Raw genomic sequence first — 71,873 nt, 5'->3', positions numbered from 1 at the left:
CCCCCCGTCACCCTCCCCCCTTCCTCCACCCCCCCTCAACGATCGCGAGACTCCCCCTCCCCACCCAGAGCCCGGGCCGGCCCCGCACGACCAACTGTTGCCTGAGTGTGGGGCGCGGACTGGGGTAGAGGCGGGAACCCACAAGCCCGCGGCTCCCTAAAAATCTCCTTTCCCACACGCCCCCAACAGTCAGCCTGAGCTCCCCTCGCAGATGTGTGCAGAAGGAATCCTCTTTCCCTTAAATCTGCTCTTTGTACCTCAGGGCGCTCTCCCCTTCTTGCACAAAGAACTTTTCCTCTGCTTGTAACTGCACTGCAAAAGGTCTTTCTCACCATTTGCAAAGCCCAGAACCCATCTGGGGACTGCCCTTTCCCAGATCTCGAAAGGGGGATTGCTGGTGCTATTCCCACCTTTGTAAATTCTGCAGAAGGAGAAGCACTCCTTGAATCTCCCGATTGCAGCTGCAAACATTCTCTTACAAGGCAAAGCATGACTCTAGGGTTTTATGTATATTGCTCTATTTGCAACTCTGATACTTCTCAGATGGCCAATGTGCAGGGGCCCTTCTTTTGCCTTTTGCCTTCACCACTGAATTTTAAAACTCCTGCAGGGAGACAAGGTCAAGGGACTCACAGAACCTGGGGCAAATCATGGTAGGTACCCAATATTTGTAATTGGATTGAATTACTGTGAGTTTTTTGGTGCGTGTTCCTTTTGTACCCCTGTTATTAAGTAGTAATTAAATACCAATAATATGCATGATCATGGATATAAAAGCATTTTGTAAAGGGTGGGACAGTATGCAATGTCAATTATTAAATATTATTGTTTTTATTTTCACTATTTATTTTGATTAATTACGGGAAGATTTACATCTTAGTTTTTAAATTCAGTCATTAGGGAGGAAAGACAGCAAAACATGCCAAAAAAGGTAGACCAAACAACAATCACAAAATCTGCAATTTCCAAAGTGAAGCAAATGCTTTTCAAAGAGTAAAGAAATGATTACTTTCCCTCAACACACCTTCCTAAATTACCAACTAAAATCAAGTATGATTTCTGTGAATGGAAGGAAGGCACACAATTGCCCCCCAAATATCTCTTTTTCCTGGAGATAGTAGCCTAAATTCCTTTTTGTTTTAAAGCTGCCACTCCTTAGTATGCAAAATTCTTGTGACATTTTAGCTACTATTGGTCATTTACACCTTAGTGTGAAGGAGTGTGAGATCCTGTCCAGGGACTGGTTTTACACAGAAACACAGAGAAGTGTTTAGAGGAAAAGAGCAAGACACTGGTGACTGAAGGAGTGTGCCACTGAGACTGGTGGTACTAGCTTTGCTCTGATTTTACTTTCATTATGTTCTTATCATTTGCCCTCGTTTCCCATCCTGAAGTACACCTGTGTACTATGCAATGGGTATAGGGAGTCTCAGTATAACAATGGTTGATATTTCTGGAGCATCAACCTTAGTCAAAACGTGAGACGGAATTAAGTCACTTAACTGATCACTTGAAACACTATTTTTTCTATTAAACATGCAGATGTATTAAGGAATGAGCTACAGAGTTTGAACTGTCTCCAAATAAAAGCTTGAGACTTCCAGTTAGACGTCCTACCCCTTCCCCACTACCTGTTCTGTCTCCTCAGTCATTAAAAGTCGTTTGGTGGAGAATTCTGTTCAGGAAGGACTGAAAGCAAAGGATGCTGCAATGCATGCATCCACCTGACTTGAGAAGGATCCTTCTAGACAAGCAGAATGGAAGATTTCTTTTTCACCAAACTATAGCTATAAGAGGATAGAATTCCCCTTTCCTTGCCTGGGGCTTCAAAGGAAAAGGGGGTCAGTAAATACTTGTTATGTACTCTGTGTTCCTGCTAGTGAATATACTTTGTTAAATTGTATTTCTCATTGCCAATGTAGGGTATTTGGGTTAGATTGTGGGCTTAAATGCATTTTGTGAGGACATCTGGGAAAATCACATCCCTTTATAATACCTTTTCTGTGGAAATGTATTCCAAGTTCCAAAAAATAATTTAGAAATTAATTTGGGGGACAGAACATATTTGTATGTTGGCAATTTTCCATGTATGTATAATGTGATCCTTACTTTTTCAGGATGACATGGATGAAAGTGCTACCAAGTAATGAGTTTGGCTGGAAAGGTCAATGCTTGGTCCATAGACCTTGCTTCAGGATTCATGTAAATATTGCCCTTTGGCTTGTGGCAACAGCTGCTATTTACAGAGCATGTGCTATCCTTATTTGCAAATCTGCCTAAAATTCATGATCTGTAGACTTTGTTCAACAAGAGTCACCTCATTTCTGAACCTACTCAACACCTTGCTCTATCTGCTACTACTTCCTCCTATTTTGTCTTTTCATTTCAAATGGTCTTTAATTGCTATACTCCAGTAAGGTAGGAGAATAAAGCAAAATTTTATAGAGGACCTTGGAACCATATTTGAGAACCTCGACCAATCTTAGTCTACTGAACAATACATCCATTTTGGCAGATTGTGAATATTGCAGAAGTTATTCCATAGTCATTTTGTATAGCCAAATTCAGTAGCTGCCAGAATGCATGTGCAGTGGTGGTATTAAGTACTTTTATAAAGTTCATGAAGGCAAGGTCAAAGACTTGGTGTTCATTTTTTTATCCTGTATCTGGAATTTATCACTGAAACTACAGTATGACTTAAAACTACATTGTGATCCCACTTATCAATGTTCTTCAGAAGCTGGTACAAAGGATTCTGGTCACAGTATCTTGCTTACAACTATAGTAACAATTCTGTTCACAGCAGTAAACTTTCTCACCATTCTTCTTGAAGACATGTATGATAGTGGCATTTTTGAAAATGTGGTATTTCCTTGGTGCTCTGTATATTAAGGAAAAGGTAATCGTAATGGCTAGTATGCATCAACCATTTCTTGAGCACCCACTATTGCATCAAGCACTGTGCTAGGTTCCTGACATATGATATTGCTAATCCTCCTGGTAATTTTATGAAATAAATGTTATGATCCCTATTTTACAGATCAGAAAATGGAGACTGAGGCTACAGAACTCATCTAAGGTCTCACAGCTAGTGACAAAAGCCAGATTCAAATCCCAGACCGGCTGGCTCCAAACTTCATCTTTCCACTTCACCTTTATTAAGTTCTTTGTTCTTCACAGGGCTTCCTCCTTGACAATAGAAATCATATTGAGAAAATTACTAAAAATATTTCTGCCATCTGTCTCCATAGTGTTCCCTCTGGATTTATGAGGAGACACTGTCACTCTTCAGGCTCTGGTAGTATGCACAGCCAGATAATTGCTTTAGTTCCACAGAAAAGTTGCTGTAAGGTGGAGGTTAGAGAATAACTTGGGATTCTTGCACGGCTTGTACCCAAAGTAAAGTCTCAGAAGAGTAATGGGACTCAGGACACAGTGCAGGGTCAGGGAAAACCTAACTGAAACAACGTAAATGTGCGAGAGGAAGTGTTTGCAAAATGTTGTACGAAACATCCGTAAATGGAATACTATACGATCATTATGAATGATTATGGAAGTACGTATCTATTGGCATGGAAATATGCTGCTAATAGATCTCTTGTTTTCCATTTTTCAAGTTTTTCATTTTATTTGTTTCATTATGTGTTTATAAAGTATTTGAAAAAAATTAAGTATTTGAGTCTCAACAGTCGAAATTATGTTTAAATATATACTCATAGAATCTCTACTACAACACTGCCTTATCTTTTTCCTGCTCCCAACAAGTAGCCACTTCAGTATTCTTTTTGGTTGTATTTCCCATTTTTACACCAAAACCTGGCTATGTCATGTTCTCCACATATAGTGGAGATCACTCCATATTAGATTAGTAGTCTTTCTCGGACTTTTTATAGCTCCACATTATATAATCATGTGTCTCCCCTCATTTCCTAGGTCGTTTTCATCAAGGCAAGTCAATATGACAAATTCTGCCAAATAGGATAGGAGTAGAATAGATGTCTCTCTTCTAGGCCAATTGTGTAAGAGCCAATTTGTGACCTTGCTCCCTGTTCCTTTGCAGTCATGATCACAGAGGCCCCTAATATATTGTTGAGTGAAAAAAGGCAAGCAACAAAATAGAATGATCCCATTTTTGAAAAGCAAGAAAGAAAGGAAGAAAGAAATTGTTTACACAAATAGAGTTCCACAAAGGAAAAGGTCTTAAAGGTTCTACTCCAAATGTTAACAGTAGTTGTAGCAAGGTGGTGGGATTATGGGTGACTTTTTTTCTTATTTTTGTCCCTTTATTATCTCTAATTTTCCTTGATGAAGGTGTTTATACTTATATAATGAATAAATAACATTTTAAAAGATTAATTGAAAAATATTGCTCAAAAGTACACAGGTTGAAATAATCCCTAACAGATGGAGTAGGAACTAGTAGACAGGATGAGGCAAAAAAGGGAAAGAACAGTTTCACACTAAAGAGACAGTGCAGTGCAGTTATTTAATGTGTAAAATAAGAGAAGGAATATAAATTACTGGGCTATTTACAATAATGTTACCTGGTTAAGGAGCAGTTTTTGACATTATCATTTTAAGTTGTATGTAAAAGGTTTTTACTACTTTTAAAAATTATCACACAAATCCTAGCTCTGAAAAAAGATATAGCCAATTTTTCAAACACTTTCCACCCTGGAATTATATACACCAAAGCGTGCCCTAAAACGTGTAACACATGCTAAGTAATCTGAATTGGGTTTGCTAAAAGCACATGGTGAATATTATTAGAGGCAGAATAGCATAATTATTACCAACTTGGGCTCTAGAGTCAGAAAGACTTGGAGTTCAAATGCTACCAAATTATTTAACCTCTCTGAGCCTCAGATTTGCATCTGCAAAATGGATATAATATGTGACTCAGAACTAACTGGAATTAAAATAACAATTTTAAAACAACCTAACTCAGAGTGGCTTTATGAGGATTTAATGTAAAAGTATATGTAAAACATTTAACATTGTCTTAGCATGTAATATGCATTCAATGGATGGTCATTAACAAGAAGAAAAAAAGGAAGGTGATGCATTGGGCATCAGACTGAGCCAAGGGAAAAGCCAGGACATGAGAAGGTCCGTCTGGAAGTCATTCCTGAACTAAAGTGAGAATAAAGCAAAACTGTTGTCTGCCAAGTTAATTGTTTCTGTTCATTATCATTTATTAGGGTCAGCAATTTGGTGCAATTACACTTCCTGAAAAGTAAGTTTTGGAGAGAAGCAGTAAAAGAAGGAGAAGAGGATCAGGACACTTCCCTACATAGAACATGACCTCCTTGAGACAGGGACCATATCTGATTCATCTTTGTTAAAAGGCTGCATGAAATGAGGTGGAAGGAAGAGGGCACTGGGGCTGGCTCCCTAGCCTTCATTGTGCCCTCCACCCTCCACATATATCCTTCAGATTTTATGTTGCCCTCTGTGGTTTCTCCCACTTTTCCTCCTCTAATTTTGACCTAGGTGTCTATTTTGGCCAGATTTCACATGCATAGAAATATATTTATAGAACACTTTTGAAGGCTCTTTTACAGCTTACCCACTATGGGTAGAACAAAACATGAAGGACTATGATGGCTCGCAAAGAAAATGGATTAGGTCCTTGCCCAGCGCCTAGATCAATGGTCTCAAACTTTAACACATACGTCAGCATCACCTGGAGGGTTTGTTAAAACTCAGGTGGCTTGCCCCACTCCCAGAGTTTCTGAATAGGTTTGGGGTATGGCTAGGAATTTGCCTTTCTCTTTTTTTAAAGATTTTATTTATTTATTTGACAGAGAGCGAGAGAAAGCACAAGCAGGGGGAGCAGCAGAGGGAGAGGGAGAAGCAGGCTTCCCACTGAGCAGGGAGCCTGACACAGGGCTCCTTGTGGGGCTCCATGTGGGGCTCGACATGGGGCTCAACCCCAGGACCTGGGATCATGACCGGAGCCAAAGGCAGATGCTTAACCGACTGAGCCACCCAGGCACCCCAAAATTTGCCTTTCTAACAAGTTCCCAGGTGATAATGATGCTGCTGGCCAAGGGACCACACCTTAGAACCAGTGACCTAGACTAGAGATCAGCAAACTTTTTCTGTAAACGGCCAGATAGTAAATATTTCAGACTTTTTGGTCCTTGAGGTCTTTGTCACAATAACCTCTGTTGCGATAGCATGAAAGCAGCCAAATCAATAGGTAAACACATGAGAATAGCTGGGTTCCAATAAAGCTTTATTTATGGACACTGAAATTTGAATTTCATATAATGGAATATCATTCCTCTCTTGATTTTTTGAACAATTTAAAAATATGAAAACCATTATTAGGTTGAGGGGCATACAAATATTGACATCAGGCAGTGTTCACTGATTCCTGCCTGGAAAAGGCGCATTATCTAAGGAAGACAAAACAAATACAAGTGGATAAAAGAGACATAACAAAGCAGTAAACGTATGAGGTGTTTGACCTCAATAGTCATCGGGGAAATGCAAATTGAAGCCACAATGAGATACTGGTACACATCCACTAGAATGGCTAAAAATGTTTTAAAGATTAACAATGACAAGAGTTGACAAGGATGAGAAGCAATAGGAACTTTCATATAGTGCAGCTGAGAGGGTAAGTTGTACAACCACTTTGGAAGCCAGTTAGGTATTATGACCTAGAACGGAACACTTATGTACCCTATCACGGGTTGTGATAGAGAAACAGAGATGCCACTCTGATTCCCCTTCAAGGAAGGACATTCTGCACAGGTATGGGGAATGCATCAACAGATAGCCTCTAGCCGCCAGCTCCTTGAGGGTCTCCCTTAGCTGCAGAGAGTTGCTTTGCCCGAGGTCATGCTCTTCCCAAGGTGAATGAGTAAGGCAGGAGAGTGAGTGAGGTTTGGTGCAGAACACACAGATGGGCACCACTTGTTCCAAAGCTCCACGCCAAGTCAGCTCAAGCTTTGTCAGACTTGTATCACAGTTTATCTTCCTCTGCTCAATCCTACTTCCTTCGCCTTTCTTCCACAAGTGTTGGTCCCTAATAAACATCTTGCACTCAATACTCCATCTCAGCTTTTGTTTCTGGAAAGCCCAACTTGCAACACCTTTGACCTAGTAATTCCACCAGGATAACATATCCTAGAAAATAATCATATGTGTACCAAAAGCCATATACAAGACTGTCCATACTAGGTTTTATTTATAATAGCCATCAACAGGTCATGTTCTATGTAGGGAAGTGTCCTGACCATTTGAGGTGAGCATTGAAACCATTTATTTGAAACCATTGCAATGTCCATCAACAGGAGAATGAATGAATTGTGATGTATTCATACAATGAAATATTACACATCAATGAAAATGACAGTTATGTACAGCTACATACATGACATAATATTGAGTGAAATGAGCAAGACAAGTGAATACTGTATGATGTCATTCATAGAAAGTTCAAAAACAGGCAAAGGCATTTATGGCTGCATCTGTAAGTGGCAAAACTATAAAGAAAAGCAACAAAATGATTATCACAGAAGTCAAGAGAGTGGTTATGTACAGGAATGATCTCCAAAAATTTTAACAGCTGGTATGACACAAACCTTGACTAATCCAAATAGACAGAAGCTTTTATACCTCATCAGAGTATGCTGGCTCAATACCAGCCCTGGTTTAATTCTGGGTGGAAGAAGAAGGGGTGGTCAGAGAGAAAGCATCTGGTTTGGGGGTGTCTTCCAAACTGCTAACAATGTTTGCTTTCTTTTCTTTTTTTTATTAAAGGTTTTATTTTTAAGTAATCTCTATACCCAACATGGGGCTCGAACTCATGATCCTGAGATCAAGAGTCACATGCTCTAACCAACTGAGCCAGCCAGGCCCCCCAACAGTGTTTGAATTCTTGACCTGGAGAGAAGTTACATGGGCACTCACTTTATAATCATTTGTTAAACTATACATATATATTTTATGTTCATTAAAAGAAGGGAAATAAGCATACTATGGAAAAATGTAAATACATGCTTTGTAAATATTTACTTTAAAAAATATAACTGTAAAGTGCTGCAGAGATGGCAGGGGAGTGAAGATAAGAATGATCAGAGCTCATGGTGTGCTTATTCATTCTGTAACAATATGATACAAGATAGACCTTGAGAAGTTCCAAGAAGTTCTATAAGAGGTACACAGAGACACTGTTGTTCAGAAGAGGGAGCATTCTTTTCCAGCTGAGGGGTGAGAGGAGAGAAGCTTCAAAGAGGAAGGACCATTTGAGGTGAGCATTGAAGAATAGGATTTCAGCAGGTATAGTTGCAGAGGAAGTTGGGGAAAAGACACCATTAATAAGATGGAAGTAGTAGCATGTGATCAAGAAACGAAATTGTCAAATATTTAAAGCAGTATTTCACAACTTGTTTTGATGCTTAACACCCTTAGGAAAATTCTAAATCATGCATTATTTTCTGCAAGGGATAATTATATGTTCCATAGATACCTATCAAATAGCTACTGTGCTAGTGCCAGGTGCTAGGTACACAGCCATAGCAAGACAGACAAGGTTCTGGAGCTTACACTGCCTATATCTGGACTGACTTCTTTCTAAGTCACCGTTCTTCCTGAGAGCAGAAAACAGTCTAGCTTTATCCACGTGAACTCAGTCAATTCAATGTTGTGTGTGTGTGTGTGTGTGTGTGTGTGTGATTTCATTTTAAATTCAATCAGATTTAAGAGTCACCTCTTCCCTTCGTCATGCCCCTCATGTTGATCTGGAACTCTAGAGTTAATGCAAGACTGAAATAGCAGTGGTGAGGAGGTCTCTACTTCTTGGGCTCTTGATATATTCTGCACCAGCCTTCCTTGGGATATACAGTCACCCTCTCATCCGTCCCTACTGCCATTCATTAGGGGGGCCAACTCCCTATCAGGCCTCTAATGGCACAGTCCCTACTGCTACCCAATGCTGCTTCCCCTCCTTATGAGCACAAGATCCCACCTTCTGCTTTTTTTTTAAGGTTTTATTTATTTATTTGTCAGAGAGAAAGAGAGAGCACAAGTAGGGGGCGGGGTAGAGGGAGAGGGGGGCAGGCTCTCTGCTGAGCAAGGAGCCCAACATGGGACTCGATCCCGGGACTCTGGGATCATGACCTGAGCTGAAGGAAGATGCTTAACCCACTGAACCACCCAGGCATCCCAAGATCCCATCTTCTAAGTTCCCTTTTCTACTTGCTTTCTTCTTCTCAGTTCTTTTTTTTTTTTTTTTTTTTGAGATTTTATTTATTTATTTGACAGAGAAAGACACAGCGAGAGAGGGAACATAAGCAGGGGGAGTGGGAGAGGGAGAAGCAGGCTTCCCGCTGAGCAGGGAGCCCAATGAGAGGCTCGATCCCAGGACCCTGAGATCATGACCCAAGCTGAAGGCAGATGCCCAACAACTGAGCCACCCAGGCGCCCCTCTTCTCAGTTCTGAGGCTCTTATCTACTAGGGTGGAGGGATGGGGTAAGTAACATAACACATCTTGCCCAAAAAGAGTTCTTTTTTTTTTTTTTTAAAGATTTTATTTATTTATTTGACAGAGAGAGACACAGCGAGAGAGGGAACACAAGCAGGGGGCGTGGGAGAGGGAGAAGCAGGCCTCCCGCTGAGCAGGGAGCCCGATGCGGGGCTCGATCCCAGGACTCTGGGATCATGACCTGAGCCGAAGGCAGATGCTTAACGACTGAGCCACCCAGGTGCCCCCAAAAAGAGTTCTTCTTAAATCTCTTCCACCCTGGACTGAGACATAAAACAATAATCTAAAAACCAAGAGTGTGTTCTGCCCTTCTTTCATGATGCCTGTGTTGGAGGCGACACCAGCATCATGTGTCACTGCCTGCCTCGAGAAGTGTCACAGGATTGAGGATAGAAGGAGCTTAGGTAATCACTCAGTCGAATTTAGCCATAACTCTACTTTCTCTTTTAGGATTTTCGAAGTATGTGCTAGAGAAATCTTTACATGCCATGTAAGAATTTTGATCAGATAAATGCAGCTTATGGGTCTGATGAGTATCACCTTGAGAATTTGTAGAATTTTTATCATTTTTATGGTCTGTATTTCAACATCAGCATCTCTTTGATTTTTTTATGGATATATATTAAACAGCTTATGACCATTAAAAAAAAATTTAACACTCTTGGGGCGCCTGGGTGGCTCAGTCGTTAAGCGTCTGCCTTCAGCTCAGGTCATGATCCCAGGGTCCTGGGATCGAGCCCCGCATCGGGCTCCCTGCTCGGCAGGAAGTCTGCTTCTCCCTTTCCCACTCCCTCTGCTTGTGTTCCCTCTCTCGCTGTGTCTCTCTCTGTCAAATAAATAAATAAAATCTTTAAAAAAAAAAAAAAAAAAATTTAACACTCTATAAAGGTCAAGACCAAGATGACAAGTTAGCAGTATTCAGCTGAATGATCAATGGAGTACCTGAATCATGAGCATACCCGTCTGATTGTCACTAACTGCTGCATGTGTTCAGTTCTTAAGGAAAATGCTGGGTAGAAAATAAGGTTTGTAAACAGTGGTCTTGGGAAGTAACTGGAAAGATATGTTCAGGACAGAATCCTTGGAGCCTTAAATGCCAGGCTAACTCCATATTCTTTCGGTTCAGCATCTCCAGTTTCTGAGGGGAGAAGGAAAGTAGGCCTGGGTGGGCAATGCCAGACCTGGCTATGGGATTCTTGAAGCAGAAAGGAGAGTCTGGCCTTAGAGAATGAAGTAGGGGTGGAGGTCAAAGGAAATGAAGAAACCAACTAGGGTAGGAATTAAGCAGCAAATACCAAATTCTATAAGAAATGAAAAGTATAAATGGAAATATGTAAATAAAAATGAGCTCTTTTTTTTAAATTTTTTTATTGTTATGTTAATCCCCATACATTACATCATTAGTTTTAGATATAGTGTTCCATGATTCATTGTTTGTGCATAACACCCAGTGCTCCATGCAGAACGTGCCCTCCTCAATACCCATCACCAGGCTAACCCATCCTCCCACCCCCAAAATGAGCTCTTCTTTATGCTGCTTTGTATGGAAAGCAATAGCTGTGCTGGATTTGTGTATATGAAAAGTGAGGCTTTTCAACTAGTGGTGATTTAAAAATCTGTGAATCATTTATACCTCTGCTCAGCCTGCCTTTCAGCCTCTGGCTGCTGACTCACCCATGCAAAATCTTCCCCAGCCTCATCTATGTTAAGCAGGCCTGTTTCTGCCTTTGCAGGCCCTAAGCTCTCTCACTTGTGAACGCTTCAGCCAGCATCATATTAAACATATTAAAATGCATCCACATCCTGCATTAAATATTTATATTTTTGCTATAAATTTTTGAAAGGGCTTTTGTAATTTTTCTCTTGAAATTATTTGTCTGTGCATAACTAATTTAATTTATAATGGCTGTGATTCCTCCATAATCATTATGCATACTTGGACATTCTTGGGAAGTGAGAAGATCCAACCTAAAAATTGTTTTCAAAGACAGTGGATTTTTTAATAAATTGAAAATTTAATAATTAATGAACTTGATATATTTTGTAGCCATTTAATTAAATTATTTTTGAGTTTTCCCATTTTTTTTTAGTATTTTATACTCTCTTCTTAAGATCTCACTTTATTTTATCTCTAAAAGCCTGTAAGTTGTAAGCTCTTAGTTACAGTTGTCTAATAGATAAAAAATAGGCACTGAGCACTGACTTAGGTGTGTGTGTGTGTGTGTGTGTGTGTGTGTCATGTGTTGTGTGTTTGTGGTGGTGGTGAAGGTGGTGAGACTCATGTTTTCTTGAAGCTAGAATTTCATGTATTTGAATTTTGTTCAATGACCATTTAACTCTTTGCATTGAATGTTTCTTGCATGTAAATACAAGTATAGGGCATAAGACCTTTATTTAGTTAGGCAAATTGCCATCTGATGATGATAGGTGAGAATGATCAGAGATATACATTAAGGAATTTACTATAGAATTGACAAAACTTGAGTTATTAAATACTATAGATGAAGGTGAGCAGGTTCACCAATAAACCTGAAGTTTTGGGGCGCCTGGGTGGCTCAGATGGTTAAGCGTCTGCCTTCGGCTCAGGTCATGATCCCAGGGTCCTGGGATCGAGTCCCGCATCGGGCTCCCTGCTAGGCAGGGAGCCTGCTTCTTTCTCTGCCTCTGCCTCTCTCTCATGAATAAATAAATAAAACATTTAAAAAAAAAAACCTGAAGTTTCAAATTGGACTGACTAGTTAAACAGTGATATCATTAACAAGTATAGCTAAGTCAGAAGGTGGTTGTAGATAAAATAATGATTTTAGCCAACCTACAAAAATTTTTTAACACCTACATAAGCACTTAAGTAAGCACAGTCCCCGAAGTGATACTTAAAAAGATACAATAATTTGCTGCTGGATCAGACCTAGGGAATGATTATATTGGTCAAGCTTGCTTTCCTTCTCTCTCCTGGCCCTAGGCTGAGGGGATACATATCTTTACCTAATTTTGACTCCAGGATCAGCTATTCCAATGTATCACAACTACCACTTTAGACTCCCTCACTCCATGACTTCTGCTTTACCTGCTATACCAATTCCCAAGCTTAGTGCACCTTCTTGGTATATTTTCTCTACTCTTGCTTTTCATCTGCCAAGCATTGCCAAAGAAAATTACAGATCTTTGTTGATTTGGACTGCCATAGAAATTCAGGTTATTTGCCTCCAACTGGGCTCTCTCTCTGTTGCTCTAAAACACCTTATTAAAAAGATTTTATTTACATTTATTCATTTGAGAGAGAGAGGGAGAGAGGGAAAGCCAGCATGGGCGCGTACGAGTTGGGGAGGGGCAGAGGGAGAGGGAGAAGCAGACACCCAGCTAAGTGGGTAGCTGGACATCGTGCTCCATCCCAGGACCCCAAGATCACGACCTGAGCCAAAGTCAGACACTTAACCAACTGAGCCACCCAGGCACTCCTCTAAAACCCCTTAATTTTTCTGGACTCACTGTCATTCTCCAACAGTGTCTTTTCCTTCCTTCTCCACCTTATTCACGTTCCCAAGCCCTCTCTCTCAACTTCAGTTTCATTAAATTAAATGTGATAATTCAGGTAGGGCAGTTACCATAATGCCTGACACATAGAGGGTTCTCAATAAACACTGTTAGTACTGTTAATACTGAATGAGCTGCATAATGTGTTTGGTTAAAAAGTTCTGACTTTGGAGTCCGACAAACATTAAGTTTGAATCTTAATTTTGACATTTACTAGTTAATGGGCAAGTTGCTAAACCTCTCCAAGTCTCAGTTTTCTCATCTTTAAAATGGAAACAATAATATTACTATTTTACAGGGATTTAGTGAGGATTAAATGAAAGTGTGTATGTAAATCCATGTGGAGAGTGTCTGTCACATGAGTATTCAACATTAGCCACCAGGATTATTACTGGTATTACTATTATAACACCCACTTATTACTTTTTTTTGGAGAAAGTCATCATCTCCCCTGTGAGAGACCACAGTTTTTAGTGTCCTCACCTCAATGTATTTCCATTTTTTCACAACCTCTTAATCTTTACAACAAATATTTGAGTACTCCACTATATGCTGGGCACTGTTTCAGATCCTGAAGATATGTAGATTCGGAGGAAGAAATCTCTCTCCTCTTCCCTAAAGTTGACTCCTGGGGCGCCTGGGTGGCTCAGTCGTTAAGCGTCTGCCTTCGGCTCAGGTCATGATCTCAGGGTCCTGAGATCGAGCCCTGCATCCGGCTCCCTCCATCCGGCTCTGTGCTCAGCGGGAAGCCTGCTTCTCCCTCTCCCACTCCCCCTGCTTGTGTTCCTGCTCTCGCTATCTCTCTGTGTCAAATAAATAAATAGAATCTTTAAAAATAAATAAATAAATACATAAATAAATAAAGTTGATTCCTCCATCTGTACCTTGGATCCTTGTTCTTCCCAATTACCAGGGGATTTTTTTTTTTTAATTTTATTTATTTGTTTGAGAGAGAGAGAGAGAGATTGAGCATGAGCGGGGGGGGGGGGGGGGGGGGGGGGGGGGGGGGGGGGGGGGGGGGGGGGGGGGAGGGGCGGGGGGGCGGGGGGGGCGCCCGGCCCGGGGGCCGGGGGGGGGAGGGGGCGGCGGCAGGGCAGAGGGAGTGGGAGAAACAGGCTCCCTGCTGAGCAGGGACCCCCCCCAAAGCAGGGCTGGATCCCAGGACCCCTGAGATCATGACCTGAGCCGAAGGCAGATGCTTAACTGACTGAGCCACCCAGGCGCCCCTGGAGGATTTTTCTTATAACTTTTCTGTTTCCCTCTTCTAGTATCTTAAATTTCTCCCTCTTCGGGGGCCCCTGCCCCTTTGCTTTAAAATGGCTTCAGGTTTTGTCAAGAATTTCTGACTCTTCTAATTAATTGAATTAAAATTGTATTTCACTGCTTTTTATTTCCAAGCCTCTTCAGTACATGGTGTCTTGTTTCCATTTCCTCACAATACAGTCCCTTCTCAATTCCCTGTCATCTTGTTTCCCTCCTCACTACTTACTGAAACCACGTACTTAGTGGTCTCCAGTGACTTCCTTGACACATCCAAAAAGTCTCTCTATCCTCATTTTTCCATGCAGCATTTCACACTGCTAAACTTCCCCTGCATATTACTTCCTTGCTTTTCATTTTCATTGATTGTAAACAATTTCAAATGCAGGAAAGTACATAAAATAATATAAACAATATATGTACCCACCACCCAGTTCTATCGAATCTTGCAACACTAACTTTTAGATTTTGTTTAAAGAAATAAATATTATACATATAATTGATATTACCTGTATGCCTCTCCCCAGTCTCAATCCACTCCCTCCCTTGAATTTGGTTATGATTATGCCCTTTCATGTTTTATATACTATTACTATGTTATCTATGTAGCCATAAGCAACAGATAATATTTTCAGACTTTATATACGTAGTCTACTGCACATGTTCAGCTCTTTTTGCTCAACATTATGTTTTGAGATTTAACTCTGTTAATACATAGCTCGAATTATTCATTTTAGTTTCAAAATAGTATTTAACTTCATGAATACTATGATTTATTTGTCCATTCACCTGCTGATGGACATTTATTTTGCTTCCCCTTTTTTTTGAGAGTACAAGTAATGCTATAATGAACATTCTTTTTTTAAATTTATTTATATATTTATTTGAGAGAGACCACGTGCACGATTGCACATGCATGCTAGTTGGGGGGGAGGAGCAGAGGGAGAGAATCCCAAGCAGACTCTGCGCTGAGGGTGGAGCCTGATGTGGGGCTCGATCCCACAACCCTGAGATCCCGACACTGAGATGATGGAGCTGAAACCAAGAGCCTTTGCCCAACTGACTGAGCCACCCAGGCGTCCCTGCAATGAGCATTCTTTTACATGTCTTCTTGTGCATAAAGGTTAGAGTTTTGCCTGGGTTTATACCTAGAAATGGAATTTCTGGGTTGAAGTGTATTACATATTCAACTTTATTAGGCAATGTCAAATTTCTCTTCACAGCAGTTCTACCAGCTTATGCTCCTTCCAGCAGTGGATCAGAGTTTCATCTGTTCTACATCCTCAACAACACTTGGTATTATCTGAATTTTTAAATTTTGCCAAACCAATAGTCGTGAAATGCTACCTCATCATTTTAGTTTTCAATTTCTCTGAATAGTAATGAAGTGAAACACCCTTTCATGTCTTTTTTTTAAGTTCTTATTTATTTAACTAATCTCTACACCCACCACAGGGCTCATGGGGCTTGAACTCATGACCCTGAAATCAAGAGTCACATGCTCTTCTGACTGAGCCAGCCAGGCACCCCCATCCTTTCATGTCTTTATTGGCCATTTGAGTTTCTTTGAATATGAATTGCTTGTTCATATATTTTGTCAATTTTTCTACTAGGTTTCTTTCTTTTTCTCACTGATTTATAAGAGGTCTTATACATTCTGGACACTAATTCATTCATTAATTTAATCAATATTTTTCTAGCATATACTTTGTTCCAGGAATGGTTGTAGGTTCTGGGAATGTAGTTATGAACAAAACAGACAAAATTTCTGCCCTCGTGGAACTTACATTCTCATGGGGGAAGGTAAATAATAGACAAGATCAATAAGTAAAATAGATAAAATAATGGATAGTGATAAATCTTATGGGAAAAAAATGAACATGGAAGATGAATGAAGAGGCATGTTTTTGTGAAAGTGGGTAAGGAGATTGTTGAATTGCAATTTTAAATAAAGCTGTCTAGGAAGTCTTCACTGAGAAAGTGACATTTGAGCAAAGACCTGAAGGAGGTGAAAGTGCAGGAAAATAACAAGAGCAAAGGCCCTGAAGCAAGAGTGTGCCTAGAAAGTTCTAGGAATAACAAGGAGCAGTGTGACTAGGCAGAGTGAGTTGCAGAGAGTGGTGGGAGAGAATTCTGTAAGGTGATGACAGCTAGAAGTATAGAACCTCATAGGTTATCCTTTGTCAGTTAAATGTATCAAAAATATCTTCTCCCAGTCTGTGGCTTGTCTTTTAACTTGTTTATGTTGTCTCGAAGTACCTGCATTTTGAAATTTAATGTAGTTAAACGTATTTATCAATTCCTTTATTGCTTGTGCTGTCTGGTGTCTTAAGTAGTCATTCTTATTCCTTATTCCAAGCTCGTAAAGATATTCTCCTATTTTCTTCTGAAAGTTTTAAAGTTTTGCTTTATCACGTTTGGATCTTGAATCCACTTGGAATTGAATTTTTCCTATATGGTATGAGGTAGGGATCTAGTTTTATAATTTTCTATATGGATGATCCAGAGTCCCAGAACCATTTAGTGAATAATCCATTCTTTTTCCACTGATTTGGAATGCCGCATATGTTGCATATCAACTTTCCGTATATGTGTGTGAATCTGTTTGGGGCTCTGTATTCTGTTCTATTGGTCTGACCAGCTCCACACTGTCATAATTACCATAGCTTTAAGATCAGTCTTGCTATCTACTCCACTGTAGATTCTTGAGCAAGTAAAAAACACAATTGAAACATTACTTGGGGAAGAATGTTCTTATGGTTATCAACAGAGTAAAACGGTCAAAGGAGAGATCACAAGGACTACCAGTAAAGTGATGGGGGTGCAAATGGAGAGAAAACAAGGAATCTGAAAGTAATTCCAAAGAAAATATTAATAACGTTTGTTGACCAGTGGGATACAGAGAAATTAGGAGAAAGGAAGAAAGCACATGGCTTCGAAGTTTCAAGCCTGAGTGGCTGTGTTAAATGATGAGTTAGTTTTGTCATCCAGTATTGTGTTAACCAGTGGGATATGTTGGGCAGGGGGTCTGGACCCGGGAAGTGTATTTGGTCGTTGTCTCGTTAGAGATGACGGGGGGGGGGGGGCACAAAGGAAGAGCTAAGATCTGAGCTTTGGGGATTTTTCTAAAGATGTAGGTGGTGGAAGGAAGAAGGGGAAGGGGAAAACATCTAAGAGGTAGGCTAACCAGCAAGGTGTGTTATAACTGTAATAAGGATTTCTTCACTGGATTTAGGTCCTATTGGTCCAACACATTTGAGTTCTCTCATAGTTATAGCTGTGTTTTGTTTCTATGGCAATTTTCGAAGCCCACAGAACAATTCTGGTGTCAGGGGCAGCATTTAAAACGCACTCCTCCCTGGACGTGGTAGAGACGCCCCCGGTCCGTCGGTTCTCTCGCTGCAGTTCCGCAGGTTGGCCGCAGGGGGCGAAATCTGCGGCGGCCTGGAAAACTGGCGGGGGCGCGAGGCGCCGCTCTCTCTCGGGTCAGGCTCTCGGCTCTCGGCTCGGCTCCCGGCTCCCGGCTCCCGGTGCCCTGCGTGGAGCTGTTCCTCAAACGACGCGCAGCCGAGGACTGTGGGTGAGGACACGGGAGGCAGTGTCGTCGGATCCGCCCGCAGTCCGCAGCTCCACTGAGCCCGGAGGCCGCCGGGATGGAGCCGCGGCTCCCGGTCGGAGCCCAGCCCCTTGCCGTATCCGCCTGAGGGAAGGGGGAGGGGAGGCCAGGCTGGGCGGGCGGGGGGGTGGGGGTCGGGGGAACTGCGGAACGCGGTGGAGGGGTTGGGGGGCGGTCGGGCCCAGAGGCCGAGCGGAGCGGGGGAAGGGGGCCGGCGCGGGAGACGATGCCTTGGGCAGTGGGGAGGGGGGCAGAGGGGTCGGAGCCTCCTTCCAACCCGCACCGCGCCACCCCTCCCTGGCCGCGCATCTGGAGGAGACCCTTGACTAGTGCCTGCATACTATCGAGGGTATGGAGATGAAGGGTACTCTCCGGGAGCCCTGCGCCCTGACGCTAGCCCAAAGGAACGGGCAATATGAGTAAGTAACCACCTGATTCCCACGGAGGAGGGGAGCCTGCCAACTCCCAACGCCAAACCGCGACAAGCCACCCACCCTCCTCCCCCTGAGGCTGCGTGGGCAACAGGTTCAGGCCCAGGTGTGAAGTGCGAGTGCTGTAGGCATGGGGCTTTGTCCCCAACTTCCAAGCCGCCAGATCGCTCCTGGCAGTGTGGTTCAGTGGAAAGGACTCAACAGGCGGGCGTTGAAGCAGGAAGCCTGGGTTTTTAGTTCCTGCCTCTGCAACTGACAAGTGTTGTGTAACCTTGGGCAAGTCAATAATGCTTTCGGGGTCTTGGTGTCCTCATCAGTTAAATAAAAACATTAACTGCCTTTACTTTATAGACTTTGAAGTTGTAACTGGAAGAATAATAAATGCAAAAATGGTTTGCAAAAAGTAAAAGTGTTATAGAAACGCTTGTTAACCTTACAGAAGTGCGTTTTCTTAACCCCATTCAACTGGTTCCTCCAGTCTCCCCACTCCCTATTCCACTTGGTTGAAGGCATATTCATTAATTCAGTAATGGTTTAGTGTACACCAGTAACTGCCTCACTTACTGACTTGACTGATAGAAAAAATAATGAAATGTGTAGAAATATAAATATTTGGCAGTTTATTAGTGTGTGTTACCTTCCATTCTGCCTTGCATTTAGAAGCTCAGTAAATACTGTTGACTGATTGAATAAAAGATTATTTTGATAAGCTATCACTACAGTTGCTGATCTCACTCCCTTTCCACTAATGCCTCATTTTAAAAGTATCCATGGTGACCACTGCGTATCATGGGCCCTATCCCTGTGTGCCCAAGCCACCTCCCTTGGTTGTTCATTGGTTTCTTGACACCAGAGTTTAAAAATCATTGATCACTTAAATCCTGTCTTCTCCCAACATTGGATTTGGCCTAAAAAGTTTTTCTCAGTCCCTGCTTTTAGACCGTCCAGACTCAGTCAGTGTCTGTGCTGTCTAATTTACACACAGGATATTACCACTAACCTAGCCTGCTCTTTTCTGAGACTCTTGGTGCAACTCTAATTGGACGTCAATTGGGCCTATGAAGTAGCTTTTCCCTAGGTCCTGTTTGGTCAGCTCTGTCGGTGTGGTAAATTCATGTTGTTTTTCCCAGATTTCATCAAACCCTGAAAGACCAGTTTAATAGTAAATTCAACAGAAAAGTGAATTGAAAAGTGAAATACCACCGCCACTTCCAAAGGCTAGAATGGGTGGAGAGATGTGACCCTTGGGTAAATCAGTAAATTTTTTGCACTTCTGTTTACTCTTCTGTAAAAACAAAATTAGGAGGATTAAGTAAAATAGCTACATTGTTGAGATGACCACAGCCTAGGATGTGGTTCCTTGGTTTGATAGGTTTAGAGCTCTAGTTAGCTAATACGGAAGTGAGCAGCTAGCCTTGAGATAAATGCCTCATTCTATCTGGCCTCCTGTACTAGGAGAACTTTTAAACTTGGAGTGGGGGACACCTGGGTGGTGTTAAGCATCTGTCTTCGGCTCATGTCATGATCCCAGGGTCCTGGGATGGAGTCCCATGTCAGGGTCCTTGCTCAGCAGGAAGCCTGCTTCTCCCTCTGCCTCTGCCGCTCCCCCTGCTTTGTGCTCTCTCTCTGACAAATAAATGAATAAAATCTAAAAAAAAGAGAAATCATTTATTGGAGACACCTGATACTGTCATATCATCTATAATCCTCAGATTCTTGTCTCATGGGTACCTTCTCTGACTTGGATTCTTCTCAGAATTTTTTTACTTTTGGGCTTTTTATCTTAGAATTTGAAGCCTGTTATAATCTTTAGTTCTGTAGTTCCTGCTGTCAACCATTGGAGAAATTTAGTTGAGAAAGTGAAATTATAATTAAAAATAAGAGGTTTTTTTGAAATAGGGAATCAAACACTTCATTTTTTTTCAAGGAAAATGGATCATGATGCAACCTGTTGTTTCATCTTTAACCTTCCTTGAACAAATCACAGTATTTCTTAGGCATAATGCCGAGTCCACATTCACAATTTGTTACTCTTTTTTGTTTGACAACTACCAAATTCTAATTTCCATTTTTTTAAAAGATTTTATTTATTTATTTATTTAAGAGAGAGAAACAGCATGAGAGGGGAGAGGGTCAGAGGGAGAAGCAGGCTCCCCGCTGAGCCAGGAGCCTGATGTGGGACTCGATCCCAGGACTCCGGGATCATGATCTGCGTCGAAGGCAGTCGCTTAACCAACTGAGCCACCCAGGCGCCCCTAATTTCCATTTTTTTTTGCCATATACCTACTATTTTTCATCATCTTGTTCTGAAAGCATGATTACATTTAAGAAGTTTTTATACTTATTTTAAGCCCTATTCTTGCTACAATTTATTTAATGACTAACACATAGTAGATATTGGGGAATTGACTTAAATTCCAAGTTTATCTTTGTTTTGTGATGGATTTTGGGGAGGTTGCACTTTAAATTGAGGTATAATTGACGTATTAGTTTCAGGTGTACAACATAATGATTCAATATTTGTATACGTTGTGAAATCACAATAAATCTAGTTAATACCCATCACCACACGGTTACAAATTTTTTCTTTTAAGAATTTTTAAGATCTACTCTCCTACTACCTTTTAAATATACAATACATTGTTATTGACAGTAGTCACCGTGCTGTACATTATATCCCCATGACTTACTTATTTTATAACTGGAAGTATATACTTTTTGACCCCCTTCATCCATTTCACCCATCCCCTACCTCTTACAACCACTGATCTGTTCTCTGTATCTGTGATTTCAGGGGTTTTTTTGTTTTTGTTTTAGATTCTACATATAAGTGAGATCGTATGGTATTTGTCTTTCTCTGACTTATTTCACTTAGAATAATGCCCTCAAGGTCCATGCATGTTGTTTGTTTCATGATGGCTTTTTTTTAAGATTTTTTTTTTTTTTAAGATTTTATTTATTTGACAGAGAGAGACACAGTGAGAGAGGGAACACAAGCAGGGGGAATGGGAGAGGGAGAAGCAGGCTTCCCGCGGAGCAGGGAGCCCGATGCAGGGCTCGATCCCAGGACCCTGGGACCATGACCTGAGCTGAAGGCAGATGCTTAACGACTGAGCCACCCAGGCGCCCCCTTTTTTAAGATTTTTATTTATTTTTGAGAGAGAGAGAGAGAGAGAGAATGAGCTGGGGGAGGGGCAGAGGGAGAAGCAGACTCCCCGCTGAGCAAGGAGCCCAGTGCAGGACTCGATCCCAGGACCCTAGGTTCATGACCTGAGCCAAAGGCAGACGCTTAACCAACTGAGCCACCCAGGCGCCCCTTCATGATGGCTTTTAACAGTACAATCCATTTGAAGTTTTACTGCTAATGTCAAACACTCTATTTCACATCTTCGTTTCTTTGAGATTATATTGGTTTGTGTTCATTTTCCCCAAAGTGAGCTCTTCCTCCTTCACTCTTGCTTTGTCAGTCTTTATCTAGTTTCTGATCTTCGTCTGGGTTTATAGAACTTTCTGCTCAACTCATGAACTTTGCTGGCTGAAAGGAGCCTGCCCAAGGGCGCCTGGGTGGTGGCTCAGTCGGTTAAGCGTGTGACTCTTGATTTTGGCTCAGGTCATGATCTCATGGGTCCTGAGATTGAGCCCCATGTCCAGCTCTGCGTTCAGTGGGGAATCTGCTTGAGATTCTCTCTCTCCCTCTCCCACTGCCCCTCCCCCCCATGCACACATGTTCTCTCTCTAAAATAAAGAAAGAAATCTTAAAAAAAGGAGCCTGCCCCATATTCCTCTAGTTGCCTTAAAATATGAACCCTTGCAAATTAGGCAAGCAGAGCCGAAAGACAGCATTAATATTTTTATTTCCCCTTAGTTCTGTCTAAGCAATTCCTTTCCCCATGTTATCTCCTTTAAAGTTAACACATTTGAAAAAAAAAATTCATAAAGCTAAAACAAGTCCCCCCAAAAGACAACAAACTAGAAATAAAACCCTTCAAAACAATGACATTTTTTTGAAGATTTTTAGTTATTTATTTAACAGCGAGAGACACAAGCAGGGGGAGTGGGAGAAGGAGAAGCAGGCTTCCCGCTGAGCAGGGAGCCCGACGTGGAGCTTGATCCCAGGACCCTGGGATCATGACCTGAGCCGAAGGCAGACGCTTAACTGAGCCACCCAGGCGCCCCACAATGACATTTTTTAATGTCAGGTTGAACAAATGGTTTAGAAAATTATCTCTGTATATAGTTTAGTTAAACTGGTTCATTTATTCAACCAATATTTATTGAGCATCCATTAGGCAGGAAGGAAAACCCAAGTAGGATATGGTCTTTGTTTTCAAAGAGCTCAAATCAGTGAGGGAAATAAATATAACTGCAATGGATGGTGTACGTGCTTTATTAGAGGGGTAAACAAAGGGGATCAGGGCTGGTTCTGCTTCGGGGAATTAGGAGAAGCTGCTAAGAGGAGGTGATATTTGAGCTAGGTCTCAGGAAGAAAAGAAGAGTATTTGTGGCAAAAAGAACCACCTGAAGACTGCCTGATTTGGGGAAGCTAGGAGATGTTCAGAATGGTTGTTTACCAGTAGGTCATACCTTGATTCTGGGCCACTAAGATAAGTAGTAAATGAAAATTAATATTTCAGGAGTGCATAGGAATTTAGAAGTCTTTCATTTCATACTGGGGGGCCAAATTCAGTCATGTTTACCTAGAAATACCATCATGAAGTTGGAAACCAGAGTAAAAACACAAGGAATGTAAAGGCCCTGGTTGTGATATCTGCTACCCTGTTGGTCATGGGTTATTTTAACTGATCCAGCTGGCTGGGCACCTCTTCTTACTTCTCCATGAACCTGTATACTTGCTTGAAGAGATAGAACCATTCTTTGGTAAAAGCCATGGGAATATAATATGAAAGCTAATTTATGAAATTTCTAATTCATTTATTCAACAAACTTGAGTGAGTACTGAGTTCCAGACACTATGCTAGGTGCTAGAAGTACTGTGGTGAAAAGACAACCATAGTCTGCCCTCATGGAGTGCACACCTAGCTACTCTTCACTCTGGTATGCATACTCTAAATGTGTATGCACTATAATTCTTGTTTTTAAGATCGTAAGCTGTGTTTAGGACATAGACTATTATATATTCTTATGGCGTAGGACAGTGTGGGTATTCAGATACTGATCATCACTAATATCCTCTTAGATCTAGAGCAATTTCTAGCTGTCGTGATGCTCAGATCCAGGGAATGAGATACAGTAAGTCTAATATAGACTAGATTTGTGTAACAACACACCAGTATATTTTGTTGTTAAATGTTTGAGTTTTTCAGTAGCTATTCATTGATGCATTCTTCTGTTTCCTAGGTTAATAATCCAGTTGCGCGAGAAGGAACAGCATGTTCAAGATATCATTCCTATAAATAGCCACTTCAGATGTGTTCAAGGTACTAGCTTTAATTGCCGAGCTAGTTTTACAATGTTTTTCCTTGGTCATTATTGCATTGTGTAATACCATACATATTTAAATACCATACATAAAATGAAATGTATTACTCTTTGCATAAAATGATAACATTACTAAGCTACCATGGAGAAGATGGTAAGTGCTTTGTCTGTGAGTGCTGAAGGGTTGTACTGAAATACTCACCTGCTTCCCTGGCTGGGGGTTAGAGATGTATGTAGTCTGTTACCTATATAGGTAGGCTTTTATGCTTATGGACCTGTATGTGGATCTAAATGACATTCTTTGGTTTAACAAACACACTGCTCATTGTAAAGTATCAAGGTCACTTGGATTCACACACATTTAGCACTTTTTCCCCACACTATTTGAAATTAAAACATTTGGCAACAAGCCTTACCAGATTTTAATACCTTACACTCAATTGTGCTGATTCTCAGACCTTGACATTGGTGAATCATAAGAAAATTGACTCCAAGGAGGAAATATTTGGCTTCCTGCCCTCAAATTTGGGGACAAAGAACAGAAAATCTGTTGTTTCATCTGCTACAATGATACTCAAAATTTGGGAGGTTTATGTGGGAGGTGTTGCTTCTGTTATCTCACATTGCTCTAGAAGGGAAATTGATTACTAGAGAACAAATGCATTATGTTTCCAGTGGGTTCATTGGCGTCATCAAAAAGAAAGTATTCTGTATCAGTTGTAGCTTTTTGAAAAACTTGAATATTGCCTTGCATAGATTTTTTTTCTTAAGTTACATTGAACTTTTTTTTATCACAAAAGTAATACATATACTGTAGAAAGTTTGGAAAGACTAGAAAAGTATAAAGAAAATAAGTACATTCCCATTCTTCAGAGATAAACACGTAACATTTTCCCTTTTTTCTACACATGTAATTTTTAGGGTGGGCAGAACTCATACTATATGTAATTTTTTGCGTGTTCTGCATGCCATCACATTATGATTGCTTTTCCATGCTATTAATAGGTATGTACTATGCCATTTTATGAAGAGCCCATAATGTAGTTATATCCGTGTTTGACATTTCAGGTTTTTTTTCACTAGTTTAAATAGTAATGTGATGAATATCTCTGTACATAAATCTTCTTGCACATCTCTTATTAGGATTTATTCCTGTAAGTAGAAATACTAAATGGGTATGACTTTTTTTTTAATGGGTATGACTTTTAAAGACAATATATATTAAGAATTAAAAATACCTGCAATGAATAGTATCCACATTGTATAGAAGAATGAAATAGCCATTTAGCCTGCCCTGTGTGAGAGGGACATACTGAATAAGGCACCTGCATGCCATAGTAAGTTGCTGTGGTCATTTTACTTTTCATGGTGTAGCACCATTTATTACATACCTAGCCCTTTAAGGAGGTGAAAAGCCAAAGAACATGACCTTAGGTTTTAGCATCCTATTAACTCTATACCTATTTTGTACTATTTCTACAGCTTCTTTTACCCTATTTCTCTTAGTATTCTTTTTTAATAAGAAATAGATGATAGATTGTTAGATTGTTAAATTGTATTTTAAGAAAATATACGTAGTATATACACATAGTAGTTCCCCGTAACAAAAGGAACAGTTACTTCCTTGAGTTTTTACATCCTTTCTGTTTCCCAACCTGTGCATCTATTTTGATAAGTCTATAAATACTTGGGTTTTTTTTTTTTTTAAGATTTTATTTATTTGACAGAGAGAGAGACAGCGAGAGAGGGAACACAAGCAGGGGGAGTGGGAGAGGGAGAAGCAGGCTTCCCGCGGAGCAGGGAGCCCGATGCGGGGCTCGATCCCAGGACCCTGGGATCATGACGTGAGCCGAAGGCAGATGCTTAATGACTGAGCCACCCAGGCGCCCCAATACTTGGGTTTTAAAGAATTAAAGTTACTGAAGAAGAGTGGGGAACTTACAGTACTTATGTCCTGATGTACTATTGTCCCTTGCTTCATCATGCTAATGAGAATATTGAGGCTATTTTTTTTAATTTTTTTTAAAGATTTTTATTTATTTATTTGAGAGAGAGAGAGAGAGCATGAGAGAGGGGAGGGTCAGAGGGAGAAGCAGACTCCCCAGGAGCAGGAAGCCCGATGTGGGACTCAATCCCGGGACTCCAGGATCATGACCTGAGCTGAAGGCAGTCACTTAACCAGCTGAGCCACCCAGGTGCCCCGAGGCTATTTTTTTAATATTAGACAACTACTCACCAGTAGCTACTGTAGTAACTGAATAATGGGGCCAAATATATAATCCAGGCTTGTGAGGGAGCAAGAAAAGGCTGAGACTACTGGATCTGGCCAAGGGAAATCCAGGGTAATCGTAAGGAGTCAGTACCCAGAGTTCAACTAGCCAGGAGGGTCTTACAGGTGCTGTTGGCCAAATCCAGGGAAGTCAGAGAGGAAGAGATGGGTTACATCTAGACACTGGAGGTAAGGAAGGAAGTGCAAGAGAGTCATCTGGGAGAAAAGAGAACTCTGAACTTGGAGACTGTGCTTTGCCCTGTTTTATACTTCCTTGTTGGGTGTGATAGTCCTGATCCCAGGTATTAATTGTAGCCTGAAGGTCAAGAGCTTAAAGTATTCTCTGATCCTAAACGGGGCAGAGGCAGAGGAAATGAGATCACTGGGAAGTTTTCAGAGACAAAATCTGAGTTAAGAAAGTAATTCACCTCTAGGCCTTTGGGGTCACTTCCTTGGCTTTTTTTTTTTTTTTTTTAGATTTTTAAAAATTTATTCATTTTTAGAGAGTGGGGGGAGGACGAGAGGAGGAGGGAGCCCCACACATGGAGCCCACGGAGCCGGATGGAGCCGGATGCAGATGTGGGGCTCTATCCCATGACCCTGAGATCATGACCTAAACTGAAATCAAGAGTTGGACGCTCAACCAACTGAGCCACCCAGGTGCCCCTTGGCTTTCTATAAGAATTATCTAGGGGCGCCTGGCTGGTTTAGTCAGTAGGGCATGTGACTCTTGATCTCGGTGTTATAAGTTTGAACCCCACGTTGAGTGTAGAGATTACTTAAAAATAAAATCTTTTTTAAAAAAAGAATTAACTAAGTGACGCAGTTAGATTATATTAAATCAGTATGTTATAGTTGAGGGGAATTAAACTCACCTTCACTTGAATTAACATGTTTATATTGCCTGCTATTATCGTTCCTTGATTTGCTTTGAGGTGTTCCATTTGGTTATTCAGTTTAGTTTTCTTTTAGTTGAATTGCTCAATATCTTTAGAACCTAGTGCTTCCAAAATCCATTTTTAAAAATGCTAAACAAAAAAGCAAAGGATTTTTAAAATGTTTTCTAAGACCTAGGAGTGGTGACTGCGAGAAGCAGTTATTTACTTAGGCGTATACTTCTTTTAGTTGTAATGAATGGTTTTCTCTCCCCTGATCCTGTTCTTTCTTCTTTTCCCTCAGAAGCAGAAGAAACTCTTTTGATTGATATAGCTTCAAACAGTGAGTACCATTCTGAATGGAATTTATTTTCATTCAACATATATTTAATTGAATACCCACTAAGACCCCTTTTTTGGCACATTTTAATTTTACCATCTTATCCTGTGTTCTTCGTTTTCTTAAGGCAGCCGTACAAGTTAACTTTGCCCCCTAAAAACATTTAGTCTAAACATAAGAAAAAGCAGGTGGCTGGCAAGAATCTTTAAAAAGTTGAAGATGTGATCTGCTTCTCTAATGCTGAACTTCTTTGAGCCATCAGTATTTTTACCATCAGTGGTTTTATGTCTTTTTTAACTGCTGTTATATTTTAACATTTTTTCTCAACTCGCTTTTTATTTTTGCATATTAAATCATAATGTTTTCCTTTATTCGTTATATTATTTTGGGAGGCTATAGAGTCCCTCTTGTACTGGGGATACCTTGCTTGTCTTGGGCTACCTCTTTTTCCTTAAAATAATTTTGGTCTTTTATTTAAGCTCCATCTCCTCAAGGCATCCCTTTATCAGAAAGAACATGGTCTTCTTTCTCACTGTTTCAGTTTTCTCATTTTTATCTGTTTGAAGCAAATCATCATTGACTTTCTATGCAAGCTGTTCTCTGTTTATCATCTAATTGTACTGTGTTATGGGGAGGAGAAAATGGGCACTTGAATGCTACCTTGACGACTCAGTGGTTGCTATGGAAAAGAGTTTGTGACCACATGAATGTAAAACCGGTTGCCTTATCTCTTGCTTGAGTCCTTGGATGAGTGGGGTTTAGCCCTTAGCTTGGGGCTATGGGTTATACATAATTTTGTTTAGAAACAGTCCCTGTCCTTGCCACCATTAATTTGTATTGAACAGTTTAGATAGGCTTTTTCTGATTTGGGTTTTATTATTCTTTTCTTTGGTCATGGATTTTAGAAGTCTTAAGGGTTAATTCTGAAAAGCTAAATAAACCTAGCTGCTGATTTCTGCAGGTATCCAAGAGAGCAAATAACTTACTATCTATGTCTTATTGTGCTTAGAAAGGAGAAGGCAGAAACAACACTAAAAAAGCAAAATTTGAGCAAAGGCAGTTCAGTAGTGACTGACATTGCTGTCGAAATAAAATGCCAGAATGTCCTGTTCTTGCTGTAGAAATAGATATTTGATCCAAAGCTGAAAAGTTAAACTGAGCTGTGCCTTTTCTCTTATAAACACCTATTTATGGCATTAGTTCCTTTGGCTTCTCCTACATAGAAATTAGCCACATGTTGCTCTGTCCAGAGTTCGAGTTACTGGATCATATGGGGGTAATAGTTCAGTAACCCCTTGAATAAAATCCTTTGTTATTTCTGCCCATTTAGTAATATTTGCAGTGAAACCAGATTTTATCTTGATCTTTGGGCTTCATACACAAACCTTTAGAGCATATAGTATGTTGCAGGAGGGAGGCCCTGGGTTTGTTAGGCCTGATTTTAATGTAAATATGTGTTTTCCCATTGTCTGGATGTTGGTATTAAACATTTTAAAATATTTTTTCTGATTATTGAGGTAATAAATATATCTTCATTATATATAATTTGGAAAATTCAGAAAAGTTTGAAGTATCAAATTAAAATTATGTTCCTGCAATCTAGAGATCACCACTGTAGTTAACATTGTTAGGTATCTCCTTCCAGCCTTTTATTTATGTTTTTATATGACTGGAATCTTTATATGTAGTTTTTGTGCTGCATTTTCATTTAACATTATATTGTGAGCTTTTTCCATGTCATTTAAAATTATTTAAAAACATGATTTTTAATGACTAGTATTTCACCATAGGTATGTGCCAAATTTTAATAAATTAAGTCCTTTATAAAATTAAGACACTCTCAAGGAACATGGTCCTAACTAATAGTTACTGAGTTTTAGATATTTATCTTTTATCCAGCCACCTTATAGAAATATATTTAAAATTTTTGGGGTGCTGTTTATTTTGTTTTTTGGTTTTGATAGACAGCCCTAGTCATTTGCAAATAATAATTTTGTCTCTTTTCTAGTACCTATAACTCTTAGTTTTGCTTCATGTCTCATTACACCAATGAGAATTTTAAGACCAATATTAAATAATGATGATAATCCTTGTTTAGCTCCTATTTTCAGTAAGAATGCCTCAGGTGGTGCTTCATTGTTGAGGACATGATTGCCTGTTGATTTGATAGGGTTTTTTAAAAACCATATTCAGAAACTGCATTTATTTCAAGTTTATGTGGTTTTTAAAATCATAAATGTATATTGAATTTTATCAGATGTCTTTACACTATTTAAAGAGATGGTTATATTATTATTCCTTATTTGACCTATTGATGGACTGTATTATACTAATTTCCTAATATTAAATCCTCCCTTGTTTATTCATTATTTAACCAATATTTGTTGAGTGCCTTCTGTTTGCCAGGCACTGTTCTAAGTGCTGCAGAATCAGTAGAGAACAGCATAGATAAGATTGTTGCTCCTGCTTTTGTTCTTGCTTCTGTGCTGTTTGGTACTAGATGCCTATAATCCATTAATTCATTCTATAAAATATGAGTATCTTTTATGTGCTAGGCACTGGGCTAGGCTCTAGAGATATATCAGAAAGCAATATAGTCAGGTTATATCATCAATCAGTACAAGAAACAGACTTTGAACTGATAAATGTAAATACTTACGTAGTTGCAGTTTTGATAAATGCTATCAAGGAGAAATACAAAGAGTTTATAAGAGGGTTAACTAAATTAGGTGACATGGTCAGGGAAGGCCTCTTTTTTTTTAAAAGATTTTATTTAATTGACAGACAGAGACACAGCGAGAGAAGGAACACAAGCAGGGAGAGAGGGAGAAGCAGGCTTCCCGCTGAGCAGGGAGCCTGATGTGGGGCTCAATCCCAGGACCCTGGGATCATGACCTGAGCCGAAGGCAGACACTTAACGACTGAGCCACCCAGGTGCCCAGGGAAGGCCTCTTTAAATGACATTTAAATTGAGACCAGAGGGGCTAAGTAAGAGAGGGGTAAAAATGGAGAGAAAAGTATGCCAGGTAAAAGGAACTACATGTGTAAAGGCCCCAAATTGGGGAAGTAGCTTGACACTTTCTTTGAAATGAAAGAAGGCCAGGGTGATTGGAACAAGGCTTAGGCATCAAGTTAGGATGGGCTAAGGCCGGATCCAGTAAGCCATGTTAAGGAATCTGGATTTTTGCATTTAAAAAATGGGAAGAATATGAAGGATTTTATGCCAGGGTGTCATCATTTGCATGAAAGCCAGTTAGGAGGCTGTTTCAGGAGTTTAAGCTTGAGGGGCACCTGGGTGGCTCAGTCAGCTGGGCGTCTGACCCTTGATTTTGGCTCAGGTTGTGATCTCAGGGTCGTGGGATCTGGCTGACTGGGCTTTGTGCTCAGCGGGGAGTCTGCTGGAGATTCTCGCTCTCCCTCTCCCTCTGTCCCTCCCCCCCCCCCCCCCCCCCGGCTTATGCACACACTCTCTCTAAAATAAATAAATCTTGGAGCACCTGTGTGGCTCACTTGGTTAAGCGTCTGCCTTCAGCTCAGGTCATGATCTAGGATCCTGGGATGGGGCCCCGCATTGGGCTCCTTGCTCAGCAGGGAGCCTGCTTCTCCCTCTCCCTCTGCCTGCCGGTCCTCCTGCTTGTGCGCGCGCTCTCTCTGTCAAATAAATAAATAAAATCTTAAAAAAAACCTTTTTTTTTTCTTTTCAAAAAAAGGAGTTTAAGCTAGAGAATATGAGTATGGTGGCAGTATAAATGGAGAGAAGTGGACAGATTTGATAAATGTTTTTGGACGTTAAATCAACAGAGGTTGGTTTGGGCATAGGTAGTGAGTTGAAGAGAAGTGTCAGGGATGACTCTTAGGTTACTAGCATGAATGTGGATGATGGTACCATTTGCAAAAATAAGAACATTGCAGAAGGAATGAGTTTTCCTTTGAGGGGGGTCGTGAATTCAGTTTTAGCTATGTTTAGTTTGAGATTTCTTTGAGACATTTGAGTGTAGATGATAAATTGACAGTTGAATGTATGCATCTGAAGCTCAGAAGAAAGGTCTGGGCCACTAGCACATAGATGGTATTTGAAACCATGAGAAATGATGTGATTGGAAATAGAGCCATGCTATCAGATATGGTAGTACTAGTTACATGTGCCTGTTTAAATTAATTAGAAATAAAATTAGAAGTTCAGTTCTTCAGTCACACTAGTCACATTTCAAGTACTCATTAGCCCCATGTAGTTATTGGTTACCATATTGGACAGTGCTGATACCAAGTGAGAAAAAGGTTTTAGATTCTAGAACTCTAAGGAACCCTGCTTTTTTAAAGGTTAGATAGAAGAGGAGATACCTCAAAGGGCACTAAAAAAATTAGTGACCAGAAAGAGAGAGGCAAACTAGATGAGTATAGTATCATAGAAGCCTTCAGAAAAGATTATTCAAGAACTGGTCACCTACTGATTTCTGCTGATAGGTCTAATAAGATGACTGAAGAGGATCTATTGGATTTAGCAATTTGGAGGTTATTGGTGACCTTAAGAAAGATATTTTAGAAGGGTTGTGGGAGCCAAAGTCATATTGGGGTGGATTAACGAGAGAAATGGGAGGTGAGAAGTGACTGGTGGCTCAGTCAGTTAAGCGTCTGTCTTTGGCTCAGGTCATGATGCTGGGGTCTTGGGATTGAGTCCCTCCCACATCGGGCTCCCTGCTCATCAGGGAGCCTGCTTCTCCCTCTCCCTGATGCTCCTCCTGCTTGTTCTCTCTCTCTCTCTCTGACGAATAAACAAATAAAATATTTTTAAAAAAAGCTCTACTGTGGAGGGGAATGTAGAGATGGACTGGAGTTGGAGGGGAATATGGGGTCTAGGAAGGTTTATTGTTTTTAAAATAGGGAGGATTTAGAACACAATTTAATGCTAATGGGAAGGAGCCTGTGAAAGAGGGAGGTTAAAGATATTGGGGGGAGGTGTCTGGGGAATGATTGTGAGTGTAAGGTTCCTGAGAGAATCAGAGGGGTTATAATTCAAAGAGAAGGTGTCCTTTGATAGGAGCACTCCTCTTATATCAGAAGGGAAAGGAGACGTTCCATGTGATGGCTTCCATTTTCTCTGAAGCCTGAGATGAAGCAATCCACTTGGAATGAGAGGGTTTGAGAAGAGGGGATCCAAAAATTAAGGATAAATGAGGAGGTATGAAATGGTTGTTCCAGATAGTGGTGGGAGACTAGTTGACTGTGGAAACTTAGATGACTTCCTATCATAGAGGGCCCAGTTGAGGTTAGCAATCATTTTATAATAATAGGGTAATAGGGTGTGTGTGTGCGTGTGTGTGTGTGTGTGTGTGTGTGTGTGTGTGTGTTTACTCCCTCTGGAGTAAGGCAGTTAGTTGGATTTCTGAGGGTTCAAAGTTAACCAGGTAGGTGCTGTGGAGGAACAGGGTGATAAGGCGGTAGGTGTTGTGGAAGAACAGGGTGATAAGGCAGTTCTGAGCTTTTGCAACAGAGTTTAATGATGACATCTGTTTGACAAAATAGGAAGTGAAAGCAGGAGTGAGCGAATGGATACTAAGAAAGTAGAGGGATCAATCGGCTGGAGGTTCCCATATGAGCAAGTAAGCTGGAAGTAACAGGTCAGAATGGGATATTTGAATTAGAGATTTATGAGGTGATGGTTTCTATGATGAAAAGGTTCAGAGTATAACTGAGGGAAATCCCAGTAGGGACTGAAGGAGTAGGTGGCTGAGATGGTGGGCCAAGGTCATTGGATGAGGAAGCTGAAGATGTTGATTGTGTTTTCTGCACTAATTTGTAAGGGACCCAAATTTAAGGCAAGAGTTTGCGTGGAGAGGAAGTCGTATGAGTCAGGTATTGAATCCTGGATTCACACGTTTTTGGGAGGATGGTACATGATCTCATAGAGGGAGGAGGGAAGGGAAGAAGTTGGTATAACCCAATGGGTGAACCTAAAAGGAAAAATGATTTGTCTTGAGGGAGAATAAGAAGGAATGGTCTGGAGATGGCGTTAGGACAAATAAGGACACCAGTCTTAAATTCCATAAGGTGTGAGAGACCATAAACAGCATCCAGGGACCAGCCACTTCACAGGTGACTCTTTGATTTTCAATTTGGATACACTTTAGAGTCACTTGGGGAGTATTTTAAAAACTAGCAGTGCCTGAGCCTCACCCCCTGAGATTCTGCTTCATCGGGCTGGGGTGGGACCCAAATGTCTATTTTCTAAAAATGTCTCCGGTAATTCTAATACACCAATAGTTGAGAATTACTGAGAGATGCAGGGAATGTTCAGAGGAGAAGTTTGAGGATATAGGAGTGTTTGTTGATCACAAAGAGGCTAGGGGGTTTTGGAAGGAAGAGTAGTAGAAGGTTGGGTCATGGGGTAATTTGTCCTCTTTCCCGTACAACATGGTGAGAGAGTATCCAGTGTTATTTTGTAAGCAATTTCTGGAATTTTCTGTTAAATGAGTCAGTGTATTTTTTATATTTGCTAAGATTATTATATATCTTTCAAGGATTGTGGGAGAGAGAGATTATGTGTTCTTGTTTAAGTTTCTCTCAAATAGAAACAGATCTTTTAATTTTCTTCTATTTTTTATATAAAGTATCTGAGAAAGGGAGGACTGCTTGTACCCCGAAGGAGGTTTTCCCTGTATCTTCAAGGCCGTGATAATTGACAGCCTTTATTCATGCCCTTTGTTTTTTTCTTCTCCTTACGGTAACACCCTCACTAATTTTCTTATCTGTGGTCCACTTGGGTGCCTTCTTTTTCACATTTTTCTCTATTTTTTATCTCTTTTCTTCTAATTGCTAAATCTATGAAGATAGAAACATAAGGAAATGCAAAGGCAAGAGAGATTCAGAAGTGGATTTCCAACATAAGAAACTAGGATTTCATTTCATTTTCTTTTTTTTTTTTTTTTAAAGATTTTATTTATTTGACAGAGAGAGACACAGCGAGAGAGGGAACACAAGCAGGGGGAGTGGGAGAGGGAGAAGCAGGCTTCCCACGGAGCAGGGAGCCCGATGTGGGGCTCGATCCCAGGACCCTGGGATCATGACCCGAGCCGAAGGCAGACGCCTAACGGCTGAGCCACCCAGGCGCCCCTTCATTTCATTTTCTCATCTCTGTCATTTACAAGTGTGAGGGAGTCTGTTTCAACAGTCGTCTATTAAATGCCTTCTCTCTGTGAAGTCTGACAGGTTCAACAGTCATCTATTAAATGCTTCTCTGTCTGTAAAGTAACCAGTCATCCTGGTTTGCCTGGGACTTTCCCAGTCTTCACTTTGAAAGTCCTGAGTCCTGAGAAGCCCTTCCGTCCCAGACAACCCTAGGAGATCATCGAAAGTGTTGTGTTGGATTACCTGTATGTGCAGTCTGCCTCTTCTCTCAAGGAACTTACGGTTTCCAGGGGCATGAGAAAGCAATATATGTACTAAATCAGTTAAAATAAGAATATAAACAAATACATAGGTTTCCTGGATCACCATATCCAGACAGTTGATACATATGATAACTAGGGCGTCAGAAGAAGGGAGACAGTATGTTATATACATAAGAAACTAATGTCCTAGATCACTTTGCTGCTCATTATACTGTTTTCCAGTATAATGGAAATGCTTGAACTGGACCGCTCCTGGTCATAGGTCATTATATTGCTTTCGTACATTTATTCAAGACATGCATTTTTTACTTGAGGTAATGAGGTATAGGTGCTTCTTTTCAGAATAATTCAAACCAATCCCACTATTCTTTTCTTTTTAAATTAGTTTATAAATTCAGTTGCCTAGGTACAGTCTATACCTAGGAGCAAACCATCTCATTTTCTTTATTCCCTTTATGCTTCAGATACTCTAACTATATAATCTGGATTTGAAATGGTAGAAATTTCCAGCTGGGAGATGGGAGGAGGGTGGTTGGGGAAGTGATCTTTCGTTGGAATTTGGTCCCTGCATTGACATTGGGGAGATAGAACATAGGAGAACTGATTTTAGTATGTATCATATCACTATAATTGGGCTGCTCACTGACATAGTTCATCAGCCCTTTAGATTTCCCTCCCTGTATTCCCCCCCCCACCAAATCCCCTGATCCTATAGACATGTTTCCTACATTAGAGGTCTTAGAATATTTGTGATCTAGACCTTCTCCTGTTAAACTGATAAGTTGAGAGTGTGACCCCGAGAAAGCATGTATTCCATAGCTATATGTGTGTGGATTTCACTTCTTTTTAGGTGGCTGCAAAATTCGGATTCAGGGGGACCGGACCAGAGAGCGGCGTTTTGAAATCCCTGATGAGGAACACTGTTTGAAGTTCCTCTCAGAGGTCCTTGCTGCTCAGGAAGGTAACTCAAGACTCAGCAGTTTTCTTTCTGCTCTTTGAATGGCAGTGAAATTCTGACATGCTAATGCAGAGGCAAGCAGCCATTAGCAAAGTACCTCACGCCTTCAGTCTTTAGTGCTGATTTTTCTGCTTTCAGGAACAAACCCAGGGTTAGGTTAGGGAACAAGTCTATTCAGCTGTAAGGACACTGAGCCATTTTTCAGAATCTTCAGTGTCACAGCATGGACAGTTTCCTGAAGACTATAATCCTCCTCCTGCTCCCAGATGATCCCAGAGCTGCCCTCTTCTCTTCGTCTTTTCCTTTACACTTAAGAATGCTGCTGGCGCCTGCATTTGAGGAGTGCTGAGGGAATGGCTTTTGGTTATGGTAAATCCCACTCAATGAAGGGCTCCCCTGTTTTTGACCATGACTCTTATCTCTCTAGCTCAGTCACAACTTCTTGTTCCAGAGCAAAAGGACTCATCTAGCTGGTATCAGAAATTAGACACCAAGGACAAGCCGCCTGTTTTTTCAGGTACTGAAAAGATTCTCTTTTGCCTGGTTGCTATGATCATTGCAGAGTAAATAGATTTTATCTGGACAGATAAGATAATGTGGATTAATGTCAATCCCAGACACCTTCTGCTATGGAGTGGTTTTACTGAGTCCATGCCCACTGACTAATGTTCATTCCTGATCCTTTCTGTGGCATGTTAGCTCCTCAGGAGCCTGCTTAGCAGTGTGGTAAAAATTGCAGGCTCCAGGGCCAAACTGCTTGGGTTTAAATCCCAATTTTATGACTTGCTAGTTATGTATGACCTTGGTCAAATTACTCAACAATGCTGAGCTTCCATTTCTTTTTCTGTAACATGGAAAGATTTTTAATAGTACTGGCTTCATGGGGTCTTTATGATGATTAAAGGAGATAATGATATAATCCCTTATATCAAATAGGCATTATGCTAAGTCTTTAATAAATGTTAGCTGTTACTATTCAGATTCCAAATTAATGTAACTTGCTATTGTTCTAGTTTGTATGTCAAGTCCTTCAGGGTATCCTTATGGTACCTTTCTGTTTGGTAATGCCATTGAGCATATAGTGATCAAATTAAAACCGCTGATCAAAACAAAGCTCTGTCTATCCTGGATAAATTGGATGTTATCTTTGACTCTGGGTTCTGTGTACTTCAGGGCTTCTTGGATTTGAGGATAATTTTTCATCTATGAATTTGGACAAGAAAATTAATTCACAGAATCATCCTACAGGGATTCATCGGGAACCCCCACCCCCACCCCCTTCAGTGAATAGAATGTAAGTCCTGTGTCAAGACATATTTCCCATTTAGGAGACTTTTTTTTATTATAGGCAGTTTCACTTTTGAAATTCTCATTGATTTGCTAGGCTTCCACGCGACAAAGAAGCTTCTAACAAGGAACAGCCCAAAGTGACCAACACCATGCGGAAACTCTTTGTACCAAACACCCAGGCTGGGCAGCGGGAGGGTCTCATCAAACATATCCTGGCAAAGCGAGAGAAAGAATATGTCAACATTCAGAATTTCAGGTTAGTCTCTCTTCTACTTACTGAGGTATGGCATACAATGGCTGTTTGTTATTTAAGGTATTAGTTTAATTAGCTTAATTAAGAATCAAAGCATAATAAAAGGGATGGTCAGCTGGCTCAAGCCCCTGTCTCTATATCGGTCAATAACATACATGAACAAAATAACACAAATGCTACAATTTCCCTTGGATTTTCTAACTACTAATGATACTATGTCTGCTAATGGTTCTAACCACTCAGAACCAAATCAAGTTCCCATGTACTAGAGGATTATCCCCTAGCACATTCCCTAAGCAAGTGTGTTTATCTTTCTGGCCTGCTGAATTTTTTCTCACCAATATTTGAAGATTAATGTCTGCCATTACCATAAGCTTAACTTACTTACTTTGGTAAGTTAACTACAGAAAATTTCACCCAGTCCTCTTGATTGAGAGGTCTGTCTTGGATTCTTTCCTCTGTATCATATTTTTCATTTCACATTTACTTATTGGTATCTTTTCTGGACGTAGTGTGTGCGGTGTGGCATGGCGTGTATTCTGGTGTGCAAAGCAGCAACACTTCTCTTTGTTGTTTGTGAACAACACGTACCCTTAATAGTCCAAGATTCCGGTCCCATCTGCTATCCCAGTATGCCTCATTTGTTCTAATTCAATTATAACCATATCCTTATGCTAAAACCTGTGGTTTCTCATATTCCCCATGATGCTTTTTTTTTGTATGTAAACAGTTAAGACAGTTAGGAGTTTTCCCTTCCGCTTTCCCCCTTAATACTGTGTCTGCCTCAACAGAATTTCCTACACAGATGTCCTTGTAATCCTTTGGGAAGTGAGTTTTTGGATTCAACTATAGCTCCTTATAGAACAGTTATCCACATTAGGTGTATTTACAGCATGAAGATACCTTTTTCCCATCTACAAGCTCTCCCTTCAAGTATAAGTTTGGGTGGAGTTTAATTGAAAAGAAATGTGGTAGAGCAATTAACTTTGTATTTTTTAAATAGCAACTTAATTCCTTTCTGTGGGTTCATCTAATGTAAACTTTAGAGAATTAAGCCCACTTCCTTTGTGTTGTATGTGTGAGAGGTGTTTCTTATGTGTATAGCAAAACAGTTTGAGAAATTATGTTGGCTTATTGTGAACATACCCTTGTATAAAAGTGATGAGAGAACTTTATTGGTTCATACTTGACCTTCATTTTCAAATAATTTTTTGGTATTGTGTATTAGATTTTTTGTTGGAACGTGGAATGTGAATGGCCAGTCTCCAGATAGTGAGTTGGAACCTTGGCTGAACTGTGATTCAAATCCTCCTGATATCTACTGCATTGGGTAAAGAACACATCTGGAATTTCCTTTTGGCTATATGTTTGGTATTAGTTTCCATGACATTTTGCCCTCCTTTTTCTTTTTTAACTATTTGGTAAAAATTCACTGTAGACTATATGTGAGAATTAACTTGTAGGTCAAATTTATGAGATAAGAAAGGAATGATACCTGAAATGGTGAAAGGAAACATCTAGTCCTCTCAAAATGCAAAGAAAATTGCATTCTTAATAGAAACAGACTTGAGGTCAATTCCAGCAGTGATTATTCCTAGGATATATAAACAGCGCTCCACTGTTATCCCTTGTGGAGGATTTTTTTGTTTGTTTTTTGTTTATGTTTTGCATAGTCTGTGCATATACTTTTTTAAAAAAGATTTATTATTTGAAAGAGAGCGAGAGAGAGAGAGTGCATAAGCAGGGGGAGGGGCAGGGAGAGGAGAAGGGAGAGGGAGAATCTTCTAGCAGGCTCTCCACTGAGCAGGGATCCCAGGACCCTGAGATCATGACCTGAGCTGAAATCAAGAGTCAGCTGCTCAACCGACTGAGCCACCCAGGTGCCTGCCCCCTTTTATAAGATTTATTTTGCATAGCCTGTGCATATACTTATAGAGGGTCTTTTGAAAAAGAAAGCTGCTTGTCCTTACTGATCACCTGGGTCAATAGAGCAGTTCTCTAAAAATTTATCTCTTTCACCATTCTCTTTTCACCTAATGTCTCAGAAAATGGGAAAGGAGGTAGACAGAGATAATTATGGGATATGTATAGATCTCAAGTCTTCTTGTTTGTTTGTTTGTTTTTTTCAGATTCCAAGAGCTGGACTTGAGCACAGAAGCCTTTTTCTACTTTGAATCTGTGAAAGAACAAGAGTGGTCCATGGCTGTGGAGAGGGGTTTGCATTCCAAAGCCAAGTATAAGAAAGTAAACTGCATTTGATTTTCTTTTTTAATATACAACTAAATAGAACTCCCTAGAAGTTATTCTGTTATCTATAACTTGTTCCAAAAGAATGGTTTAATTGACTTCTTCCCTGTGTGTAATACTGCAATAGGGCAGACTAATCCTTTACACCTATTTTTCTAGAAAAAAGTTTTCCTAAGCTTTCTGATCCTATATTTTCATTGCTTAGGTAGCTTTAGGAGAAAAGAAGAATTTTACTCTCAGAATGATAATTAGCTTAAAATAATTACTTATAAGGTAACAGTAAAAGTTTAAGATCAGAATTGTTCACTGACATGGTCAGAACTGGATGCTTTACAGAAAAGTAGTTTGAAGCATGTGGGTGCATAGGGTATGCTGTGAAATCAGTAAGAAGTGTTGTAGAATTTAAATGAGTTCTCAAATTTGTTGTAAATCAAAAGTAGAGTTGACTTTAGCAAGGTGGGCCAATTTGTTGGTCTTTAGAAAGCATGTGGTAGAGGCTACCAGAAGAGTTATTTTAATTACATGGCTACCATAGTAAGCCCTTTAAAAGTAGTCATCTGAACATTTTTCATTTACTTCTTCTAACAGTTGGTAATAGGTAATAAAAATCCTGAGGGTGTTACTCCTGTCATATAGGTCCCTGACTAACACGTATTTCAGATGTATTTCTAGCTCTAGTTCTCAGACTTAAAATAATCAAAGTAAAAAAGATTGCTATTTTATAAATTTTAATTTCTTAAGAAATCAGAAATCAGAAACTAGGAAGAAGTGAAAGGAACAAACTGGGATAGGGGTTTTTTATTTGATTTTTTAATACTATCTACTCCTGGTAGGTTTACAAGTGATTAAAATAATGGATCCTAGAGCTGAGTGTACTTGATGTCCCCAAAGACTTTTAACTCCTATTGGTCAGAGTCAGATAAGAGCTTCCCCAGAGAAATTTTGTTTCCTTTGTATGGGGTCCCCTGGGAAATTAGAGGATTTGGATTCAGATTTGAGCATCATTAATATCTTCCTGGTGGAAAATTAGTTGCGGGACTAGATGTGTGGCAAAGAGTGGTATTAACATGAACCTTTTTCTAACTCCCTGGAACTCGTAGGTTCAACTAGTCCGCCTTGTTGGGATGATGCTCCTCATATTTGCCAGAAAGGACCAGTGGCGCTATATCCGTGATGTTGCTACAGAAACAGTTGGTACTGGAATCATGGGGAAAATGGTGAGTTACTTTGGAAATGAGCTTGATTATTATTTATGTCCATGTGAAGTTTAACTGCTAGTTGTGTCTTTGTACTAACTGAATAATTACTCTTGCTTACAGGGAAACAAAGGTGGGGTAGCTGTGAGATTTGTATTTCACAACACTACCTTTTGCATTGTCAATTCCCACCTGGCTGCCCACGTGGAGGACTTTGAGAGAAGGAATCAAGATTATAAGGACATCTGTGCACGCATGAGTTTTGTGGTCCCAAATCAGACCCTCCCACAGCTGAACATCATGAAACATGAGTGAGTGGTTAAATCTCCTTTGGCCTTTGAATAGTGGGGCTGAGAAGAGATTAAACGGATAGGAAACTGTGAAGAGTGAAGGATTACCATTTAGGGATTGGGGTCGCAAAGAAGAGAGGGTTTTTGAGGAATAGCAGATTCATTGAGGCAGAGAAATCAGATTTGCTATCGGAGGTAGGATTAGTTCTGTTAGTGGCCATGTAAGAATAATGCTGGAGGTGTCTGTCAGCTGGAGTCAGTTTTATTGTTTTTTATTATGAAATAGAAATGTTTATTGTAAATGTAATACAAGATAAAATTAAAAGTAGAAATCACTGTGCTCTCCCCAGCCAGTCTCTCAGAGGAAACTGTTAGTAACATTTCACTGTGTATCCTGGAACTGTGCTGTCCATTGTGACAGCCAGTAGCCATAAGTGGCTATTAGATACTTGAAAGTAGCTAGACCAAATTGAGATGTGCTGTAAGCATAAGCTATACATTGGATTTCAGAGACTTAGTAGGAAAAATGTAAAATATGTCACTTTTTCAATGTTGATTACGTGTTGAAATGATAATCTGGATATATTGAGTTAAATGAAATTTATTGTTAAAGTTATTTTTACTTGTTTCTTCTTCTTTAAAATTCTATTTTAAATGCAGCTACTAAAAAATTTAAAATTACATCTGTGACATACATTTTATTTCCTTTGTTGTAGACCTTTCTCTCTCTATATACAAACACATGCACACTTATTATATAGGACTATATTGTCCTATTATTGTGGGTCTCTTTCCAAGCCAGTGTGTATATGTGTGTGTGTGTGTATTATATTATCTGTATTAATGTATACATTATAATGTATACATTGTATATATTATGTGTATATATAGATCTATATATTATCTATATGAATATAGATATATATATTCTTAGTGACTGTGAATCATTAAGAATAGGGGCAATGGAGATGTAGACAACAATGGATCGATAGGATAATATGAGAGAAAGGTTCGTGGAGAATAGGACTTAAGGATAGAAGCAGAAATCAGTTGAGGCATGGATTGGGTGGTAGAAAATGATTAATTGTCAAGAAATTAATAATGGTAATTGAAATTCTGAGAGAGTGGTTTGAGATGGGAATTAGTAGGAAAAAAAAAGATAATTTGGATATTAGAATCAGTAGAGTAGGGTAATTGAGGAAAGAGTAGGGAAGGGTAGTGATATTGGCCTGTTTCCATATTGTCTCAACAACTAGGATCATATACAGTTCTGTATCATGGTAGTAAATTCAAGGCCTTGACATTAATAAAAAGTTGCCCTGAAATTCCTTACATTTATTTCCTCAGAATTCCAGAAATTTCATGTTGCGTTTAAGATTGGCAAAGAGACCCATTCAGGACTTGAGATAGCTCACAAGGAGAATCCCTTTTAGTGTAGTAATTTCAGGGTCTGCCCTATGGGGGCTCTCAGCACATCTAGGGGCCTGTTACGGTGATTGGGAGCCTGAGACTCCTGTGGCAAACCAGTCTCCTTCCTGCCTGGGACTTGGACTGTGGATCTGGGGCAGGGATAGGCAGATTGGCTATAGTGGAGAGCCGTGGACCTACTTTTGCTAGGGTCCTGACTGGGAGAGCTGTCATTCAGACCACGCAGACCTTAGTGGAGAGCCTGCAGAATGTCAGGGCTCAGAGAGGCAGAAAATGTTCAGATTCTCTTCCCTTGGAGACCTGGCAGGCAGCCAGACAAAATTTTGGCACTAGTCCAGCAAATAAACTACATGCTTCTTTTAGGCAGTTAACTCCTTGGCTTCTGAATCCCACACATAACACTGTATTTCCCTATCTTTATTCTTCGCATATGGAATGCCTATCTTCCCATCTATTTGGTAATCCCTGGTCCTTCACAGGTGTTGGGAGTACTTCACTCCAAAGGATAAGTTACAGCTTAAACCCTTTGTCTCAGGTAGTGATAAATGAATCCTTATCAATAATCTACCTAGTTTTCTTTTCTCCATTTTCTCTGACTTTTTATGCTAATTATTGCTACTCCTGTTCATGTATTTCTTGATCTTCAGTGTTGTCATCTGGTTGGGAGATTTGAACTACAGACTTTGTATGCCTGATGCCAGTGAAGTGAAGAGTCTTATTAACAAGAATGACCTTCAGAGACTCTTGAAATTTGACCAGGTGAGTAAATTTTCATGTTGTAGGTACTTTCCTAAGTGGCAGATAAAATTGTTAGGTTTATGAGATACGTGTGTGGCAGGTGTGTCTTTAGGAATAGATGGAAAGGTCTCATTGTCCTGGGGAAACAGTGTGACTAGTGATGCAGCGAATACACACAAGGTTTGTGGTGCTTTTATTAAGTGCTTGGATAGGAACAGGGGAGAGAAAAAGTAAATATAACATTTGTTCATTGTCTTTATCAAGAAGAGATTTGAGAGATTTATATAAATAAGTTGGAGAATGGGTGGGGTTAACTGGAGAGTACTTCCTGGAGGAAGTGGGCCTACAGCTATGTTGATGTGGTTTGGCAGATGGAACAGCGAAAGTTGCTCTATGATTACTTGGCAGGCTTAGCAGCAGTGTGTAGGTAAAAGAGGGAGGCCCTGTGAGGGGATTGGGAAGAACAGAAGAGAAGTTTGGGTTAAATAACACAGACTGTGGTCTAATGGGAACTGATTGAGAAGTTGGGGCTATCTGGCTTATAGATGTTAAAACCTGTGGGAAAAGCATTGATTCGGTAACATTTATATAAAACTTGATATTCAGGAACCTAGTTTTCTGTAAATTTGCCTTGGAGCCTGGCACGTGACTTGAATTTTTACTTCAGCTTATGGATACTGGTTGCTAAAAGTGAATGCTTCTTATGGAGGGAAGAAAATGTTTCAACTTAATTTTAATGTCTTTAAATCCTTATGTAAGCCTTTTTGACCTTCAGACATAGTAAAAATTTAGGAGTTTTGCAGTCGGATGGTTTTTTATAGTGAGCCTTATTTGGCTGTATCTTTCTTCATATTGAAGTTGGCTGGTGGATTTCTTTGCATTTCTTCCTCTGTCATGCTTCCAAAGCGGGTACAGTTGGAATAAATTCTAAGTCTTATGTAATTCTGATAAAGTATTTGAGTAAGGATAACTTTCAGAATGCTCTGTAACAATTCACTGAATTTGGCTTTTGGAGTTATACATTCAACATTTGTGTGTGTGGTTTTTTTTTAATTAAAATTGTGCTAGATGGTTCCTGTCCAACTTCGGAGAAGTTACAATTATTCATATTTCATTTTTCCATTTTCTGATGACTATTAGCAATAAGAAATTAGTGATGTGCTCATAATGAGCGTCCTACCTGTGGGTGAGTTTAGATGCTATGGGAATGGCAAGATTTTAATTCACAAGGTATAGAAATTTTATTTATCAGTTGCAAAGGCTGTGGAACTAGATAATTAGAAATGGCTGATCAACCTGATTATCACTTGTATTAAGATGGTGTTACCCTACTTATGTGATGTTTCTTTCTAGCTAAATATTCAGCGCACACAGAAAAAAGCTTTTGCTGACTTCACCGAAGGTGAAATCAAGTTTATCCCCACTTACAAGTATGACTCTAAAACAGACCGATGGGATTCCAGGTAAAGTAACAAGAACCTCCTCCTGGAGTGGGTTCAGGCCTGGTCTTATTTCTGTCCCTCTATGTTGGTAAAGGGCTAGGAATTTTTTCAGTCATGCCAGAAGCAGATATAAAAACTTAATGGCTCAGTGCTGTTACAGAAGAGTTTTTAATTCATGTGTACTCAAAGGTGAGCTTATCTTAAGAAAGTATTACTTCTGTGTCAGAGCTATTGAAGTTTTATGGGCTGCCTGCAATGCCTTATTTCTGTCCTCTTAACAGACTTGCTTAGATTTTAACGTTTCTGATTCCACCGCTATTTCCTTACCGATTGTCCTGTTCTGAATGTTTTTTCCCAAATTGTTTCTCAACTCCTTAACTCAGAACACCAGAAAGTGAGCCATGAAAGGTTCTTCCAGCACAGTTGTTCTCAGTCCTGACTACACATTAGAATGTCTTGGGGGGACTTTTTAAAATACTGATGCTTGCCTCTGCAACTGCTAGAAAAAGCTAAGAGCTACTGTCTGTTGGGGGGGGGGGCGCTTTGATTTCCTAATTACCCCCAGTAAAGCACCCCTCTCAGTATGTTCCTGGTAACTATTTGTCTTCTACCTACTATCTCTTTGTTTCCTATGGTGTCCTAGCTGGCTGAGCCCAGAAGCTTGAAAGAGAAAGAAAATCCCTGGGCATATTCAACTTCTTTAGACTCAGAGCACTAGGGTGGGTTGGAGAGGAGTCTGTATCCCTGTGCCCTGAGGGAGCTGGTCAGCAAGTAAAAAGTGACACTGACAGATCTTGTACACTTCACCTTGTTTCTCCCACTCACCTGACTTGAGAGTCATTTGAAGAGCTACAGATAAGAACTTATTTGTGTCCCCTTCTGGATCAGGTGTACAAGGTGCTGCTTATTTTAATAGAATGATAAATAAGCTTTTTCCCTAACCTTGGTAATCTGTGGACTGTTATATGTTCAGAATTGCATGCTTAGATGTTAGTTCATCTCTATCTGAAGAAGCTAGACTTGTCATGAAAGTCTAGGTTTAAAGGAGAAATCTCTACTATTACTTATCTCCAGAAATTAAGCCCCGTCGTGGAATTTAGGATTGGAGTTTTAGATTTTTATTAGTTGTCTATCTGTGTAAAATGTCACTGCAGTTCATCGAGCAAAGTGTGCTGAAGATAATCCTGACCTTCTGAGGATATTTTAAGAAGGGGCTATTATATTTTCCCCTGGGACAACATTGTTGAAGATGTAATGCTAATTTTGGGAACACAGTTTATTCATTCATTAGATAACTATTCATTGAACACCTACTTTGCATAAGATAATGTGCTAGAGGTTGGGAATTCAGTAGCAAACAAGCAGACACAGATCCTTTACAGCGCTTGAATATAGTAGGGAATATTATAGTTGGGATCATTAGGGAAGGAGAAGCATATAAAAGACGGCCTACCCAGGTCTGAACCAGTGTGGTAGGTATTACATTCTTGTGTGGTATGTTCCCTTTATGCTTCTTTCTTTATTTGCAGTGGGAAATGTCGGGTTCCAGCCTGGTGTGACCGGATTCTTTGGAGAGGAACAAATGTTAATCAGCTTCATTACCGGAGTCACATGAAACTAAAAACCAGTGACCACAAGCCTGTTAGCGCCCTCTTCCATATTGGGGTAAACACTTGTTTGTTCATTTATTTGTTTCTGTGTTAAAAGTATTCTTAGAACATCATTTAGACTCAAAACAGATCAGTAGTTTACTGAGCCATAAATGTTACCATAACCAAATAATCATTTGCAACAGTGAGAAATTAGTGCCCTCAACCCTCCTAAATGCTGTCCATATGGTTCTTAATGTGCTAGGCCTTTTAGTGACACAGATGTTTCTCATGCTGCATAATGGCTGGGTGGTAACCTTAGCCTCCTAAAGTTGTTATACATAAGGAAGAGTTAGAAGCTAGGTTTTAAAGAATGAGTAGCCTCTCATCAGATAAATAGTAAGGAAGGGAAGCCCTGGGAGAGAGGTTCCAAGTGGAGGGGTGGGGACAGCAGGAGCAAAGGCATAGACTGGTCGGCATACAACCAAATCTGTATCTTACCTTAAAAGGCTATATGGCTATACTATTAGTGAAATTTTCCTGTCCAGGAGCACAGGTTTTAAATGTTTTTTAAGATTTATTTATTCATCTTAGAGAAAGAGAGAGCGTGAGCAGGAGGGGCAGAGGGAGAGGGTGAGGGAGAGAGAATCCCAAGCAGATCCCACGCCGAGTGTGTGGAGCTTGGTACGGAGCTCTATCCCGGGACCCCGAGATCATGACCTGAGCAGAAACCAAGAGTCAGACACTTAACCGCTGTGCCACCCAGGCGCCCCCAGGAGCACAAGTTTTGAATTTTTCTTTAACTCTGTTGCATCCTGGCTGGATTGATGGCCAGTTATTTAATTTTTTTGTCTGTGTTGTGAGTAGTTTTTGTTTTTACATTGTATTTTTTGCTGCCTGTTAATAGTATGCAGGTTATGTCTTGGGATCTTATTGATTTATTACAGCTAGTACATTTAGATTATTTCTTGTAGATTTTCCAGACCTACAGTCATGTAATCTGTCAGAATCTATAAAGTGCTGTGCTTGATAGGGTGGACTTTATGGATAGACTGCTTAGATTTGCATCCCAGTTCAACCACTATCTGTGTAATCATGGAAAATATATGTAACAGCCCTGTGCCTCAGTTTCCTCCTCTATAAAATAGGGATAACAATGGTACTACTTATGAGGATTAATGAGGTAAGACATGTGAAGAACATAATAGATGTATATTTGATTCTTTTGGCTTCTCAGATTATCACCAACATGTCTTGTTCTACTCCTGTCTTAAAGGGGAATGACTTTGGGGTATTTCCTTTATTTACAAAATTAGGTCTTGGTCTTAGAATAGAATTTAAATTTTATCAAGGCAATTGTGACTTGACTTTTGTCCATTTTGAAATTTTAAAATGATAGTAAATAATAGTAAGTGTTTCTCAAATAGTAGCTAGTATGTGCTGGGAACTGTAATGGACAATTTACACACATCTCATTTACTCCTCACAACAGTGCTTTGAGTTAAATATTTCTCATTTAACAGATGAGCAAATGGAGAACCGATGAGTTTAAATAACTTTACAAGCATTCAACTAGAAGGAGAGCTAAGATTCAAATCTTGTCTAACTCCCAAGCCTATAGATGTTCTTTCCACTAATCCCACAATGCCTCTATAGTTCCAGAGAACTTATTGACTAGATAAACCTTTAGATACTACTTTTAGCCCATCTAATTTCTCGTTTGTACTTGTGGGCTACCCTGTTTTCTTCATTTGGATTCTCTTAATCCATTTTTATTTTTTATTTTTTTTAAAGATTTTTTTTTTAATTTGACAGAGAGCAGAGAGCAGGAACACAAGCAGGGGGAGTGGGAGAGGGAGAAGCAGGCTTCCCACCGAGCAGGGAGCCCAGTGTGGGGCTCAATTCCAGGACCCTGGGATCACGACCTGAGCCAAAGGCAGACGCCCAACGACTGAGCCACCCAGGTGCCCCTCTCTTAATCCGTTTTTAAAAGGATGTCTTTCCCCAGACACTAACCTTTTTGGTTTAATCAGCTGTGCTTGGCTTTTTTGTTTGTATTTCTCTTCAGAACTTAGGAATATTTGTAATATTCCACACATATTAATCCAGAGCTCTCAGCAGGATATTTAAAATTTTTCCAAGCTTCCTGTGTATATTTTTGTGTATCTTTAATAAAGGTCTACCTTTCTAGTTTTTAATACTAAAATTGCACAGGAATTCAAAAGTGCTTTTTCTTTAAAATAAAAAAAAAGTGAGCAAAATTTACAGATAAGGCTGGAGTTCTTCAATCCCTGTTCTATCCCCCACTCCCACCTTTGCCCAAGACCCCCACTTCCCAGCCAGGCCAACTACCATTATGAATTTATATCTTTCTAGACCAGCACAGTCCAGTAGGTCTTTCTGTGATGATGGAAATAGATATATATATAGATCTATACTGTCCAGTACAATACTGCTGACTTCAGGTGGCTCCTAATCACTTGAAGTTTGGCTAGTGTGACCGAGAGAACTGAATTTTCTATTTTATTTAATTTGAAGTAATGTATATTTAAATGTCCAGATGTGGCTTTTGGCTATTATCTTGAACAGCACAGTTCTAGACTTTTGCATATGTTTTTCTGTTGGCCCATACACAATAGAGTATTGTTCTGTGTGTGGGTGCAAATATTATAAATGGTCTCATTTATAATACGTGTTGGTCTGCAGCTTGCTTTTAAAAAAAATCAGTAGTGTGTCTTGGAGAGCTACCCATGTTATTACCTAAAGATCTAGTTCATTGATCGTCTGGCTCATTCTTAATTACTAATTTTGTTGGTAATTTCCTTTTCTAAAGTGGGTGTATCAAGTGGTGACATTCTATGGTGTTTTTCCCCTTCATTATCCTTGATGTGCCATTAAGGGGTATGATCATGATAACCCACTGAGGAAAGGCTTTGAGTTTATCGAGTAACCACCCCATATTTTGGTCTCTTGGGCATGCTATGATTAGAGGCTTTAAAAAACACATTATATTTTTACCACTATTGTTATCAATGACTGTTAACAAAGGGACCAAGTGCTCAATGGCCAATTAACTTTAGAAGACTTGCTGTGGGCTGGCTGAGATTAAGCTGAGATAGGGTTTCCACCCCCGTACTTGGTAATGGGATCTGTTGCATTGGTTCTCAGACTTTGGTGGACATAGAAATTGCCTAGGGAGCTTTTAAAAACTGCAGTAGGCCAAGGCATCTGTATTTTTTTGTATTTTTTTTAATATTTTATTTATTTATTTGACAGAGACACAGCGAGAGAGGGAACGCAAGCAGGGGGAGTGGGAGAGGGAGAAGCAGGCTTCCCGTGGAGCAGGGAGCCCGATGCGGGGCTCCATCCCAGGACCCTGGGATCATGACCTGAGCTGAAGGCAGACACTTAATGACTGAGCCACCCAGGCGCCCCAAGGCATCTGTATTTTTAAGACCTACCTGAATTAATCCTGTTGTATACCTGGTATTTTGGGAATGGTCTTGCACTAGAGGTCCAGATACAACTTCTGGTATTAACTGTGGCAGGGAGCAACTTAGTTGATCTTTTTATATCTTGATATTCTCAGCGATCAGAAGAATAATCCTTGCTTTGGTAGCTTTGCAGTTTGTTGTGAAAAGATGACACATGTAAAATACTTTATGAAAAAGCAGTTGCAAAATTTTATAAAAATATTTTAAAAGTATAAAATTCCTCTTAACACTATAGTGTGGACTCTAGTGATTGCTTGCTCCTCAGTTTTCTAAGCGTTATGGTTTAGATATGTAAAAACCTTCCCAGTCTTTGAGATATTTGGCTCAGCTTTGATGCTCTTATTTTCCACATTTGATTTACAACCTCGTCTACATGCATCGGTCCTTTTGTTTTGATATTGAATTTGTAAAGTTTCCTATTCTAAAAAGAAACCGGGACCTCAATAAGTTAAAATGCTATGTTAATTATGTTCATTATTTGGCATTGATTTGTATGAAGTTTTAATAGTGAAAAAAAAAACACACAGCTATATCAGGAAGCCAAATGTGCTGTGTCAGATGGGAAATGTTTTTGATCTATTAGTTGAAATGATTTGTTTGTCCGTTGTCATGCTTTTACTCTAATCTAGGGCATTTTGTATTGGCCGTTTTCTAAAATGGCCATAAGATCTATTTACTAACATACCTTTAGCGTTATATAATCTGTGCATTGACGTTATGATTCTTGGCATTGTGCATAGCAGCTAATAGAATTAAATGCTTCAATCATTTTTTCTGCTGTTTCAATGCTTTGTGATCATTGTTAGAAATGGTAGTAGGTATGTCTTGACACTTATTTTATGCAATGCAGGAAATAATTTTTGCCACAATTGTCACATTTCCCCCACCACCAAATAACAATGGAGCAAGAAAATAATTTTCCCAAATACTACTGCCAAGCTTCTTAGCACCGAGGTTTGACTTTTCCAGGAAGTTAACCAATTAACCTTATCTTTACCATAAAGTGGGTAATGCTGTAATGCTTACTTTAATTTATATTTGTTTGTGACATTTAAAAAAATTGTCATTTAAAAAAATTGTTAGACTCTTAGAGATTCAAGCTGAGCACACACAAGACTAAAATAAGGATCTGTTTTCTTTGAGGTAAAAGTTGTGGATGGAGTGATATTTCAGAAAGTGTTTGAGGATGTTTTTGCAATGTTTAAGTGATTGCTGTAACAACCCATTTTAAATTGTTAGGTAGTCTCAAGGGAAGATGAGCTAGGAGCATTTAAGACTGAAAAGAGGGTTTGTTTTCTTTCAGGTGAAGGTTGTGGATGAACGGAGGTATCGGAAAGTGTTTGAAGATATTGTACGCATTATGGACAGGATGGAAAATGACTTCCTTCCTTCCTTAGAACTCAGCAGGAGGGAGGTGAGCAAAAATCCATGGCTTCCCCATCTACTGCTCATCGCGGTTAGTACAGTGGAAACCCATGTTTGGTAGAGGAGGCAGCACAGCAAAGTGGTGAAAACCGTGTGTGCTGGAGTCAAACTGCCTCCATTTGGATTCCAGCATTGTCGTTTAGAGGCGCATGTCTAACTCTCTCAGAGCCAGTTTCCTTTTCTGGTTAAAGGGGTGGTTGTGCGGATTACATGAGTTAATACATGTGAAGCTCTTAAAACAGCTCCTGGCGCGAAGTAAGCCCTCAGACGTTAGCCGCTCTTATTTAATATTTCAGAGTTGCTGGTTCATATCTCAGGAACCAGGACTGACTTGGTCACGGGATGAATGTCCTGACCCAAGGTTGGGTTACCCTCTTAGGATCTCAGGAACAATCAGAGTAGCCTAGAGAAGTAGCAAGAGCTGCCTAATTCCTCCTCTGCTGGTGTGAATACGGTAGGAAATGAGAGGGCATGGTATACAGCTGGCTCAGTTGGTGAATGCATACAGCAGTTGCACACCTGGTTAATAATTACTTTATTCTTTATTCATATTCTCTATGGAATAATCCAACTGACATACTCCCCCTACTAGTGATGCATGTTTGTGTCTGTCTGTTATTCCCCAGTTTGTGTTTGAGAATGTGAAGTTTCGGCAACTACAAAAGGAGAAGTTCCAGATCAGCAACAATGGACAGGTTCCCTGCCATTTTTCTTTCATCCCTAAACTTAATGACAGCCAGTACTGCAAGCCATGGCTTCGGGCTGAACCTTTTGAGGGCTACTTGGAGCCAAGTGAGTTGTCCCTTTACCATTGTCTCTGCTTGCAATGTACCATCTCCCCATGACTCCCATGCCTCCCTTTGTTTAACTTCTTGTTTTCTAACCACATGTCTCTTACCTTCACTGTCATTATATTGCGGAGACCTCTTTTGTGTGTCCAGTGTCTCCTCCATCACTTGGTGATTTTTTAGAGGACACTACTTCTGTTGGTTCTCATCTCCCTTTTGCTCTTCCACCAGAAGTTTCTGTTACCATGTGTCATTTCTTACATTTCAGATGAGACAGTGGACATTTCCCTTGATGTGTATGTCAGCAAAGACTCTGTGACCATCCTGAATTCAGGGGAAGATAAGATTGAAGATATTCTAGTCCTTCACCTGGATCGAGGCAAAGATTACTTCTTGACCATTAGTGGAAATTACCTCCCAAGTTGTTTTGGTACATCTTTAGAGGCTTTGTGCCGAATGAAAAGACCAATCCGAGAAGTTCCTGTCACCAAACTCATAGACTTGGTAAGAAACATTCTAAGACATGGAACCTCCTCTAGATGTAATTTTCATAATACTTAAGGGATGTCCTCATTGTCTCTATGCTTTCTCTTTTGTTGGGGTTGGGGGAATTGTCAGGTGATAAATAAGAACAAGAATGTCACTTTACTCTAGCACTACTTTCATTAGGTAAGCCTAAAAGGAAAGAGAAAAGAGCAATCCGTAATTGCCTCTTGTCAGGAATATAACATGTAATACTAAGTTCACTGAATTAGATTAAAGGCTCCCTTCTCAAAGGTCTAATGCTTATTTGTTATGCTCTTCATACTTTAAGTCACTCTTGTATAAATTAGCATGTATGCAAGGTACAGTAATTGGGGGGGGGCAGTATTATCCTCATTAAACACATGAGAAAGCTGAGGCACGGAGACAAGAGCTTGCCCAAAGTGGAATAAGTTAGTGACAAGTCTGTCCCCCAGACTTTCTGATTCCCAGTTCAGTAACTCCTCACTGTATCATCATATCTAATCCCAAACTTGGCTGCATGTTGCAGATCAGACCCGTAAGTGAACCTGAGAGTACCTGCCTCAGAATCCCCCAGGGATCCTTGAACAAGTACACATTCTCCACCACCACCCCCACTCATCTCTGGCAATGGAATCACAGCCACGGGGCGCAGGGCTTAGGAACCTGCATTTTATCAGCATCCCGGATGATTATAATGTGCCCTGAAGTTTGCTCCACGTTTAATGGGACACACTTAACAAAAGGAAGGAGTAGGATTTCCCCTCCCTGACACCAAGCTCTAATATCAGTGTCCTTATGGAAGAAATGCTTATTATTTTCAGTAACATAAACTGATTTAGTAACAAGTTCATCCTATTAAGAACTCTTCTTCTAGATGAAAATATTGCTGCACCCAAAGTGTGCAGACCTCTTTGGGCTATAAAAGCATACTCTTGGTCTTTTACCAAAGAAAATGAGGCGATGTGACAGCCATACTTCATCATTTCTATTAGTATTCATGTTGATCCTTTCAGCCTTGCCAGAACAGTGATTTTATCATCTAGTGAGGAGGGCTAGACCAGCGCGCAGGCTGCTGGCTTGTCTGAATGTGATCTGTTCTGTTGCCATGGAATTGTTTTAGCTATGACTCAGATGGCAGATTAAAACACTTGAGTCCAGTCCCAGCATTCTTTCTTGGAATTATACTTGTTTCCCTAGAGCTCTCATGACTGTGTGTATTACCTCTGTTTGAGAGAGAACCATTTTCTTCAGAAATTCACATCCTTACATTCTGTTATTTCTTATGATACTTGTTTTCTCTTTTACTACTATATTCTGCCTTTCAAATTTAATATTTCACCATTTAGGATATATTCCAAATGAAGTTTCCCCTTTTTTCCCTGCCCCCTTCCCTCCATCCTAAACACTATTTCCCAGCTTTCTTTTTTCCAACTTTTAATTATGAAAGTGGCAAATGTGCAGAAGAATGGAAAGAACAGTACAGTGAACCCCCATGTGCCTTGCAGATATAGATGTGTTTTTCTTTTTTTTTTTGCTGTACCATTTGAAATGAAGTAGTGATATGTGACTTCACTGGTGAACACATTAGCCTGCCTCTCTTAAGAAAAAAGACAATTTCTTTATAAGCACAATACCATTATTATGCCTAAGAAGACTAGCCACTCCATATTTCAGTTTCTCCAGTTGTCCCAAGAATTTTTTGATAGCTTTTTGAAGCCAAAATCTCATCTGGATTCATGTAATACCTTTGGTGAGGGCTCTGCAGTTTCTTTTATTTTATTTTTTTTAAGATTTTATTTATTTGAGGGGCACCTGGGTGGCTCAGTCGTTAGGCGTCTGCCTTCGGCTTGGGTCATGATCCCAGGGTCCTGGGATCGAGCTCCGCGTTGGGCTCCCTGCTCGGCGGGAAGCCTGCTTCTCCCTCTCCCACTCCCCCTGCTTGTGTTCCCTCTCTTGCTGTGTCTCTCTCTGTCAAATAAATAAATAAAATCTTTTTTTTTTTTTTAAAGATTTTATTTATTTATTTGAGAGAGAGAGAATGAGAGACAGAGAGCATGAGAGGGAGGAGGGTCAGAGGGAGAAGCAGACTCCCTGCCGAGCAGGGAGCCTGATGCGGGACTCGATCCCGGGACTCCAGGATCATGACCTGAGCCGAAGGCAGTCGCTTAACCAACTGAGCCACCCAGGCGTCCCAATAAAATCTTTTTTAAAAAAAGATTTTATTTGAGAGAGAGCGAGCACGAGTGGGGGAGCAGAGGGAGAAGCAGACTCCCCACTGGGCAGGGAACCCAACTCAGGGTTCCATCCCAGGACCCCCAGATCATGACCTGAGCTGAAGGCGGATGTTTGACTGAGCCACCCAGGTGCCCCTCTACAGTCTCTTTTAGAGTAGAACAGTTCTCCCCTTTTATTTCTTTAATGACATTGACTTTTTAAGAGTCCAGGACAGTTGCCCAATCAAGGATCCACCATTTCCTAAATTTGTCTGTTTCCTCTTGGTAACTGTTTAAATTTAATCCTTTCATACTCCTTCCTTTCACTTTATTTCCTATAAACTGGAAACGTTTTATTTTTGGTCAGAGTTGGCAGAGGCATTACGATACCCTTTATTGTAATTGTCCTGTATTAATTAGAGTGACTGGAAGGAGGCTCAACCAGTGTGAAAATGTTTTATTTTGTTTAAAATATTATCAGGTAATTCATTGTTTGACCATGAATAGGAAGTAGCCAAAATCTTTAATGGAGTTAATGGGTCTGTAAGAAGCCCTTTTCCTTCTTTTTTGTGCACAAATGATTCAAGGTTTAAAAAAATAGAACCCTGGGGGGCGCCTGGGTGGCTCAGTCGTTGAGCGTCTGCCTTCGGCTCAGGTCATGATCCCAGGGTCCTGGGATCGAGTCCCACATCGGGCTCCCTGCTCAGCGGGAAGCCTGCTTCTCCCTCTCCCACTCCCCCTGCTTGTGTTCCCTCTCTCGCTGTGTCTCTCTCTGTCAAATAAATAAATAAAATCTTTAAAAAAATAAAAAAATAAAAAAATAGAACCCTGATAATTTTTTCATTATGAAATTCTGAGTTCTTACTAAATTGTATATGTGTGGTCATCATTTATTCTTTTAAAGCTTTTATTTTGTAGAATATAGGGTTCCTTTTTTAAGTTTTTATTTATTTATTTGAGAGAGAGGGAGAACACAAAGGGAGAGTGAGAGAGAGAAGCAGACTCCCCGCTGAGCAGAGAGCCCAATGTGGGACTCCATCCCAGGACCCTGGGATCGTGACCTGAGCTGAAGGCAAAATATAGGGTTCTGATTCTTTCCACAGCCTGTCACATTTTATTAAATTCCTGTGTCTCATTGATGATAAAGTTATCCATATTAGTGTGGGGCAGTAAACAAGAAATCTAAGATTATCTGTACCCCATTTGTAATATCTTCCCACTCTGTTTTGACTTGATTTTGACCTACAATGCTTTCTTATATTTGTTCCAAGACCCAAAATGATAGATCCCTTGAGATGATGCTATTAATAATGATACCTATTATCCACTATTACATTATTTACTCTAAAATTTTGGTGAAAACAGAAATGAGTTCAGTGCCTACGTTGACTTTCCATGTACTGTTTTCAGAAAGATTCTTGTGTCACACCCTCTTCGCACCAAATGTGGAATGAAATAACTGGCATAAGTCCTTTTCGTTCTTCTTGCCCTTCTCAATGACCGTGACTTTGCCACTACTAGCATAGTTGGAATTAGCACAAATGGCAAACAGAGGAGAATTTGTTTGTAATTTTCTTTATTCTTTTCCAGACTAAAGATAGATTTTTCTAGTTTTTTAACTAGCATATTAACTAGCACATAATCATCAATATTTATTCATTACACACTGAATACGAAGTATTACAGAGTTTATGTGGGTTCTGTAATTTAGTGGTGATGAAAGTTTACTTCTGTGTACAATATGGCTAAATTCTAAATCAAGGTTAATAGGCAGTTTGGTTAAAGGTAATCTAAACATTAACTGCTTCTACTAGCTGATGTCCAATGTGTTTGGTAAATCAATATTTTGGAAAGACATTTAGAATGAGAGTTGTGGAACTTGTAATTTGTATTAACAATAGATTCCTGTGCTGTTTACTCAAGCCTTATATGCTATAAAAGCTTATTGATCGACCAGCTAATTTCTATAAAAATCAGTCTCAGAACCAGCCTATTTTGGCTTTTTGAATATTTGATTTATGTAACATTAACATAACTAGAAACAAATTCAGCAGATAAGAATAAAGTGGACTAGAAAGGTGATTTGGGGTTCATCATAGAAGTATTTTGAGTCAAGTCCAAGTACTGAAGAAATATGTATTAACATATTGGGTGAGCAGGTTCTTCCAGGTGTAAGGGACATCATGAATAAATGTTAGAAGGTGAAAGCAAAAAGACTATATATGAAAAATTATAAGATTTCCCTGAGAAGAATGAAGATTTAAAAAAAAGAGTATGTGAGGCTGGTTGGGTGGGTTGGGAGCAGGGGATAGAGCGTCTTGAAGTCAACAGATGAGTGTGCTGGAGCCACAGGGCATCTACAACTATCAGAAGGCTTTTATGAGTAGTATGAGGTTGGAAATTAACATATTTGGAGGAATAGCCTGGTGTTGCTTATAGATTGGACTAATGGAGAGACCAGGTTTGAACTTAACCAGATCTGGTTAAAGGTGTTGCTGGTAGATAGAGACAAAAAAGGTTGAGGGATGGGTGGACAGACTATACTTGCTTGGGGACATGTTTATTTGGAGAACTATATCAAAGTGTGAAATAACAAGAATAACAGCTTGGTGATTACTTCATCCCTAGTGGTCTTTTCACTAAGTGTTTACTTCGTCTTACTGATCCAACCACTCATTTCTTATCCTGTTAGGTGTATAGTTTGTGTTTCTTCTCTTTATAGTTCACATGAACTAATCCTTTCTAGAACTTTGATATCCATTCAGTTTCCTGCTTTTTATTTTTAAATTTGAATCTGCCTCTAAGTGACTCTTTTACATTATTTAACTGCATTTACTACTGGCAAAATTCCTCTATGGATGAATGTTGGAGTGAATAATGATTTGCAGTGCATTTGTAGCATGCCATGGTTGCCCCACTGGGGAATCCTGAATTAGGTTCCCTTTTTAAATGTGATCAACACACAGCCTTTTGCAGAGAGTGGGCAGGTCAGTTGAACTAAGTGATTATCAGTAACCTTAGGACTACCTTAGGAGTATGCTGTTTATTAGTGGAGGCTAAGTGATGTTTCTGTTTTCAGAATCAAGCCTAGTGTTAAAATAAATATTATTTACATCTACTATATGCCTGTAGCCCGAGAAGTAAACTCTCAGTGTAAATGTGCTGCTCCTCCACCAGTATCTAATCAAAGTCCTTTTGATTCTTCTCTCGGAGTTTTCTCTTTTATCCAGTCATTTTAAAAAATATATTATTTTCCCATTATTAAAGTGTTTACTCCTTTTTGACCTGCCTTGATAGCCTTTTAAGAATTCCCTTTGCCTTGGGACATCTGAGCGTCTGCCTTTGGTTGGGGTCATGATTCCAGGGCCCTGGGATCGAGTCCCACATCAGGCTCCTTGCTCAGCAGGGAGCCTGCTTCTCCCTCTGCCTGTCGCTCCCCCCCCCCCGCTTGTGTGCTGCGCATGCGCGCGCTCTCTCTCTCTCTGACAAGTAAATAAAATCTTTAAAAAATAACAACAAAAAACAATTCCCGTTGCCTCTATCACTACCCTTTCATTTTTCCTCTTCAGGGCTGTCAAACTGATCTTCCTGTAATACAGCTTTGGGGCCTATCACTTCCTTAAAGGTAGTCAGTGGCTCCCCCATCCCTACTAAATACAATCCAAATTGCTTTACCTGTCATTCAAGTTCCCCTAAAGTCTGACTTCAACATTCCTTTTCATACTTATTTCCCACTACTTTTCTCAACATTCCTCCAGGCTCCCTATAGAACAGATGACTGACTTTTCCCTACTCCCACCTTGGGATTTACCTTCTCCGAACCTGTGTTTATTTTCGCCCCTCCCACTTGTAGTGTCCCCACCCCATCTCTACTCTTTAAAATCCTATGAATCTTTTTGGGGCGCCTGGGTGGCTCAGATGGTTAAGCATCTGCCTTCGGCTCGGGTCATGATCCCGGGGTCCTGGGATCGAGTCCCATGTCCAGCTCCTGGCTCAGCGGGGAGCCTGCTTCTCCCTTTGCCTCTCCCCCTGCTCGTGCTCTCTCTCTCTCTCTTTCTCTGTGTCTTGAATGAATAAATAAAATCTTTAAAAAAAAATAAATAAATAAATAAAATAAAATCCTATGAATCTTTTAAGGGCTAGTTAGGCCCCATCTCTATTATAAAAAGTCCCCTGATAGCCCCAGCTGAAAGCTATCTCCTTCCTTTGAACCCCTGTTTTGTTTGTTTTTCCTACTAACCATTTATTGAGAACCCATATTTGTGAGTTATAACAATATCAGGCTATAAATTCTGGGACTTCTTACCCCAACTCAATTGCAAACCCAAGTCAGGGACCATACTGTTTTCTTCTGTATAGCATCATTTTTCATCCTCCCCCTCCAACACCCTCCAAAGGCATGCCTTGCACTAGTAGATGGTCACTGCTTGAAGAAAACTTATTTGAGGGCCTGGTTGGACAGGTTAGTATAGGAAAACTCTGCCTAGTTTTACTCATTTTGTCATGTGTCATATATTCATGGGAGGCAAAATAGAGAAATCTGTTAGGCAGGCAGGTTCTACAATTTCTTAATAAGTCGTCCTAAATTTTAAAAAAGGTTGTACTCCAAAATTGTGTGAAATTAGATGTTTGGCACTCAGAATTTAACTTTTAAATTAAAAAAAATATTGTAATTACAATATTATAAATATTGTATACTTCATAAAGCAATATTACTTTATTTTTATCTCATTTCATATGTGGTATTTAGAAGTGTAGGTAAACTTACAAGAGCCTGTTTAATTCATAATGTATCTAAAAATACTAAAATATCTACCCACCATATATATAACAGTCATTTGGGGGAAATGCATTTAACATTGCTATTTGGAACATCAGGAAACACATACTCCCCCGCCTCCAGCCTCCTGCACATCTTTCATAGTGAGATCGGGACTTCTCCTTTTACTGTCAGACCTGAGAAGTGTGATTTATACTCAGGTTCTTGGTGGCCCATGGCAGAATTAGGAGGATTCCAGTTGGGAGTGGCTGGGGAGGTGCTCGTCCACTGCACTACACTGCCCTGCCATGCCTGGATTTTAGGCTGCCTCCTTAACCCTACAAAGTAGATATTATTCTCCCTGTTTTAGAGATGAAGAAACTGAGGCTTTATGAAGTTTAGTCACTTGCCTGATGTCTGTACAAAATTAATCGGGGGCAGAACAAAGATTTGAACCCAGGGCTGTCTACCACCAGTGCCCGTGCTCTCTCTGCTAACCATGGTGCTTTGTTTCTCACTGTCTTTTTCACAGCTTTCCCCTGCCTCTCTGCCCAGGAAGCAGCCAGATTGTACTTTTTGAGTTGTCTAGGGGACCATAGTGGTAATGACTGTAGAGTCCGTCAGACCTGAGTTCTAATCCTGATCCTGCCACTTAATACCTAATAGTATGACCTTGGGCAAATAATTTAAGCTCTCAGAGCCTCGGCTTCCTCATCTGTAAAATGGGAATAATAGCTACTTTGCACACTTGTGCAGACTAAATGACACTGTCCATGAGCACTTTACGCACTTCCCACTACATGGCACGTGCTCCCTACATGGCGGCAGTAACTATCGTTGCGGTGCTTGTTATTGGATTGTAATAAGAGCACAAAAGATGGGAGACCATTAACAAGGTGCTTTTTTCCTTCTCCCTTGCTTCTTTTTCCTCTTATACACTATAGGAAAACATGATAGGGGGTAATGATGGGTCTTCTGGTCCACAAAGGTCTGAAATGAAATAAATTTACAATTCAGAAGGGCCTCTATGTTTGGGGACTCTCAGGTCCTTTGAAGAGGGGAGTAGGTATGGGGTGAGGGAAAAGAGTGTGGGATACTGCTTGGGGGGCCAACTAGGGTGAGAGGAATGGCAGTACAGAGGGGAGAAGCCAATCGTCTCCTTCCAAATGCTGCCGTTGGACTCCCATTCACCCATCGGGTGGCATTAGTATGAGGTAAGAAGCCACACAGTGTAGCAGCAGGGCCTGCCTCCAAGTAGCACGTGGAAAGGAGCCACCACTGGGCATTTGGCCAGGTCAGCTGTCAGCTGCCAAAGGACACAAAAGTCTAGGACTACGCATGTATGTTTCTTGAGTGATAATCTCAGTAAACTACATGAAAATTTAATATGTGTAGTAGAGAACTTTGCATATGAGAACATGTTCCATTTTCAACAATAATGATTTATTTGGAAAATTTAAAGCTGTTTAAAGTGTACGTATCTAGTAAGCTAGTGAGTTCTAATAATACTGATCTGTTTCTAATTCTGTAAATTAATTCAAGTAAATTTCTGTCTGTCAATGACTTTCTTTTCCTGCTCTGCTCTCAGGAAGAAGACAGCTTCCTAGAAAAGGTAATGCAATCCATGGGTGGTTATGTGTTTCCTGGGCTTGATTAACAGTTAACTGTGGTTCCTGGAATCTGTCCCTAGTCTTTCCCATGTCAGAGTCCTCTGACTCCACAAGACTCCACCAAAGTCCTGTCAGCTGTCTCTAAAGTGTGTCTGCAGGCACAGAAGAGATTTTTGCTGCACCGGTCATCACTGAGACCCAGTACATAAAAGCAGTAGGACTCAAGTTCCAGATTTGTATGTTTAAAATGAGAAGTAATTAAGAGCTGTCTTGATATATCTGAAAGTTCATGAGGTGGAGGAGGGTACCACTTAGCTGTCCTCTGTTTCCAGTGATAGTCAATTTCTGTTGCATTAAGAATGATTTGGGGTTAGTGGCAATAATGATTAATTACTGAAAGAATACACAGATGTATGGTTAAGAAATGGAGCATAGAGGGGCGCCTGGGTGGCTCAGTCGTTAAGCGTCTGCCTTCGGCTCAGGTCATGATCCCGGGGTCCTGGGATCGAGCCCCGCATCAGGCTCCCCGCTCTGCGGGAAGCCTGCTTCTCCCTCTCCTGCTCCCCCTGCTTGTGTTCCCTCTCTGGCTGTCTCTCTCTGTCAAATAAATAAAAATAAAATCTTAAAAAAAAAAAAAGAAACAGAGCATAGAGTCATCGAGCTGAACAAGATCAGAAGGGATCATCTGGTCCAGCGCTGTGCCTTCAGACAGGGTAAGGTGTTTTCTGCATTCTAATAGACAAGACAACCAAGGTCCAAGAAGGTTGAAACACTCACTCAAGTCCTACTGCTCCTGACAGCAGGGGTGTGGGGCAGAGGGGACTAGAACCCAGGTCTCCTGAATACCTAGTGAAGGAAGCTAGTGAAGCACTCCTGCAGTGCTGGGCCACCTTCCGTGTTCAGGCTGGAGGGTGTCTGGCTCCATACAGGCCTATCAAGTAGAGAAACGTGGGCTTGAAAAACATTCTTAAAGCACTGTCACATACTATCTAATGTGATCTCCCCATTTGGTGGAGTTTAATGCATTTTGATGATGGGGATGGTGTACTGTTTTCTGCAGTAGTTATTAGCACTATGGTTTCAAAGTGTGGGCTTCTCAGGCACCAGATGTGTCTTGTTGAAAGAAAACAAAGTGTGCCTGATTTCCCTTTGAAAATTAGAATTCAGGATAATTTGTGGACTTTTGAGAAAGTATTGTTTCTTGTGCATGATCTTTCTCTAGACTTTAGAGACACAAGTATGACATTTTGTATTATCACACATGAATTTGAAAATGGATAGTGGATGATGTATATAACCTACTGACATTTTATTAACCTTTTTAAACCACTAAGGATTGAGGCGGTTCTGCTTCCCAGCCCTTCCTTGTTAATAGCAGGCCATGTTGTCTTTTCATCTCAGACAGTGCCTTGTATTGCCTTAATGACTTAGTACAAGAAAAGTGCCAGTTGGATGTCGAGTTTTTTAAAAAGTACATGAATCAATGCTGAATAATTTATATATGGTAAATTTGGAGGCATCTGCTAAATTTATACACGTGTTGCGTTTGCTTCAGAAAGTGAGCAGAGTGCATTATGGACAGTGCTTTGGTTCAGATACCATGTGGATGCCTGGATTTAATACTTGCAACCGGAAAGAAGTTAGTGGATGAGCCACTGATAGAAATTCTGGCAGCTACAGGGAACATGAATATCAAGTGATAGAATCCAAGGGAAAGAAAGAAAGGAAGCAAAATGAATGTGAAGAAAGTAGATTTTAAACAGTAACCAACTGTCATACTCTTTTCTTATTCTCTTAGAAAGGTACAGCGGCTTTAAAAGGTCACCAATGCTTTTGAAGAACATAATGTTAAGCAGAGCCCTTAGCTCTGCTCTAGTGTACACAGTCTCTGGAAGTAGTGAAACACTTCTTTTCTTTTCCATAAAGCAACATGGCTGGGGGTTGGGGATGGAATTTACAGAATTGCCTAAAGTTGAAAGTACACAATATATAACCCGTAAGCTGGAGGTGGAGAAGGGGGGAAGATGCAAAAAATTGCTCACCATTTTCTCCACTAGGATTTTTCTGAAGGCTGCCTTCATATGACTTTTAATCTGTTTCAAACACCTTTTTGTTTTTTTTAAAGATTTTATTTATTTATTTGACAGAGAGAGAGCGAGAGCAGGAACACGAGCAGGGGAGTGAGAGAGGGAGAAGCAGGCTTCCCACTGAGCAGGGAGCCCGACGCGGGGCTCGATCCCGGGACCCCGGGATCATGACCTGAGCCGAAGGCAGATGCTTAACGACTGAGTCACCCAGGCGCCCCTCAAACACCTTTTTTTTTTTTTTTAAGATTTTATTTATTTATTTGACAGAGACACAGCGAGAGAGGGAACACAAGCAGGGGCAGAAGGAGAGGGGGAAGCAGGCTTCCTGCGGAGCAGGGAGCCCGATGCGGGGCGCGATCCCAGGACCCTGGGATCATGACCTGAGCCGAAGGCAGACGCTTAACGACTGAGCCACCCAGGCGCCCTCAAACACCTTTTTAATATAATTTCTATTTGACTATATAGACATAAGATAATTGAGTTTATTTCCCCAGCCATTTACAAGTTCAGATTTAGTTGTTGTCACTTTTGAGTTTTTCTCTTAGATTCTTTCAGGAGAATCCTAAGAAAATAGAAGGGTATGTGAAAGGGGTCACAGCCCTGAGAAATCTCTGCTGAGTTATTAATATAAAGAGTAACTTCTGGACTCAGACCCTGAACTTTTCACAGTATTTCTGGCTCTTGGTATGCTGTATTTGGTTTACTGTTTTTGGATCTTCAGAGTTACGAGTTTTAGTGCCTTAAGATTAGACCTTCCATTGAGCCTGAAATATTCATGAATGTAGGTGTAATGTGGAGAATTGTCTTTAATTTCTGAGGACCAGAGAGCCTCATTTAAATCAACAGTGAAAACGGTAACATTTGTGGTAAGACCTGAGAGAATAGTAAGTTCAAAGTCAACAGAAACCTCTCCGAGGACTGTACAGACCGCTGTGCTGGAACGGCCCCCAGGTCTCGGGCGGCGCACGCACTCCGCCGCGACCGTACTGCCAAAGCGCTCGTTCTGCGCGTCACCCCTGAGAGGATTTACAACACACGGTGCACCACATGATGAACATAATAAACCCAAATGGAATGCTTAACTGTTAAGCATCTAAAAGAGGAAGAAAGTCTTTTAACTGTGGGAATCCGTATCAAGTGCCTTCTGACCAGGGATGTCCCCAGTAAGAAAAAATGACAAATCTTAAGAGATGAAGATCACATTGTACCTACATAAAGCAGAATATGAAGGAGATTAGGTTACACAAATTTTTATTGAGACCTCTTTGAATCTCCTTTTTCATCTCTTAGGAGAAATCCCTTCTGCAGATGGTTCCCTTGGATGAAGGTGCCAGTGAAAGACCCCTTCAGGTCCCCAAGGAGATCTGGCTTCTGGTAGATCACTTATTCAAGTATGCCTGTCACCAGGTAAGTGATCGTGGGCCTGCCCTGCAACTTTGGGAGGTGTGTGAATCCGGTAGGAAATGATAATACCTCTTGTCAGTATAGGGCTTGTAACTTTCCCGAGCTACATTCACCGAGCAGCACTATCAGGTCATCTGGGCAGATGGAAGTGTCCTTATTTACAGATATGAGACTTGAAGCCTGCAACCTAAGTGATTCAGCTAAGACCACAGCGTAAGTGTGATGACGGAGCCAGGCCCAAACCGAGCACGCCTGTCTCCTGACTACACACACTTTCCCCTGGACCGCTGTGTACCTCAGTCTGTAATGCCTGCTTTGGGTCTCGTGTAGGCATTGCAGATTTTAAAGTCCAAAGCACACTTCAAGCCCATTTCTTTAATTTGATTTTCTTTTTTTAATCCTATCTAAAATGCTAGCTACCTCCAACCCAACCCCCCAGAAAGAGAAATTTCTTGGGACTAAATTGGAGGAAAATGTTTTCTTACCTACTGAAGAGTAATAGAACTCAAAGGCAAGGTTTGGTGTGGGCATGCCATTTACCTCTGCCCTAGCCTTCCCTAGTATCAGTATCTGGATGTGGTTCAGCTGTTTGGACTCTGCCTTCTACTTGGCAGGAAGCTAGAAGTGGGGACACCTCGTCACCCACTCTAGCCATCTAGTCCTCTGCCATCTCAGGTATAGGCTAAAACCTTTGAAGATCATGTTCTGTTTTGAAACAAAATTTCACGCGGATTATACAGATGATAAATGGAAAAGATGCCTTTGTCACACCTCTATTCCTAATCACAAGTACGCATATTACCCTTCCATTTGCATCCTGCCACTCTCTCTCTCTCTTTTTTTAATTTATTTTTTTTATTAACATATATTATTTGTTTCAGGGGTACAGGTTTGTGATTCTTCAGTCTTACACAGTTCACAGCGCTCACCATAGCACATACCCTCCCTGCCACTCTCTTGATTCCTGGGTGGTCTTCAGAACCTTAGGGCTGATTATCTTGCCTTGTTCCATTCATTGTGACCTCTCTGGTAGGAGGACCTGTTCCAAACCCCTGGAATGCAGGAGGAGTTACAGCAGATCATTGATTGTCTGGATACTAGCATTCCCGAGACAATCCGTATCCTTTTTGACACAGGCCTAGGAAGCTGGATGAAGAATTTTTGACCAAACTCTCCTTCCCATCCACATTTGAGTTTTGTGTTTCCACCTTTACTTTCTTTGTAACTGTCTTTTATTATAAGGTAATCATTGACTCTGCAGTTGTTTTTCAATCCCTTTCAGGAACTTTTGACTTCTCTCTGCCTCAGACTCTTACTGAAAGGAATCAAGGGGTAGGTAGCAACGACTTTTAATAAACGTGGAACATAGGACCCACAGCACTGGTACTGTTCTGCTTCAGGCCATTGATCACTCCTGCCACCACATGTGTTGTCACTAGGACATGGAAGAGGATGGGAAACATTGGTGACTAGTTTCAGGGACTTATGCAGTGTGAACGTCATTCTGCACACCATATTCCCCTGACTCTCAAGTTGAGCCAAACCTCCCAAGAGTCTTTGATCAATTCTGTAGCAACTCAGCTGCAGCATACCTGGACCAATAAAATATCAAACCCCAGTTAGGATCAGTGTGCCCTGAATAATAGGAAGGAGACTGTCCCTGAGGGAGCTGGAGGAAGAAAGCAAATCGGGTCTCTCTGTGGCCTTTTTCCTGGAGCCCCTTTCCCTTGACTTAAATTAATCCAGCTGGCAGTAATCACTCTGTGGCTGAAGCACTGCTCATTTTCCTGGAAGCCCTGCCAGAGCCCGTCATCTGTTATGAGCTGTATCAGCGATGCCTTGACTCTGCTCAGGATCCCCAGAACTGCCGACAGGTGAGTTTTACTGCTCTGAGGATGTGTCTGGGGCAAGTGCCCCCAGAGAGAAATCAATTTCAGATGTGTAGCTAGCTATGTGGTAGGATGGGTCTGAATTTGTCACTCATGGCAGGACACCAGCATTGAGATTTGGGACTCGTAAATTTTAGGTTATTTCCTGTTATATTTGCCACACTTTTCTAGTTGGCCTATTGAGTAGGGCGGATACCTCTACTCTGGCATAGGATTGGTGAAGCTGATCATGGAATTCTGGCTGATATTACCAGGAAGGGTCCGTGACACTTGTGAACCTTTCTCCTTTTTGTCTTCTTGGTGTTTTTTTTTTTTTTTTAAAGATTTTATTTATTTATTTGCAAGAGAGCACAAGTCGGGGGTGGGGAGGGACAGAGGGAGAGAGAAAAGCAGACTCCCTGCTAAGTGGGAAGCCTGCCGCAGGGCTCGATCCCAGGACCCCGAGATCATGACCTGAGCCGAAGGTAGACGCTTAACCAACTGAGCTACCCAGGAACCCCCTTGGTGTTTTTTTTTTTTTTTAAGATTTTATTTTTAGGGACACCTGGGTGGCTCAGTTGGTTAAGCGTCTGCCTTCGGCTCAGGTCATGATCTCAGGGTCCTGGGATCGAGTCCTGCATCGGGCTCCTTGCTCAGTGGGGTGCCTGCTTCTCCCTCTGCCTGCCGCTCTCCCTGCTTGTGCGCTCGCTCTCTCTGACAAATAAATAAATAAAATCTTTTAAAAAAAGATTTTATTTTTAAATAATCTCTACACCCAGCGTGGGGCTCGAACCCACAACCCTGAGATCAAGAGTCGCATGCTCCACTCACTGAGCCAACCAGGTGCACCTTCTTGGTGTTTGTTTTTAATCTTGAAATAATTTTGATGCACAGTGGCTGAGAATACTATTCATTCAGACTAGTGAGTAGTGGGAGGAGCTCCCATCCATGCTAAATGACATTGCAGAGAAAACCATTGAGCTTGGCAGATGCCATGGCTACCTGTCTGAGGAGATGGGAAAAGAGCAGATTAATACTAACCTGCTTGTGAGGTGCGGTATGTGTGTGAATGTGTGATGACCACATCACACATATGAATGTGGCCTGGTCATTGAGTGTACAGGGGCCAAACAGTATGAGCTTTTTTTTTTTTTTAAGATGTTATTTATTTATTTGATAGAGAATGGGAAAGAGAGTGAGAGAAAGCACAAGCAGGGGGAGCAGCAGAGGGAGAGGGAGAAGCAGACTCCCCGCTGAGCAGGGAGCCCATTGCGGGGCTTGATCCCAGGACCCTGAGATCATGACCTGAGCCAAAGGCAGACACTTAACCAACTGAGCCACCCAGGCGCCCCCAGTATGACCATTCTGACTTGGAAGTTTTCATTTGGCAGGGACTCTGGTAGTCATGAGGAAATAAAAGAGAGTTGTGACAGATGAATGGGGTCCTGTATGGGTTGGATTATAAACTACTATGACAGCTTTAAGCTCTTCTTACTCCCTTTCACTTGTTCTCACTGCCCACCCCCCTTTTTTTAAAAACAGGTGATTTCCCAGCTTCCAAGATGCCATAGAAATGTTTTCCATTACTTGATGGCATTCCTTCGAGAACTCTTAAAATTCTCTAAATACAACAACGTCAGCGAAAACATGATCGGTAAGAGTACTTCATGAGAACGGCCACATGAGCAGGGGGGCGGGCTGGTTGGGATGGCCTCCATGTCCGGGCACATGGCCCACTGCCCTCATCCCCTGGCCCCCAGTTTCCCATCCCTGAGGCTTTGCTTAGGTTGTGTCTGACAAAGGGTTTCCCTTTTCCTTTCTCTCACCCTCTAGCCACTCTTTTCACTAGTCTTCTCCTAAGGCCTCCACCCAACCTTATGGCAAGACAGACTCCAAGTGACCGTCAGCGTGCTATCCAGTTCCTTCTGGGGTTTCTTGAGAGCGATGAAGACTAATGAGCCTTTTCTTCTTACTACTCTCTGAGATTCTAGAGGCGGAAGATCTTGGGCACCAAGTATTTCAGAATGATTTGAAAAGTCATGCCATAGGAAGGGTCTGTTGCAGAATTTTGAGGCTGTTGGCATGAAAAGGTTGTTTCTAGTGCAAGAGGAAGAGAGTTTCCTAATCCCTCCCTTAACCATATCCTACACAGCAAAATACTTTTAGACTTATATTGCCAAGCCAAAGGTACCATATTTTGGTGTTTTTGTGTTCTCTCTTTATGAGGCAAAGAGATCTGTATTTACACTCCTTTACCTGGGGATGTGTTCGTTGCCCTCCTGCCCAGCTATCATGATTGTCCTTAGCACCCTAGGCCTAGATTCTGAGATGTTCCTGTTCTAGGTCTACAAGCACTACGTGCTATAGCTCAGACTTGTCTGTAGTCCTTCGTCTAAAGCACTTTTGCCTGACCCCCTCCCATATCACCCCTTTGCACTCCACTCCACTAGTTCTATTACGTCGAAGGAAGTCTGAGTGAAGCTAGTGACTCCTCGGATGTCCCCAGCAGTGAGTTAACCATCTACATGTGGTTGTGACATGCATTTGTGCATTTCTACTACGGTGGCATCTGTATGTCTGTAACATTGGCCTTTTCCTGGATCTGCACTGGGTGGAACCATATTCTCTTGTCTCAGACCACATTTACTAGCAGAACTTTAGGTTAGAGATGACATCCCATTGATGTGAGAGAATCACCATCAGAGTGGAAGCACTTTGAGCATTTCAGAAGTGAGAATATTCATGTTTGACAGGTCCTGCTTTCTACCATCCCTTTCTGTTCTTAATCAAATTTTACATGAGAATTAATCCTGGTTGTCTGGGGGACCCATTCCCCACTTAGAAATCCACCTCCAGAGCAATGCTTGCATTGCAGTCAAAAAGGCAGGCTGGACCTCAAGTGGGCCTCTCTGGTGGTACTGCTCTTCCCCCCAGCAGGGTATTATGGATAACCCTTGGAACCCCCTCTCTGGTCTCCTGAAATACGGGGGGGCAGATGTTGCCCCCTCCCTCATCAGGCTGGCTCTGGGCTTTACGACCAGCTCCCCATGGCTCCTAGTCACCTTATCGAGTGTTACGGAAAAGAGACTATGCAGTGGGCCCAACGAAGCCCCTTTCTCTCCCACCCAAGACAACCCTCTGAGCTTTTCATTTACTCAAGCTCTGTGGGGCAGCATTCTTTTTTTTTTTTTTTTTTAATTATTCTGTGTTGGTGGGCAAATCAGCTACCAGCCACTGACTGCAAAACTGCCTCATGCAGTTGGCTTCTTCCTGGATTTCTTTCATTAAAACCACCCTGAGTCAACTCATTCTTGACTGTTAACATTAAATCCAAGGAGCCTAATGTACGGACTCTGTGTCTTGTCTTGGGCATTGACTCCTAACTCTTCTAGCACATTAAAGGAGAGAGCCAGGGGAAACACCACTGCTGAATGGTTCCTCAGTTCCCCCCATCTCTTGTAAGTTGAGTTCTGTGGGGGAAGAAAAGGTATGTATCCTGTGATATTCTGGTTAAACCCTTTCCTGATTTGGAGTTATGGAACTAGGAGTCAAGTTCCTGGTGCCAAATAGCTGCAGATCTGATAGGTCAGAACTTCGTTAATGGAAGATTGTGAGCAGAATGCTTTTGTCATCTGCACTAGGCCAGAAAGTGATCATAGGAGAGGCAGATTATAGAAGCTGGGGCAAGGTCATAACACAAAGACAGGGAAATGACTGTCCTGGGCACATTGTCTAGTATACTGCCAACCTGGGATCTTTGGATCATCAAGGATATGGTTGGTGGGGACCGAATGCACCATCCTAGCTCTTTGCTTATGAGGCAAATGCACTAAATTTGTTTACCGCCTCTCCGTTTTTCCAGCTCTGGGCCTGGGATGTATACAGCATTAAGGGTTTGAGACAATCTCTAGGTAGGGAAGACAGCAATGGAGTAGATGTAAGAAATCTGCTCCCCTGCTGTGCCTCCTCCAGCACGCCAACCTCTAATTCCTAAGTAACTCTAACGCGCTATTTATTTCATAGCTCCTCTGAAGGAAGGAGTTCAGATCCAGCTGGTAGAGAAGAACTCTGCATCTGTATTGTTTTAGGGAAGAAATGGTTCGAACCCACGTGGTGACATTGCATTAGTTTCCCCTTTCACTGTTTTCTGGTTCTTATTCTGTAATTGTTATATTTTCCAGAAATGTCTTGGTCACTAAGCAAAGCTGCTAGTGGGATTCTGTATTTTGTGTCATCTTTTTTATTATAATTTATTGCAGATTTTTTTCTGAATAAATATATGTTGTGTGAAAAATCAGTGTGATCTTGGTAAAGAAAAACTGAGGAGGGAGGCTTATGTCACTGGGTCCCACTTGACTGCGGTCCTCACAGCTATGACGGTACCGTCATTTCCTGTCTTACAGGGAAATCTAAGAATTCTCAGTATATTTGCCCTTGGGTGCGAGAAGAAGCCACGTATTTTCAGAGACTAAGAAGGAAGTCGCAGCACTTCCAGAGGCCAGCCCAGGATCTTATCTTAACCCTGGGGATTCAGGGAACAAAATAACACTGTTAGGGAAAAAGATGTTGATTCTTTATGCATGTAAATGTCACACCGGGTCAGATCCTTGATCATCCCACCCCCACAAACGCCAACATACACATTTTGGGAGGATGCAGTATCCTTGCCAACATAGCCTCAGCAGTTTAGACATGCCCCTACAAAGAGCCTGTTTTCACAGGATTCATTTGGCAACCTTTGAAAACCAGTTTTGAACCTTTGTTACCTCTTGGGGGGACAAAGTCCATAGATTTAGTACTTTTGGGGGCTCTAATATGAACTTTGAGAGGAAACCCCTAATTTGAGCATGGTGCCTTTTATTCCCCTGCCGATCTCCATGTGGGTTCCGTTCCCTTTGAGACCAAAGAGGCCTCAGCTGGAGCTTTCTTGGCAACCAGGGCCGTCTTCCAGTTCGGTCTGACTATGAACTTGACCCTGATGAATGTGCTGATTCAGTGTTGTCATCAACAGTTTTTTTAGCCCCACCCGCAGCCTTGGCAGAGGAAGGTGTTTCCTTTTGAGAGCAGTGTCCCCCGAGTGGGCGGAGACGACTGACACCCAGCAGTTTTTACACAGCAGCAGGCAATGTGGGCCAAGCAGCCTCAGTGACTCCCTTCCCAGAGGTGACCAACTGCACCCCTGACTACTGTTAGAGGAGAGCCGCTAGGGTCTTTCGGACCGCAGGGCAAGTGGATGACCTGGCTCGTGGTGTAGCCTAATAGTTTACAGCTACACACTGCCCGAGTGGGAGCGCCAAGTGTGAGGGGGAGAGCCTTAGGGATCCAACCCCATCTCATGGTTCCGACGGGCTGAGTCAGGCTCAGAAGGGACAAGGAGGGACTCAAGGTCACTTAGGTTAGTGACACAGCATGACACAGTGGGGAAAAGAGTTTAAACTTTGGTGTTAGACCTAGTTCTTTCTTCCAACTTTTTATTACAAAACCTTTCAAACGTACAGAAAAGTCAAAAGGATACAGTGAACACCCTATACCCTTAACTCACCACCTGTTAACATTTTGCCACCTTTCATCTCAGAGAGGTCTGTCTGGTCTTCGCTCTGGACTCTGCCACTTCCTCCTTGTGTGTGACCCTGTA

At 40.9% G+C, this 71,873-nt stretch overlaps 1 protein-coding gene and 1 non-coding gene across 3 annotated transcripts; one reads left to right on the top strand and one right to left on the bottom strand.

The window, feature by feature from the left end:
- Window positions 1-7,799: 7,799 nt before the first annotated feature.
- TRNAK-CUU lies at window positions 7,800-7,873 on the bottom strand. Its single transcript has one exon. It is a non-coding gene; the product is annotated as a tRNA-Lys (tRNA).
- Window positions 7,874-17,778: 9,905 nt separating this feature from the next.
- On the top strand, window positions 17,779-71,218 carry OCRL (OCRL inositol polyphosphate-5-phosphatase). Of its 2 annotated transcripts, none has more exons than XM_032428277.1 (24): window positions 17,779-17,986; window positions 18,259-18,329; window positions 23,700-23,779; window positions 27,229-27,267; window positions 35,503-35,613; window positions 36,062-36,127; window positions 36,784-36,904; window positions 36,995-37,156; window positions 38,382-38,483; window positions 39,283-39,397; window positions 40,501-40,617; window positions 40,720-40,907; window positions 42,962-43,073; window positions 44,406-44,515; window positions 46,024-46,159; window positions 50,881-50,991; window positions 51,629-51,794; window positions 52,059-52,294; window positions 60,858-60,881; window positions 64,257-64,373; window positions 65,404-65,488; window positions 66,117-66,244; window positions 67,781-67,892; window positions 68,072-71,218. In XM_032428277.1, exons 1-24 carry the CDS (start codon window positions 17,948-17,950, stop codon window positions 68,191-68,193), a joined length of 2,670 nt encoding a protein of 889 aa, XP_032284168.1. In that variant the 5' UTR covers window positions 17,779-17,947; the 3' UTR covers window positions 68,194-71,218. The 2 variants fall into 2 exon arrangements, with proteins under 2 accessions (XP_032284168.1, XP_032284167.1); XM_032428276.1 differs by having other exon boundaries at window positions 36,038-36,127.
- Window positions 71,219-71,873: the final 655 nt, after the last annotated feature.

Source organism: Phoca vitulina, unplaced genomic scaffold (assembly GCF_004348235.1).
Source record: "Phoca vitulina isolate PV1807 unplaced genomic scaffold, GSC_HSeal_1.0 scaffold39, whole genome shotgun sequence".
Taxonomy (NCBI): domain Eukaryota; kingdom Metazoa; phylum Chordata; class Mammalia; order Carnivora; family Phocidae; genus Phoca; species Phoca vitulina.
This window is presented reverse-complemented; position numbering and strand designations above follow the sequence as displayed.

Bases quoted from the DNA above. Each gene is read 5' to 3' on its own strand.
- OCRL (XM_032428276.1), top strand. From the start codon at position 17,948: ATGGAGCCGCGGCTCCCGGTCGGAGCCCAGCCCCTTGCC. The intron at 17,987-18,258 runs GTATCCGCCTGA...CATACTATCGAG, and splicing joins TCGGAGCCCAGCCCCTTGCC to GGTATGGAGATGAAGGGTAC. The intron at 51,795-52,058 runs GTGAGTTGTCCC...CTTACATTTCAG, and splicing joins TGAGGGCTACTTGGAGCCAA to ATGAGACAGTGGACATTTCC.